The 69,081-nt window shown below is 36.7% G+C and overlaps 3 protein-coding genes across 3 annotated transcripts; 1 reads left to right on the plus strand and 2 right to left on the minus strand.

The window, feature by feature from the left end:
- The first annotated feature begins 5,490 nt into the window (after positions 1–5,490).
- Positions 5,491–6,867, plus strand: LOC114170702 (probable O-methyltransferase 3). Its single transcript, XM_028056233.1, has 2 exons — positions 5,491–6,328; positions 6,398–6,867. The coding sequence occupies exons 1-2, from the start codon at positions 5,558–5,560 to the stop codon at positions 6,683–6,685; spliced, it is 1,059 nt and encodes a 352-aa protein (XP_027912034.1). The 5' UTR covers positions 5,491–5,557; the 3' UTR covers positions 6,686–6,867.
- Positions 6,868–24,300: 17,433 nt separating this feature from the next.
- LOC114168826 (beta-conglycinin beta subunit 1-like) lies at positions 24,301–26,318 on the minus strand. The gene is made up of 6 exons (XM_028053790.1): positions 25,914–26,318; positions 25,652–25,827; positions 25,483–25,563; positions 25,109–25,402; positions 24,730–24,997; positions 24,301–24,618 (listed from the first exon to the last, which is right to left on the minus strand). Exons 1-6 carry the CDS (start codon positions 26,239–26,241, stop codon positions 24,482–24,484), a joined length of 1,284 nt encoding a protein of 427 aa, XP_027909591.1. The 5' UTR covers positions 26,242–26,318; the 3' UTR covers positions 24,301–24,481.
- A 20,474-nt stretch (positions 26,319–46,792) lies between these two features.
- LOC114170326 lies at positions 46,793–47,362 on the minus strand. The gene is made up of 2 exons (XM_028055806.1): positions 47,212–47,362; positions 46,793–47,121 (listed from the first exon to the last, which is right to left on the minus strand). The coding sequence occupies exons 1-2, from the start codon at positions 47,360–47,362 to the stop codon at positions 46,793–46,795; spliced, it is 480 nt and encodes a 159-aa protein (XP_027911607.1).
- Between the last annotated feature and the right edge of the window lie 21,719 nt (positions 47,363–69,081).

Raw genomic sequence — 69,081 nt, forward strand, 5'->3', positions numbered from 1 at the left:
ATTTGTATTTGTTATTTTTGATTCCCTAAGTTGACTTAGTTGCATCAACTTTAGTTGACTTGTTGACCTTTGATTAGGTTTGACTTGTTGACTATAGTTGACTTGACTTAAGCCAACATGCTAATCTATGTTTATTTACTTTGTAGGTTAATTAGGAGTAAGAAAGCAATGCTAGGTGGCGCATGGTGATTGGGGAGCATAAATTTTGTGGAGGAGAGAGTAAAGCAAATGCATAAAGCATAAAGTAAAAGGCATGAAACAAGTGTACCTATGTACCTTTGGTCTCCTTTGTTTTTAGTACACTTTGGCCACTTTTTGGAGACATATGAGACACATTCTTTGTCTCCTTTTGTGCTAGAACGAAATTAGCCTTGCACAAACCATAGTTAGCTCTTTTGTCTCTCAATTTTTGTAACCTTATTTGACCTAATTTCTAGAAGCTAGGGTTAGGTTTTTGTAGAGACATCCTTAGGTATCTTTTATTTGCTTCCCCTAAACTCTTCTTTATAAGGGGTACTCCTAGATATGTAAAAGGGTTAAACATTTTGAAGTAAAAACACTCTTGTGTCTCAATCATTTGTGAGAGTTTCTTCCCTAGGGAGTGAATACTTGTAAGCCTTATCTTGCATAGCAAGTGACGGCACACATCCACTCATCTTCAAGGTTGCCATGGCTTCTAGCCTAGCCTTGTAGTGGCGTGCTTCTCACATTTGTACCATTTCTTTCCTTTCCATTTTATGTTTTCTTCTTCCTTTAATTGTTCTTGGTTTTCTATGATTTATGTGCTTTCCATTTCCTTTTCATTTTGAATCAATCCATCATTTTCTTCTCTTCAGCTTTGTGAAAGGAACCTTCACATCTAGATAGCTTGCTATCTTAATATCCAGTGGGGATTTCACATAGCTTTCTTAATCAACTCACACCATATTCAATAATCTTAAAAAGGAACAAGATAATCCTTCATCATTAAGCGTGTGGAGTGGCGTGAGAGGACTAGGGTTCAAGTCTTGGGTATTGATAAGTGTTAAGAATAAGTAAATTTTCCATTTGAAATTGACACTTATCATGTACCAAATGGTGCTATTTCTGTAGAAAACAAACCTCCTTAGCTTAAAATACATAATGACATATTGAGAAATATATTTTTATTACAATGATATTTTGCTCTTAGTGTAGATCTTATAGGTAGATGCTGCTGAAATTGCATTGTAATATTCTATGAGTAGTTGAACTCTCTCGTGTCCAGGTTCAATGTAATCAATTTTGATTCTATTCACTTCTACTACTTGGGTATTTATCTTTGATTTCATTCAATTGTTTATGGTTTGATTTATGCTTAATGATGACTTGATCACTTATCTATTTCATTGGTTTGGATTTTGAGTTCAGAAACTGGTATCAAACTATGGTCCAATCAATTCATCATACATGTACTGGATGTTTCATCGCAGACAAGAGTGGATGCTGGAGGAGATAGTCTTACACATTAAAGCAAGGAATCATTCTACCAGGAGTTGAGAGATCACACTGTGGTTTGGAGTCCTTAGGTTCTAGTATACCAAAGATGAACCTATATCTACATAGAAAGAGTACTCCCAAGACATTGAATGGTTTGTAAAGTAAGTAAACAAGATGGTAGTGGTGTAGTAGAAGACGACGAGTTGAAATCAATTCATACCCTCTATTCCACTCAATCTATTTAATCACTACTATTTTTATTTACTTGCACTTGCACTTTCTATCAATCAAAAAAACTTAAAAATCAAACTACCAATATACTTGCTAAATATATGTGAATACGACACTTGTTGATACTACTACGTACCAGTACACTTGTTGGAAAATGGTTGCCGTGAAAAAGTCATCATGTATGCCATTAGTGTGGTGTTTAATTATGTCTTATTTTGCACATTTGTTTTGAAAAGGGAAACATGATTTATCATTCTATGCATGTGTGAATTGTCATGAAACATGTATTGGTTTGATTATTGTGCGTATTATTAATGGGTTCATATTCGGTTTTTATTATTTGTTTCATTTATTTTAGGTTGAAAATAAGGTAGAAGGGAGTCTAAGTGAGTAATCAGAGGGTAATTATGTGTGGCAGCAAGGAGAAAGAGAGAGAACAATGAAATTGTGACCTAGGGAATGAAATTGAGTGTTGGAAGGGAGTCTTAGAGTGGAGGCAAGGATTGAGGCTTTGGGGACAAGGAAAGATCACTAAGGACACATTTGGGGCAAAGAATCCAGGTAAGGGGAGATGTCCCTACGTGCCTTTGCATTGAACAATGTGTTTGGTGTGATTCTGTTGTTTAGGTGCCTCAAGTTTCCCTTCACCATGCTATTTTTTGTAGTTTTTAGGCTTCTGTCCAAAAATTGTCTGGCAATTGTGAAGGCTCGCCAGGTGACTCAACCTAGCTTGACGATAATGAAGAACCGTTAGGCGACACACACTAGCTAGAATAGTGCATTTTCTACATTTTTGTGGTTTCAGTAATGTTTCTAGATGATCTGTAAATTCCTTTGTTCTTCTTTGCTCTTTTATTGGCATAAATAATTGAGAATGACTCATTCTGATGTTAATTTTATTATTGGGGGTTTTTATGAATTTGAGGGTTCCATAAAGGTTTAGGGATGAATACGAAATGTGATATACAACTTTCGAATTTGATTAGTTTAAGATTTTGTTTTTTGGATTCATTGAATATGTATGTATGTTGAATATTTGATTAAATGCGATTTTGTTTCAATTGGAAGGTTAAACTATGTTTTGGGGTTTTTAGGGTTTTTCCAACAGATGCAAGAGAATCTGGTATTTCCAGAAATTTGATGCACCGTCCGACAATACATGTATGCCGATGGATGGTGTACAATAGCCTAAATTTGTTGGCTATGTGGGAGGATGAAATCGGGGTTATTGTGGACTATCCTGGTTCATGAAAATAGCATTGACAACATGATGTATGGATTCATATATGGGTATGGTTTATGCATGAGCTAGGGATATAAACTAATACTAAACTTGAGTTAGGTTTGAGTTAATGAAAAGAAATGACTATAACATGTGTTGTGATATCACTAAATCTTTTGTATGATTATAAGTTTAGAAGGTTATTGTTAGGGAATATTTCAATTCCATATATTATTTATTAACAATATCAAATAGTTACTAAGATGCACTTACGTATGGATATGTGCTCATATGGCTTGATAACTCTTGTTTTTGTGTGTGGTGCATTAGGATGATGGAAAATCATATGTATTGTAGGGGCTTGTATATTTATATGCGTGATTGGACTGCTATTGTATAGATTCACATATTCAATGGATACTCTTAGCTAGACTCAAGTGATGTATTATTTTCAAGTTTGGAATGCTTGAGTGCTTATGTTTAATTGGTACTTAGGAACTGTGATGATGAATTCTATGGCATGTGAACTGTAATAATATGATTTGGCATTCTGGATGTGTGACTGCAATGCTTTGGTGTGCTAGAAAACGTTCTGTAGTGCTTAAACTAGTAGAATTCATTTTACTAGTGTAGCGCATGGTGGTGGGAATGGTACTGCCAAGCGATAACTATAAACAGAGAGGTCCTTGGAGCGCTTGGCGCCTAGCGTCATGCGGGTACCGCCAGGCGGTCTGGAGCACAATTTCGCCTAGCGGCGCTTAGGTAGCACCAAGTGATGGTGCATGGGTAGGGGCTATTTGTAGAGGGTTTTGCATTGGTGGTTTTGATGCTTTGGTCTAGGATATGCTTGATTACATTATGAGCGGGAAGGTTCATAATGGAGTTGGAAATGCGTGATTAATGCGATCGAGCAGGTCCGTATTAGTTGTACTCTTGTGTGGGGATACAAGCAGAGAGGTTCATATGTTCCGTGCTCACACCTGAGGCTGTTATGAACGGGGAGGTTTATAGCAGGTGTTCACTCATGTGCATTACGGGTAGGGAGGTTTGTAGAGTTGGACTATGAGCGGAGAGGTTCGTAGAGTTGGACCACAAGTGGCCAAGTTCGTGGAAGCATGATAATCCCTGAGACCAAGGTTTGGTTCACATTTTTCTCATATAGGTTATGATATCGGGATGACATGGTCACTACAGGAAAAACAATATTTATCGACGAGTATAAATCGACAGATAATTTTTGTCAGTAATATTTAAATTTTTATGGACTTGTTGATAGATTGTCGTTGTTAAAATTACCAATGGAATGTTTTGTCAATAAGGTCATTCATTGAAGCAGGAACTGTTGAACCGTTAGTAATGTCGTCGTTAAAGTTAATTTTGAATTACTGAAGGATAACTTTTGTGGTAATTACATCGATAATATGAAAATTGGTTTTCAATTTTTCCTACGATTTTGATTTTCTCCCCAAGACTAGTTTCCCTCACACACATTGAGCCCAACAAAATAACCTTGACAACGAATGGAAGGTACGAATGGATACTATTTATTGACAAGAGTTGGTGATACATCTTGCATAATGGATACACCAATCTTTATAACAATTCCACTATAAAAAATTATGTACACACTTTAGGTGAGCTAAAAATAATCACGCCTAGCAACTAATGTCAAAGCAGCAACCAATGGAAATGGAGACACTCACAATTGATCTTACGAATTAGAGTACCTCTAACTTTTTATGACAGAATGAGTAGAGTTTCAAACTATTTTTCGCGCTTTTAAAATATCTCTTTATCTCACAAAGAAAGAAACATATAGGTAAAGAAAACTTTACATATATTAAATTGATTGTTAAATTGATTGAAAGTAATTGTCGATCGATTAATTTTATTTTAATAAGTAAAATCAAGTGATTCATTATTATTTAGTCAATTTGATATGCACATACTATTTAATTTATTAAACACATTTTTAACATATTAAATAACACCTTTTTATTACCTTCACAACGAAGATGAAAATTTAGGACAGAATTCGTTTGAAGTTCTTAATTCAGAAGGTACAAATGGACCCTATTTGTCGACAAGAGTAGGTGATACACGCTTGCATGACAGATACACCAATCTTTATAATATTAATCCTCCATAAAAAATTATATAGACACTATATAGGTAAGCCAAAAAAAATCACAACCAATGCAAAGTAGGAGTGGTTAACTTTTCTTTTAGTGGGATTTTGCAGTGCTGAAAATGAGTGTAACGTGCTTCAAAAGTTGAATAGGATTAGCATTTAATATATATGGAGTTAATGACTGTAGACTGAATTTGTTTGCACTTTAAGTTCTATATGTTTATCCGAAGTAGAAATTATACACACCTTAAAAACATGAAATATATAATATAATTTAATTTACGGATTGATAAGAACGGGTGCATAGCTTGGCCTCGTTATTAATTAGGGAGAAATCTAGTGTTAATTAATGTTAATTGAAATATGGTTTCACGTGATAAACCTGTGTTATTGTTGTATTGGCTTCAGGAAATAGAACACAGTTTGGCTTATAAATATAAACCAAAACTAATTTGAGGTTTCATCAACATATCCATCCACCAACCTACCTTGAGTATAGTTAAGACAGAAAAAGTATGGAGTGCAAGAGTGAAGAGCGTGTCTCAAAGCTACTTTCAGCTCAAACCCATGTTTGGAATCACATTTTCAGCTTCATAAATTCCATGTCCCTAAAATGTGCAATTGATTTGGAAATACCTGACATCATACACAAGCATGGTGAACCCATGCCACTCTCACAACTCACTGCTTCACTATCAATGAATCCTTCCAAAGCCAACAACATCTACCGGTTGATGCGAATCTTGACCCATTCTGGGTTCTTCTCTGAAGTGAAGGTGAATGAGAATGAGGTTGAAATGGGTTATGTGTTGACGGATGCATCCACTCTGCTATTGAAGGACAACCCCTTGAGTGTGACACCTTTCTTGCATGCAATGCTTGATCCAATTTTGACAAAGCCATGGCATGGATTGGCTACATGGTTCAGGAATGATGATCCCTCGCCATTCCAAACAGCACATGGGATGAAAATATGGGACTACGCTGGGCGTGATCAAAAACTGAATCAGCTTTTCAATGATGCGATGGCGAGTGACGCTGAATTGGTTTCCAATGTGGTGATTGAGAGGTGTGGGGGAGTGTTGAAGGGGTTGGAGTCAGTTGTTGATGTTGGGGGAGGCACAGGTACCATGGCAAAGGGTATTGCCAAATCATTCCCTCACATAGACTGCACCGTATTTGATCTCCCACATGTTGTTGCCGACTTACAAGGATCTCACAACTTAAAATTTGTTGGAGGTGACATGTTTGAGTGGGTTCCCCCTGCAGATGCCGTTCTATTGAAGGTAAAATTTGATTATTAAGTAGTTTTAGTTTTGGACATTGGTCCCTGATTGCGTTGATTGATGATGCAGTGGATATTGCATGACTGGAATGACGAGCAGTGTGTGAGAATACTGAAGAAATGCAAGGAGGGAGTAAAGAAGAAGGTGATAGCGATAGACATGGTGATGGAGAGTGAAAAGCTTGATTATGAATCAACTGAAACACAGCTCATGGTTGATATGGTTGTGATGGTGTTGTATCCTGGAAAAGAGAGGACTGAGAAAGAATGGGCTAAGATCATTTTCTCTGCTGGTTTCAGTGACTACAAGATAACTCCAATCGTGGGTTTGAGGTCTCTCATCGAGATTTATCCCTGACAGTTATACCCTCTTTTGGACTCTTCTGTGTGCCATATTATTATTCTATAACTCCACTGCTGCCAAGGAGAAGCACTATGCACCAATAAAGGCCCTTCAATTATCTTGTATTTCATTCACTATGTTGTGATGGAATGGAATCTATATATGAAATGCTTTTTCTAATTTGTTTTTCAACTGTATATGTCTCTCTCCCTTTCCTTTTCCTTTCTATGTATGATTACTCAAGCTCGAAACTTTTCTTTCGTGTTTGTGTTCACATCACTCTTCCAGTACGCAGTCACATCTCCAATAATTGCATTGATAGATATCTCAGTGGATCTTATGCATTTTACCAAATTAGTATATTTTTTCTCCCTTTCATCAACCTATATATATGAAATTAACTTTTTTACTGTATTTTTCTCTCTTAATTGGTTATGCAAAACGTCATTGTACTTTTCAAATTATAAATCAAGGCAGATCGACTATCTGCCTTTATTTTATTTTTTGGGTGTGACCTATAATTCACCATTGTTCCAAATTAGTTTCTCTTTCAAACTCAGAAGATTTTTGAAAAATGGTTAAATATGTTTTTGTTTTTTAATAAATTAGTTCTTAGAAAATATTGGATCAATTTAATCTATCAACTCTCTAAATGCATGTATTTAATCCTTTTAACTAAATTTTATTAAGTTTATTTAACGTTTCAAATATGAAATGAGATTTATCCAACTAAAACTTTAGTAAATCAAATATGAACCAGGCTTTCCTTTACCCATCATCGATTTTCTTTAGTTTGAGTAAAAAGGGATGTCATCCACAACTGGATAAACCAAAAAGAACTAGAGAGACTGACTTGAAAAGGAATTGACATAATGGAAACAAAGAACTGTTAGGAACAAGGCAATAAAGGAAAGAATAAAGGAGAGAAAAACAAACACAAAGAATTTAACGTGGTTCGGTGTACAATGTGTATGCCTACGTCCACGACTACACTAGGAAGTATGCTTATTTCTGGTGTATCTCAAACCTTTACATAGAGTCTCTTATATAGTAAAATAGAGAACCACATCTCACAATTCTAAGCGATATGAGACTAAATCAAGCACCATAATACTAATAATTCTCCCACTTGGGGTTTGATTTACATTACCACCTAGTGTAGTGCCTTCATTATCAATTTTCTCGAAGGTCAATTGAGGCAATGCAAAGCCTCAACTTAGTTGTTGTGACAGTCTTGGTCAACATGTCAGATGGATTTTCTGCACCTGGAATCTTCAATAAAAACAAGTCTCCATCATTTATCAAGTTTCTGATAAAATGATACTTCAATTCAATGTGCTTGCATCTGGAATGAAGAGTTGGATTTTTGGCAAGACAAATGGCACTTTGACTGTCACTAAACAATGGAGATTCATCTTGCCCTTTTCCTAATTCTTTTAGAAGATTCTTCAACCATATCATCTCTTTTGCTGCTTCTGAGATAGCTACATATTCAGCTTCAGTGGTTGAAAGGGAGACTCTACCTTGAAGTTTAGACTTCCAACTGATAGTTGTACCACCCAACGTAAAAATGTAACCTTTTATGCTCTTTCTACTATCCAAATCACCTCCCAAATATGCATTAGAAAGCTCTTGTAAAGCAAGATTACTTCTTTTAAAAGACAAATGCATCTTTGAAGTGCCCTTCAAATATCTCAATTTCCATTTCACGCCTTCCCAATGCTCCTTTCCGGGATTGGATAGAAACTTGCTCACAACTCCCACTGCATGTGCTATGTCAGGTCTGGTGCAAACCATAGCATACATCAAGCTCCCTACTGCAGATGCATATGGAACTTTAGACATGTGATTTTCTTCTTCCTTTATCTAAAAAGATTGCCTATTTGAGAACTTTAAGTGAGTTTCCAAAGGTGTATTTCTGGTTTTAGCATTTCCAACATTGAACCTGCTAAGCAATTTTTCTATATATTTTTCCCGAGATAAGTTCAGAATACCTTCATATCTATCCCTGGAGATTCTCATACCAAGAATTTACTTGGCTAGACCAAGATCCTTCATTTCAAAATTTTTTGACAATTGTTTCTTCAACCTGTCAATTTATGCCATATTAGCACCAGCAATCAACATGTCATCAACATACAAGGCAAGAATAATATAACTGTTAACATATTTCTTCACGTAACAACAATGATCTTCTTCACATCTGTGAAATCCTGAGTTTTTCATAAACTCATTAAACTTCTTGTACCATTGTCTCGGTGTTTGTTTCAATCCTTACAACCTTTTATGAAGCTTGCATACAAGATTCTCTTTGCCTTGTACTTCAAAACCTTTTGGTTGGTCATAAAGATTTCTTCCTCAAGATCTCCATGTAGAAATCCTGCTTTCACATCTAACTGCTCCAGATGAAGATTTTCTGCAGCTACTAAACTCAAGATAACTTTGATGGTAGTCATCTTGACAATAGGAGAGAAAATTTTTGTGAATTCAATTCCTTGTCTCTGTTGGAACCCTTTCACTACGAGTCTGGCCTTATATCGTTTACTGCCATCTGGTTCTTCTTTTAACCGATAGACCCACTTGTTTTGCAAAACCTTCTTTCCTTCTGGAAGCTTGGTTAAAGACCATGTCTTATTCTTTTGAAGAGACTTTATCTAATCTCCCATTGCTAGCTCTCACTTAATAGATTTATCTCCCTGCATAGCCTCAACAAAATGCTCTGGCTCACTAGCATCAGTCAACAAGTAATGCAATGAAGGAGAATACCTTTGTGGTGCTACAATTGTTCTGCTAGACCTTCTAGTCGGTAATTCAGGAATTACTGACTCTACTATTTGTTCAGGTTCTGACCCAAATTCTGACTCAAGCTCTAACTCAAGCTCTATTTCTGTATTCTGCCTTCTGTTAACTACATCACTTTCTTAAATTTCTTCTAATGATACCTGCTCTGGCTGTTTATTTGCATTTGCAAATTCTGCAGTCATGTCCTTATAGAACATGTTTTCATTAAAAGTAATATTTCTACTTTTGATAATTTTCTTGTTTTGGTCATCCCAAAACCTATAGCCATACATGTCAGATCCATAACCAATGAAATAACATCGCTTTGCCTTAGGGTCCAATTTATCTCTACTATTAGAGTTCAACAAAATATATGAAGCACAACAAAAAACTTTCAGATGTGAAAGGTTTACCTCATTTCTAGATCATACTTCTTCAGGTAACTCATAGCCTAAAGGAACTGATGGTCCTCTGTTTATGAGATAGGCTGTTGTGCTTATTGCATCTGCCCAAAATACCTTGGGTAATCCTGACTGGATTCTCATACATCTTGCTCTCTCATTCAAGGTTCTGCTCATTCTTTCTGCCACACCGTTTTGTTCTAGTGTTCTTGGAACCGTCTTGATCATTCTGATCCCGTTCTCTGAACAAAACTCCTTGAATTGACTATTGTCATATTCTCCACCATTATCAGACTTCAAACATTTAATCTTTAAACATTTTTTAGTCTCAACCTCTTGTTTCCACCTTTAAAACACGGAAAACACATCAGATTTATTTTTAAGAAAATAAACCCATACCTTTCTTGTAGAGTCATCAATGAAGGTTACATAATACTGTGAACCTCTAAGAGATTTCACTAAAGCTGGTCCCCAAACATCTGTATGCACTAGTGCTAGTCTTTCAACTTTAGACGACTTACGTTTTTTGGAGAAGCTAACCTTTTTCTGCTTTCCAAAGATACAATATTCGCAAGGTCCAACGTCAACATGCTTCAAGTTAGGTATTTGACCTTTTGAGACCATGAGCTTCATTCCTTTCTCACTCATATGCCCAAGCCTCTGATGCCACAAAGAGGAACTGTTGTCAACTTCTGCAACTGATATCATATCCTCATCTGCAATCATGTAAAGAGATCCTTGCTTCTTTCCATGAGCAACAACAAGATTACCTTTCATTATCTTCCAGTGTCCATCTCCAAAGGTGGTGTAATGCCCCTCATCATCCAACTTCCCTATAGATATTAAGTTTCTCTTTAAGGCGGGAATATGTTTGACATTATTCAAAGTCCACACACTTCCATTAGAGGTTCTGATATTGATATCTCCTCTTCTTATAATATCAAGAGATATCCCATCTGCAAGGTAGACCTTCCCAAACTTTCCTGGAACATAGTTAGATAATAATTCTAAGGAAGGTGTAGTATGAAATGACACATCTGAGTCCATAATCCATGAGTCAATAGAACTATCTAGACTACATAATAGTGCATCTTCAATTTCATCAGTTGCTGCATTTGCTGATTAATCATCATCTTGCCTCTTGTTGTTGTTCTTCCTTAGAGCCCTACATTGATTTGTAAAGTGACCCCTTTTTTGACAATTCCAACAAGTGATATCATTCCAAAATTTTGGTTTTGATTTCTCTCTAGACTTTGATCTACCTCGGCCTCGATTACAACCTTTCTGGCTAGTTCTTCCTCTAGTTTTAGTACTCAATGTTGAACCGGAACTAGAACTGAAAGATTCCCTTGAACTTTTCCTGCGAACATATTCGCTTAAGATCAAGTCACGGATGTTATCAAGCTTCAACTTACTATTACTTGCAGAATTACTAATTGCAGTAACAGTTGCACTCCAACTTTCCGGAAGAGATGATAATAAAATTAATGCTTTCACCTCATCATCAAATGTTATTTGCACTGATGTTAATTGCGCAATAATTGTATTAAATTCACTAATATGATTAGTAATCGAGTTACCTTCACCCATTTTTAGGTTGACTAGCCTGCGAATTAAATACACTGTATTGGCTGCAGATGGCTTCTCGTACATATTTGACAACGCCTTCATCAAATCTATGGTTGTGTTCTCGTTCATGATGTTGAACGCAACATTCTTGGCTAATGTCAACCGGATCACACCGAGTGTCTGCCGATCTAACAAATCCCATTCTGACTGCTCCATGTCGGTTGGCTTCTGCCCTGTTAAGGGTAGATACAACTTCTTCTGATATAGGTAGTCCTCTATTTGTATCTTCCAGAACCCAAAGTCACTGCCATCAAACTTCTCAATCCTCACCTTCCCTTCTTCCAATGCCATTCCTCTTTCTCCTTTTGACGAAAGCTCTTGCTGCTTTTGACCAAAGCTATTGCTGCTTTCGACCAAAGCTCCTGCTGCCTTTGACTAAAGCTCCTGCAGCTTTTGACCAAAGCTTTTGCTGCGACTTTTGACCAAAGCTCCTGCTGCCTTTGGCCAAAGCTCCTGTTGCGGCTTTTGACCAAAGCTCCCACTACTTCTCTAAACTGAGATCCCTAAGAAAAAAAAATAGAAACTAAATCTTTTCTGATGTGGAAGATCAGACAATGCTGCAACCACTGAGCATACTAACAAAAATGGCTCTTGATACCAATTGTTAGGAACAAGGCAACAAAGGAAGGAATAAAGGAGAGAAAAATAGACATGGAGAATTTAACGTAGTTCGGCGTACAATGTGTATGCCTACGTCCATGACTACACTAGGAAGTATGTTTATTTCTGGTGTATCTCAAAGCTTTACATAGAGTCTCTTATATAGTAAAATAGAGAACCACATCTCACAATTCTAAGCGATGTGGGACTAAATCAAGCACCATAATACTAACAAGAACTTGATTGAGAAAAAATACCAGATAAAAGCTTCACTGGGATTGGGTTTCATGATCTAATTCAAAGCAAAAACACCAAATCATCTTCTTCTAATTCCTACTCTATCATTAACACCTTATGTAACAAGCCATAATGTCTTAGCGGCAAGTCGAAACTTTAATAAGAACCCTAACGTCTTAGACCTTTCCTTATTAAAAGCTCTCATTAATTATCAAAATTATGATGTTTTGAATTACCATACTCTATGTCTAGATGCACGACCAATCAATTGTCTATTCTAGTCTAGGTTCTAATATCATGTCACATGATTAGATACCCACAAATATGCAGTCAATAATTATCATGCAGTTAAAGCAAGAATAGAAAACAAGAGTGATGGAAAATAATTATATTGATTAGTGGAATTCATAGAGAATTAAGAATACATTACACCCAATCCCCGTGAATGAAGAAGTTAGCTACTCCTAGAAATACTGAATACTAGACTGATGTTGAAATTGAATGTCTCTATCCTTCAGAATGCCCTTCTATCTTCAAGTGTAGAGATATTAAGTTTCTTTCTCTCCAAGTGTGTGTTTTTTACCTATGTCAGACCCTCAATTTATAGACTTTCAAAATTAGACTTGAACTTGTTGTGATACTTGAATATAAATTGTAAGAGATAATCCTTGATATATATCTTTTAATTTTTGAAGATTCTGTATTTTTGAATTATTCTTCAATTATCATGACTTGTAATTTGAGTAATCAACATTGTGGATATCTAATATTATTAATAATCTTTGACTATTCAATATTCTATTCATTTTGTTGATAATTGTAAGAACAAATAATATTAAATAAATAAATATTTATTTATTTAATAAAAGTGAATTAAGGGATCCATATAGTAATTAATGCGGAGAGTTATGAAAAGGAGCAATAGTAGCTCAAGTGGTTGAGAGTGTTGGGTGGTGTTGAAAGGACTTGAGTTTGAGTCTTATATATGTCATTAGTGTGATGTTTTAATTATTTAATTTGTTTTGTGTGTATACATGGACACGTGGCACAATGTCATAATTATATGTGTGCATGATATGCCAAGAAACATGTAATGGCTTTTTCACGTGCTTATGTTTGGTAATCGAGTTGATAAGAGTTTGAACATTGGTGAGCTCGTAATAGTGCTTTTTATTTTTATAATTTGCCACACTGGTAAAGGATCAAGCAACCCTAGCCGTCTTCAGAGAAGCTAGAGTGATAAGGATCATTGCACTTGAATGTCACTTAATCATTATTTTTGGTTTTGCAAATTAATGTAGTAATTACTAGAGTGAAAAATTAATGACAGAGGAAAGGTAGTGTATGAGGGAAGGTAATTTCGTGTTGCTGCCTAAGAAGGTTTTCTAAAACACCAAAATTGAACCAAAGGGAAGAGTTGGAAGGGAGAAAGTGACCTTAAGTGTAGGAGAAAAGAGCTAAGGCAATTTTTGGGTCAAGAAAGAACTTTAGGAGTGCACTGGAGCGGGAAATCTAAGTTAGGGGAGCTGCACTTTATGATTTGAATTCCAAACTGTGTAATTATAAGTTGTATGAAATGCATGGGTGCTTGTTTATCCTTTTTTTTTGGATTTTCTTTGGGTTTCTGGAATTCCAAAAACCGTTTGGCGGATTTGAAGGTCCGTCAAGCGATGCATGGTTTCTGAATCCATTTTCTGGGTTTTGCTATGAATCACCTGGCACTAGTGTTTTACCCGCCAGGCGACACGAACTAGATTGCCAATTTTCTGAATCTCGTGGCTCCTGTGATGTTTTGGGGTTTTTATTGAAATTATATGTATGTTAGTGTGAATTGTAATGTGATTAAATGTCTGAAAGAGTACTGCGTGATGATAAATTGATGAATCATTGTATAATTAGTTGTGAGGGTTCATGTTAGGATTGGGAAAAAGGAGTTTGTTTTACTAGTTTTTATATTAAAATCATGCAAGATAAGGGGACCTACACTTTGTGATTTAAATTCCTAACTTTGTAATTGCGAGTTGTATGAAATGCATGCGTGCATATTTATCCTTTTTTTCTGGATTTTCTTAGAGTTTCTGTAATTTTCCAGAAACCGCATGACGGCTTTGAAGGTTCGCCAGGCAACGCATGATTTTCTGGGTTTTGCTATGAATTGCCTGATAGTAGTGTTCTACCAACCAAGCGATGCAAACTGGATTGCCAGTTTTCTGCATCTCGTGGCTTCTATGGTGTTTTGGGGTTTTCATTGAAATTATATGTATGTTAGTGTGAATTGTAATGTGATTAAATGTTTGATAAATTAATTAATCATTGCATAATTAGTTGTGAGGGTTGTTGTTGGGATTGGGAAAAAAGGGTTTGTTTTACTATTTTTATATTAAAATCATACAAGATAGTTTGTAAATGATATGTGATTTTAAGTAAAGTAGACTATTGTCAAACATTATGTGAAAATTTGTACAACACATGGACCGGTCTCCTATGTGCTTTGACCCCAAGTATACCTACACTCTCCAAAGCAAGAATTTAACCTAAACCATATAATACTCTACTACAAGAGTATAAGAAAAGTCAAATACAAGTTTAAAGTGTTTTTGGTTGGGGAAAGAAACATTATGGACTTAGAGTCCATTATATAGTAATAACATCCACTCCCTAGCTTATACCAGGTGATGTGGGACACATATTATTTTCATCAACTCAACAACCAGATTAAAATAAACATATCTTTTTGGCCTATATCAGCAATCATACTCAACCATAAAGAGTATATTCACTTGGAACTAAACCATCCCAAGAAGTTTAATGCATTCTGTATTAATGTTAACCAATGCATGTGCATAATCATCACACATCCTACGTTAACATTAGCCAATGTTCGTGCATAAACATCATACACCCTGCCTCAATGCAAACCAATGCTCATGCATAATCCACACACACCTTGTATCAATATTAGCTAATGCAAACCAATGCTCGTGCATAATCCCCACTCATAATCTGCCAAGCTAGGAGCTACCACTTGTCATAATGCTTCAATCATATATTTGATCAACCAGGAGTTGCCACATCATCTTCACCTTCCTTACGCATATTTGCAAACACACACAGTCAACATTTTTCATCATTACACACCCACCACATGCCCTCAACACAACCAAACCTCGCTCCCTCTAGGCTCAATAGCGGCCACCATGTTGCAACTCGCTGGACAACACATTACTCAATTGGGTCAGCCACGAGCTACTGCATTGGACCAAATTGTGCTCCACAATGAGCCACCACGCGTGTAAGACCCACAAAATTTAAATAATTAAATAAATAAATGCAGGTACGAGAAGCCTTTATGGCATTAAATGTTAACTTTCATGATGTGGAGAAGTACTAGCTCAAATGGTTGAGAGTACTTTGATTGTGTGAGAGGACTTGGGTTCGAGTCTTATATATGCCAATTGTGTTTTATTTTATTTTATTATTTTGGTCTGATAATGTGATTGGAGCGTGATGGTAGGATATAACCTTTGAAGTATGAATTGTATCATGAAATGTAATTTGGTTGGATTGGTTGTACATTTGAAATTAAATTGTATGGTGATGGGTTCAACCTTTGGCCTTGACAAAACCATAAACTTTCTTTTTATCAATTTTAGTTTTGGTAAGAAGGTGGAGGGGCGAGAGAAACCTAGCTAGAGGAACAGCCAAGGGTGCTGGAAAAATCAAATAGAATGACAATTAAAACCCAACTTAAAGTATTTTTGTTTTATTTGATTAACTACCATTAAAGTGTCATTAAAGGGAAGAATGGAGGGAGAGAGAGAGAGAGCATCTTTGAGTTTGATAGTTTGAGGATAGTGAGGAGGGAGTTGATAGAAGAGAAGCGTGAGTCTTGAAGAGGAACAAGGGTACTGGTGTGGAGGAGGGTTAAGGGGAGTTCATCGGGGATCCAAGGAAGAGCTCCAATTTTCAAGTCTAAGCAAGGGTGTAACATCCCTAAGGAATATTACTTAAAAATAAATAATAAAAGAAACAATTATATTAATAGTCATCTTTATAAAAACCCTAACGCAGGAAAATTTCAATTTATTAAAATAGCGCGCCAAAACTCATAACTGAATTCATAAAATGTTACAAGTTCCCAAAATTTGCATTTAAAACGTAAAATACATATGAGCAAAACCCTAGCTCTAATCCCATGCTAGCCCTCACTCCGCCATCTGAACATCCTCAGCACCACCTGTATCAACATCTGTTCCCGTGTAACGAATTACACGATCATCGCCAAACACAAACAGAAAGGGTGAGCTGAGAAAAATAAAATAACAAGCATAAACAAAACGAGATGAATCATATACCCATCCTATTCATTATATAAAATTCTTGGCCAAGACCCTAACCCCAAGACTTAGCAGTCTTCAAATCATACAATTGGTTAGCCTTGGACTCGGGAACATGATGCTCACACGAACCTGCCCGCTCGTGGTCCTGCCTCTACGAACCTTCCCGCTCGTAGTCCTACTCTACGGACCTGCCCGCCCGTAGTCCAACGCATGTGATCCACCAGCCCCCGTACCTCCCCGCACGTAGCATCTCTCAACGTGAGCACGGAACATACGAACCTACCTTGCTCGTATTCCCACGTGAGAGTAACTAGATATGAACCTCCCTGCTCATATCATCACATGTCAATCACCATCCATGAACCTACCCGCTCATGGCACAGCATCTCCCGATCCAAGCAAAACATCATTATCAGTTAAAACAACACACACAGCTCATAACCTGCCCTGCAAGCGCCTGGCGCACCCACCAGTACCGCCTGGCGAAACAGGTTCAGGCCGCTTGGCGGTTTACGTCCTGCCGCCAGGCGCTATGTCCTCAAACAGAAGCTCGCTGCCTCGCGTCTGCCTGGCGGATCTCACCTCACCGCTAGGCGCCAGCCTCTGCAGACCCCCTTAATGGGTCTTCCACCGCCTGGCGCACCCAATCCAGCCGCCAGGCGCCGTGACAGTACAGTATCACTCACTGATTTCGCCTCTCTTTCAAAGTAACTCACACTCTCCTGATCTCTCTAAGGTAACAAAACAACCTTGGTTAATCCCACTCTCATTCTGAATTCCTAACCAGCCTCATGACTGATCGTAGTGCCTATAACTCCCATTCCCAATTTCCCTATCACTCTTACGATTCATCAATTTCCTCCAACTCTATACCATAAGTTCTCCAAATTCCTAATGAAACCATACAGTACTTTTCCTCATACCACATTCCCTGCTCAGGTGGCATTATCACGGTACCACACTCTCTACTTAGTTAATTCTATAATTCGTTGTACGCAAATCATGGTATTACCTCAAATTTTAATCTCACTATCTCGTATTCCAGCGATACAACCCCAACAAGTGTGTTCATTCAGACCTGTGACTTGTCATTAAATTCTTATTCTTATTATTATAAACTAACCTTCCTACAATCTTCCACCTCATACTCATACCTTCATGATTAATCCAATTTCTCTAGTTATATGCTACAGCTTAATTATCTTATACAGTTTTATCAATAGTTGACTAAAAAAAACATGACTCGTCCAAGTTCTATTCCTTTCCATCATTTTCTCCCTCTTTTAAACACACACAACCAGACCTGCACCCATCGCCGCCTAGCGGCACATAGCACACCGCCAGGCGGTACACCAGTGTTCTACAGCAGCGCAGACTCCCATTTCCTATGGCGTACCCAATCCAGTTTCCAGTTTCCATTCCTATCAATTCCATCCATCAGGACGCAACAGACCTGCATTACGCGCTAGTTTCTATTCTTAATTTGATTCATAAAGGTGTCTCTATGTTTACACTCATGTGTAACCCCAATCGATTCATACCCAATCGTCTCTCAAACTTGCCATACTCCAAATTGGTATTCAATTTCGGTCCAGCAAAGTATTCAATCACACCCACACACATCAATCACAGAAACCACATACACACTTGTACAAATAACATCAAAAACATCAAAAGGAACACGAACACTATCGCGCCGCCTGGCAGGAATTCATCGTCGCCAGGCGGTTCAAGCCAAAACAAGAACAGACGCCCATCTCTGATGAGCCGCCTAGCGGTAGGGATCAAACCGCCAAGCGGTTTCTGGGAAAAACCCAGAAACCCAATCGAACAGTGCAAAAAAACAGGTGGAAGGCATGTAGTTTCAATCACCAAAGCATAATAGAATGTATATGTATCTAAAGCATCAAAAACAACTCCTCTTACCTGGATTCTTTGCCCAAATTTGAATTTGTATGCCTATCCTCTCACTAAGCCTCCTTAGCCTTTATTTCCAGTCCAAGCCTTGGTGATTTCAGCCCTACCACTTCTCTCAATCAGCCCCAAAACTCAGAAAAACCTTACTTATGGTGAGTACGAATTTACAGTGCACTCTTCCTCTGCTTATGACCTTCTCTCTTACAATCACTCTCACTTATTACCCTTTTAGTGCCTTAGGCGAATTTTAATTAAGAATTACACCTATGCTAGTCCAATGTTCAATTAACCCTCTGTTTTCCAGCCCTTAGGTTACCTCTCCTTTGGCTGCTAGGTTTCTAGTCCTTTCACATTCATGCAAAAGAAAAATTTGGCAAAAAGAACTTATTTAGTTCTCACCAAGGTTTGAACCCACACTCATGCATATACCTAACCAAGGCCAAACCATTCAACCAATCCTTATTTCATGATAAATCCTACAATTCTAAAAGTTTATCATGACACCACGCAATCAATATATAATTACATAAAAATACATAATTTAATAACATCCAAGTGATACACATAGGACTCGAGCCCAAGTCCCCACACACAATAAAGTACTCTCAACCACATGAGTTAGTACTTTTCCACATCATAGTCCCTCACATTTATTGCTTTAAATGTTATCGCTACTCGTCCTAATTAAATAATTAATTAAATAACTATTTAATTTTCCCGGTTCTTACAAAGGGAACCAGGTTAGGGAAGTTCCTATGATTATTTGATGTTTTATTTTAATCGTTATTGACTGAATCGTGATGTATAATGGGAACTGCTATTTTTGTGAAAATCAAAATGGAAAATCGGGTTTCTGGGATTTTTCCAGAAACCGCCTGGCGGGTCGCGTGTGACCGCTAGGCGACACACGTACCAGACCCAATTTCTGGGTATCATCGATGAACCACCTAGCGGCAGAGGATGAACCGCCAGGCGGCACGAACCCAGTTTCACTATTTTTGGTCATTTTTTATGTTTTTGGGATATTTGTGGTGTGGCCGTGATATCTTTATGTTCGAGTATAAATTTTGATGTTGATAGACTCTGCGTATGCTGATTTTGCTGCAAGATACTACTTCTGATATGAAATTGGGAGGTTAGGGTTTATGTGGAGGGTTGGGAATAATTATGCATGATATAAATTCGTGATTAGACATGATGTTACGAAATTCAATTATTTTATGATTTGCAGATATTTGTTGATGAGTATGAATCTGTGAAATGGTGTGTCATGGGTTCAGTTGATGTTTTATTGAGTTCTAAACTATGATTTCATGCCAAGAGAAGTATGAGGGATAAACAGAGGGAATATTTCGAGTGAGAACAATATGAAGGGAGGAACTTTTATCACAGGTTATAGGTTGGGTGTGCACGAGGGGTAATTAAGGGGAAAAAGAAGAGTGAGTTAACTAAATGAGTATATGTTGGAATACACTAAAAATTTTAGGAGGTTTATGACTATGTGTTAAATGTCGATAAAAGGGTGGGTGTAATATGAGTGATATTGCATGTTTGGTATCATGTGTTAAAAGTCAATAAAGGTGGGATTGATATGAAAGATATTGCATGTGTGGTATATATGTTTAATTAATGGGTGAAAGTGCTTCTGTCATAATGTGTTGAATTATGTTGGTAAGAAAACTGTTGTGGCATGAATCTTATAGGTACTAAATGGTAGGACCAAAAGACTGTGAGCATGTGTGCATGATCTTGAGCAAATTGGTTGTGTTGTGAATAGATGTGATGTAATTTAGTTAAAGGTTTGTGATTGGAAAATCATACTGTGATGTAATTCCCTGTGTTGAGTGTTTTGGTATCCTTTAGGACCAGTTTTAGTGCCAAAAACCAGTAGCATTGTGCTACTGGTATAGCGCCTGGTGACGTGAGCGAGCCGCCAAGCGGATGGGAATTAAAACAGTGACAGTGGTCACAGCGGAAGCGAGGCGCCCGGCAGCAGGTGATGGTTGTGCCAGGTGGTAGCGGTACTGTGAGTGTACTGCAGGCGCGTGGCGCCTGGCGGTGTGGGATGCCGCCAGGCGGTCTGGAGCTAAGTTCCGCCTAACGGCGTGAGATGCGCACCAGGCGGTTTTGGTCTAGTGATGGTGCACGAGGAAAGTTTTCTACACTGCTTTAGGGGATGTTGTGATGCGATGCTTTGGCTGGGGGCCCAGTTACGAGTGCATCTTGTATTGGGGTAACACGTGACCACTCTAGGTTGTAGCCTGGTGGTTTAGGAAGTCCAGTGGAGTGTGCGGGTTGTGGCTCGTACGGCGAGGTTTCGAATGATTGCCCTCTTTAGTGGATTCTGATAGAGATTTGGTATTCTGGAAACAACTACAAACTTAGGTTTGTTTTGGGGAACTCCACTTGGTGTCACGGTGAGATGCTGCAGCAAAGTTATTTCCACGTGTGGACTATCAGGTGGTGGCCTGTAGTCGGAGGGGCGAGTAGACACTCGTGCAGCAAAGATCGATCATTGATCTCACCTAAAGGGGTATAGAAATGTTAGACGTCTAAAGTCAAGTGTTAGGTATGAAGGAGTAAAAGAAAAGGGAAGTGTGCTAACCCAGGTTTAAATTTGTTAATGTGGTATTTATTAATATACTGTTTGATTTTATTTAAATGAGCTCACCCTATCTGTATGTGTGTGGCGATGATCATGTAACTTGTTACATGGGAGCAGATGTTGATGCAGGTGGGCAGACTGAGACATAGAGGCGGAGAGGGGACCCCTTGGGAGTTTTATTGATTTTTTTTACTTTTTCATGATATGGATTTGATGTAATAAATTTTATAGACACCTATATTACATTTCGATTTTGCCGCGCGGTATGATTAATTGATTTGGCGCGTTGGACTTTAAATTTAAAATTATTCTCGCGTTTGGGAAATTGTTCCTAATAAATGAGGTTGTTCAGTTAAATATTGTTTTTATTTATTTTAGGGTTAAATATGTTTTTGGTCCCTCAAGTTTGAGCGAAATTTGGGTTTAGTCCCTCATCAAAACTTTTGACCAATTTAGTCCTTCATCTTCCAAAATGCGTGAATTTAGTCCTTTTAACCAAATTTTTTTAAGTTTATCTGATATTTCAAGTGCATTTCATGATAGTATTTAAATTATTTATACTGTTTGACACATTTTTGCTTCAATGTTAACTTAAATACTATCATGAAATGCACTCGAAACGTCAGATAAACTTAACAAAATTTGGTTAAAAGGACTAAATTCACGCATTTTGAAAGATGAAGGACTAAATTGGTCAAAAGTTTTGTTGAGGGACTAATTCCAAATTTCGCTGAAACTTGAGGGACCAAAAACATATTTAACCCTTTATTTTATAAGTAATTTCCGACTAGGACGTTACAACGCGCAAGAACAACACAGGCATCTCCGTGCAAGACTATCATATTTAACACAAAGCTCTAATGTCAACAACCACCATCATTTACCACACAAAATCGCTGCACGTGTGCCAGGACAGAAGATACGAGCTCGACAACCACCATCATTGACCACCGCAACTCCTTCATGTGCATTGGTTGGAAGTTGTCGCACCGGAAGTTGTTACCCCTTACTAAACTCAACACTCTTCAAGGGCACACACACGCGTCACCTTTTGCAGCATGCACCACCATTGTCACTAGAAGAGGGTCATCGGAGAAGCCCGTGCGCCCGTCAGAACCCCACCTTCACCATGCGCACTTGCCTGATTAGATTGCCCATCACACCGTAGACCCACCTTCAAGCAACTATTGAGAATGCACACTACCGCGACAACCATAGAAACAAATCGCACACCATGCAAACCCAGATGCACGACTTATACTGCACGACCAACCAACGCAGATCTACAAACGACAAAGCAGTCCCTCCACAAACCTTTTGCAAATTGCAACTCACACATATCAGGTATCCATTGTTCAAAACAAATAAAAAATGACACAAACACAGTATGATCCACCACAGGTGAACACTAATTGCGACCTCCGTTTGTAAATCTCGGAGCATACTCACCAAAAAACGTGAACTCCACTATAGATCTAATACGACTCATAATTTTTGCACCTACGAGAACCCAATTGTAGATTCATCATGCCAACACAAAGTTGCTCAGTAATCCTTCCATCAAATTTCTTATTGCAACTTCATCAAACTAGGATTATTCTAGAACAATAAGGAATTAATCTTTTCTTATGTAGAAGATCAGACTAATAGCTTTGATACAACTTGTAGGGAAAATGCATTATCAATAAGAACATTACCAAAGAAAATCCATGAAGACAATCAAAGAATAATACTATATGAAAATTTGTATAACACATAGACCACTCTCCCATACCATTTGATCCCAAGTACATCCACAATCTACAAAGCAATAATTTAACCTAAACCTCACAACACTTTACTACAAGAATATAGAAAAAATTAAATACAAACTTGAAGTATTTTTTACTGAGGCAAAAAACATTATTATATAATCACCGACGCTCACACCTTATTTATACTAAACGATGGGAAACTTTGTGGAACGTGTATTATTTTCATGGCCCAACAATTTATAAACACGATGGATCCAATATCATTTCGAAAACTGATATACTGTTTGAATCGGGCCGCGTTAACAACACCATATCATTGAATTTTATATAATGTATGTAAAAACATTGATAAACTTAGTTATTAGTTATATTTTTTATTGGATTAACTATTTTACACTTAAAAATTTAAATAATTTTGGAAAAGAAAGATAGTTAAAACACATTCTTAAAACCGCGTTATAAAAATATGTTGTTTAAAAATTAATATTAATTAAATATGTTGCTGAAATCAATAATTAAAATTTAAGTAGTGAGTAACAAATATAAGAATTTAAAAGTTTACAAAAATTATTATATAAACAAATGTGGTTAAATTAGTTTTGAGAAATTCAATTTATATTAAAATGTTTCTTGTAGTAGTATTGTTAAACTTATTTACGTAATTTATATAAATAAATATGTTGCTGAAATCAATAATTAAATTTAAGTAGTATAGCATATATAAGAATTTAAAATTTTACAAAAATTATTATATTAAAAATTGTTGTTAAATTAATTTTGGGGAATTCAATTTCTTTCTATATCTGTCCACCCAAAAATAATCTATTTTTTATTTAGTTTTCATTCTATTTCATTTCTTTTATATTTGTTTTTTTATAATTATTTTGTCTTTATTTTACTCTAAATTGTAAGAAAGTAGAAATAAAAATTAAACGGATAAATCTTTGAAGAAAAAAAAAATAAAGATTATAATACAGTTTCATATATTCAAGTAATTAAATATATATTTAATCATCAGATTTAAAAAAATCAAATTAAATGTTGAAATGATATAACCTTTACAAGATGGGAAATTTGCCTCCTGAAATGTAACCATAATTTTGACACTATTCTCTTTCTTTCGTTTTTTCTAATATGCAAAGTTCATTTTCATTTTTTTTAATATTGATCGGTTTTTAATGTTGATCGGATGTGAAAAGAGCACTTTTCAACAACATTCTTTATAATGTGAAAAGATTATTTTTCAACAACATTCTTTATATATAATATTTTCATTTAATTTGTCAAAATATCATTACTCACTCAATTTTTTTATTATTTTAGTATCCAACAACCAACCATCAAATTAGCTTAACAGAAAACAGAGTTATCATAAAACACAAGCATCATTATCATTTATATGCTCCATTAGCTTATTCATACAAGTCAGGTGAGTTATGATAAAACACAAGCATCATTATCATTTATTGTTACATTACCCGATCGATACATATTTCCACGCTCTCTCTATATGAGCTCTTCCACCATCACACGTTTTACTTTCATATTTATTGCTCAGGCTGTGCATCCACAAAATAGGATTCGCTCTGCTTCTTTATCAGCTTCACAACCTTCTCACCAGACGCAGGGAACGTAACATCCAACACCTCTGTTGGTATCTCGCTTATCACATTGTCTTTGTCACCTTCAAATTTTCAATCACCAATCCACAATCGTAAATAAACAAACTTTCATGTGCCATAAAACAAACAACTACACTATATTCAAATTGAGGGAGATATATCATATGATATACCTGCAAGGAAGTTTCTCTGGTTGTTCTCAGCATTGATACCGAAAGCAAAGAAATTCAGATTGGAGGTAGCGTTGATGGCAACCGGATAAGCTGTTGGAATTATAAATACATCATCTTCAGACAACTCAGCTCTATACCTCTGCACTTCCCACCTTTCCTCTTGTTCTTGGTGTTCTCTTTGGCCAACAAGTTCAAGCTTTCCGTCTCCTTTAGTAACCACCGCTATCACCCTGGCTCTAGAATTGTAGTGTGGTATAAGAAGGCTTCCCTAATGTTTATAAAAAAGAAACCATTATTTAATTATGTTCTCAGTACTAAGATTTTATATATAAGACGACACAACCGTTGAGTTTGTCCATATAGTTTTCCTTCGTGTTACCTGTTTCATATCCACATAACTGATGAACACGTCCAAGTCCTTAAGTTGGCGGTTGTTCTCCGGTGTGATCTCAAACAACCTTCCAAATTTGTTGGCGTAGATGGGTTTGCGGTTTATGAGGTTGAATGGTTCATTTTGGGAGGAAAGGGCTTTCCTTGAACTAGATTTGGCATGTTTGATCAATTCACGAATCTGTTCCCTTTTAAGTTCAACAATCACTCCCTCTTGCTGACTCTCCTCACCTTGCTGTTCCTCGTCTCCAAACAGAACCCTGTTTATCTCCTTGAACTCAGTCTACAAAAATCGTGCAACTGACATTTAGACAAGCTAAATGGAAACGAAAATGTGTAATTAGATGTTGTGTTCTTGCTTACATCGAAGGAGGCCTCTAGAACATTCTTGCTGAACCCTTGCAAGTAGGACTGTTGGGCTTCTGTGCTAGATAAGAAAAAGTCCTACAGGGCAAACATTTATCGTCACATTTAGAGAGAAAATGCAAGTTAAAAGAAAAAAAGGTTAGTTGGGAATCAGAAAAGGCAGTACTTGAAATATGTGAGGGTTGTTAACGGGTATGGCGAGTTTGATTATTCTGAGATCCTCGTTGTCGTCAGGGTTAATCAAAAAGAAAATGGTTCCTGCAGGGATTTTCTGGGCATCGCCTTGCTCAAGAATGTAGGATTCTCTGCCATCAGGGTTCACCAATGTGATTACGGGTCCACCTGTAATTAACAACTTGATCACTATCATTTTTGCGGAGAAGCAAATATGAAGTTCTGTTACTAGCGATTATTAGTTTATTACTTACCGTTAAGGACAAATAGGAGCAAATCGGCATCAGCGTGGTGAGGAAGAAGGAGGGTGTTGGGTTTGGACTTGAACTCTACAAGACGGTAGTTTTCAAGATTCTGAATTTGTTCGGAGCGTTGGTCGAACCTCTGGAGCACACGAAGGTGACCATATTGGTTTCTGTATAGAGTGTGGAACCACTTGTCGGAGTTGAAGTAGAAGGGGTTGTCTTCTGACTCTTCTTGGCTCTGTTGGTGCTCCTGGTGAACAATGCCGAAGGAGACAGAAAGTGAAGCTAGGAAAAGAATTCCGAACAACAGTAGCAGTGGAACCCTTGCTCTCGTCATGGTATAGTATTACTGAATATCGTGTGAGTTATAATACAATACTTGATGATGGGTGTGGAAAACACGGAGCGATTATGGGTATTTATAGTTAGGTATACAAGAGAGGCCACAAGAAAACTAACAAAACCGAGGCTTTTAAGGTGGGGAAAGGATTTTGATATGTTGACAAAGTTTTTGTTAACAAATGAAACAAAAACCGGATGCATGCATGAACATAGACGTCACGCGGCAAGCTGCAATAAAAATGGTCCGTGCATGGTGATCTCAGTGACAGCAAAGGTTTCCTTGAATAGAAAAGAACAAACAACTAAAGATTTTCCTATGGCTTCACTGCAAAAAGAAAAACGGAAACGGGTTCCTATGCAGGCCATGGATCTCTTTTCTATTTAACAAACACCTCGTCATGGTATAATATAATAATACATAAAGTCAAAAACATCTTTACATCACTCATCATAAATGCGTTTCAATTGACGATTATATTTTTTTTACTAAATTTTTTTATAACTTTCTCTTACAGTCTTTTTTTAAATAATTTTAAAATATTGAAAATGAGAAAATAAAAGAATAAAAAATCACTTAAAAGATACATTTAAGATTGTGAGAGAAAGTTGTCAAAATTTAATAGTAAAAAATATTTTCTTTTCTATTTTAGTAACAACACGTGGGCCCTCCTTATGCACCTAAACAACGTATATAATTTAAATGGGAAAAGAAACTTAGTTGCACCTTAAAAGCAACAAATGGGACTCGCGACTAAAAGAAAATAGAAGACCTTGCGTGAGGCTGCCATTCATTCACGTGTTGTCCCATTTGTTGTTGTATAGTCCAAAGTTGTGTTATGTAACTAAATGCATAATACAGGTACTAATTTCTCTCTTTGTTATTTGTATTTTGTATATAACTCTGATACATTCAAAAAGCTAATTGGAATACGTGTTAATTCTCAATCCTCTCTCTTCCGCCTCCCTATCTCCTTACACTTTTTGTATTTTGTTTACTCTAACACCATCAAAGACCAATAGCTTCTTAGCACATTAAGATACAAAGAACCAAGGAACTGACGCATGCACAAAAAAATTGAAGAAGGAAACCACACTTTTATGTGTCCATGGAAACCTGATAACTACAACATGCACTCGCATACAGTACTACACGTCCCACCCGAATACCCCACTACATGCACTTTACAAGGGATTTATTGGATTCTTGAAACCACTGGACCCTGCACCCTTCATGCAAAAGGAATGTAACGACCATGAGAAGTTCTTGGCAGCACCCACGCGAACACTGAAGCAACCCTTTCAAGCCAAAGGCTAGCATCTCCTTTATGCACCAACATCGCAGCACATCAATAAGGTTTCAAGGAAAAACCCACCACACTACATGTATGGGTTCAGGTTGATAGTAACCGATTGTTATAATCCTAACATTGATTTTAGTGATCAATCACAAATATTATCCCATACTCATATTGTGAAAGCGTACCTAAATTCGATATAATGATAATACTGTTAGAGCACCGTTGATCCTTTGATCTTCCTTCTGTAGAGCATATGTATTTCTTTATAGATTTTCACTCTTGATGGGGATAGAGCGAAAGGAACAAGGATAGAAACTTAGTTGTGTGTGTGCTCTCAGAAGGGGATCATGACCCTTTAAATAACCTAATTTGGTTAATTACTTTAAGATTTAGTATTTCTAATTTGGTCCCTCATCAAATTAGAAATTACTTTATGGTCTCTACACAAATTTTATTTTCATGACATATACCTTTAGCCAAAACATTAATTTAGTCAGATCACTTTATTATTTGACTTAATAAATAATGATTCTAACACATTTAAATATGTATCATATATATATATAACCCAAAATTACCAACAATTTCTCACTGGTCACAAATATATATGTTCTAACAACCTTATAAATGTGTTAGACTTTATGAGCTCAAAATTCTCATTATATTCCTTGAGCATATTCCAAAAGTCTCGTCCATTGATTACATCAGAATATAGAACCAATAGTGATCACTAATCCTGATATAACCAAATGACATGGATTCATCATGAAATGTGTAGCATGAAAAATTACGTGAAGGTGATTTGTACACGTCATAGTGGATGAAGCTGTAAGGGTTTGCTTGACATTGCGCCAAGAAACCACACCACTTACCAACATGAAAATGTAACCTGAAGTGGATTTCAAACTATCTTGACATCCTTCAAAATCCGACTCAGAAAACTCAACAATCTCCAACTAGTCTGACCTCCTGTATGTGAGCATGTAATCTTTTGTTCTCTTTAAATATCTCATGACTCTTTTGGATGCTTTCCAATGGTTCATCCCTGGATTGCTTAAATATCTGCCTAGAACCCCATATGTATGCTATGTTAGGACGCGTACACACTTGGGCATACATCAAACTCCTTACAGTTGATGCATAGGGAATCTTCTGCATTTCCTCAATTTCCAAATTCCCCTTTGGACACTGTCTTATACTGAACATGTCTCCCTTAGCAACTGGAGTATCCCCAGATTTACATTCATACATGCCAAACCTTTTAAGAATTTTTTTAATATAGCTCCTTTGTGATAATCCTAAAATACCCTGAGATCGATCTTGGTGTATCTGAATTCCTAATACAAAAGAGGTGTCACTAAGATCTTTCATTTCAAAATTCTTTGATAAAAATTTCTTTGTTTCGTGCAATATGTCTATATCATTAGTGGCAAGTAGAATGTCATCAACATACAAGATCAAGAAAATATATTTGCTCCCCTTAAACCTGTGATACACACAATCATCAACAAGATACATCTCGAAGCCAAATGAGAGAATTACTTGATAAAATTTGTAGTACCATTGACGAGATGCTTGTTTTAGTCCATAAATGGATTATGTTAGGTTGCAAACCATGTTCTTTGGGTCTCTTGACACAAAATTTTCTGGCTGCACCATATAGATCGTCTCGTCAATGTCACCATTGAGAAACACCGTTTTGACATCCATTTGATGAAGCTTCAAATCATAATGCGCAACAAGAGCCACGATTGTCCTAAAAGAGTCTTTTGATGAAACTGGAGAAAAAGTCTCTTTAAATTCAATCCGTTCTTTTTGAGTATATCCTTAGCTATAAGACGGGCCTTATACCTCTCCACATTACCTTTAGAATCTCGTTTGGTCTTAAATAGTCATTTACAACCAATGGGTTTCACACTTTCTGGTAATGGGACAAGTTCCCAAATCTTACTGTCTTGCATGGATTTATACTCTTCATTCATTGCTTCAATCCATTTTTCTGAATTAGGATCTTGTAGGCTTGATGGACGGTGATAGGGTCATCTTCCATCACACCATTATTAGGATCCTCATTTTCTTAGAGAAATACGACATAATCATCTGAAATGGCACTTCTCTTTTCTCTCATGCATCTTCGTAAAGGTACTAGCTCATGAAGCACAAGTTCTTGAGGATCTTGAGTTTGTTCTTCATGAACAACCAAATCATCTTGAGTATGGGGTTCATAAGCAATGTCTTGTGGAGGTTCCAAACATACTTTATCAAAAGTAACTATTTGAATCGGTTCTGGAATAGTTATCGATTCTTCCTCCAAAACAAAGTTCCTAATCTTATTCTTCCCCCAAACTCAATATCCTCAAAGAATGTAGCAGTTCCAGTCTCAAAAATAGTCTTTAATGAGGGATCATAAAATTTATATCCCCTTGATCTTTCAGAATAACCAATAAAGTAACTACTTACTGTTCTGGAGTCCAATTTCTTTTCATTTGGCTTATAAGGCCTTGCCTCAGCTGGACAACCCCACACATGGAAATTCTTTAGACTAGGCTTTCGTCCAGTTCAAAGCTCATAAGGTGTTTTGGTAGCTGCTTTAGTTGGTACTCTGTTTAGAATATAAGTTGTCGTCTTTAGTGCCTCTTCCTAGAGTGACTCCGGTAAGGTGGAATGACAAATCATACTCCTTACCATATCCTTAAGAGTGTGGTTTCGTCTTTCAGCTACACCATTTATACTAGGTGATCTCGGCATGGTATTGAGGGATAATTCCACATTCCTCTAGGTACTTGGGAAAAGGTCCTAGACGTTATTCACCTGACCCATCACATTTGCCATAGTACTCACCACCACAGTCAAACCTGACTGACTTAATTCTTTTATTGAGTTGATTTTCAACTTCAACTTTAAAAGATTTGAACACATCCAAAGACTGTGACTTTTCATGTATAAGAAATAAGTATGCATATCTTGAGCAATCGTCTATGAATGATATAAAGTATTGTTGACCATTCCACAAGGGTGTAGCAAATAGCCCACAAATGTCTGTATGTATCAACTCTAAGACGTTTGTAGCTCTATATGCACCTAATCTCTTTGCTTTGGTCTGTTTGCCCTTAATGCATTCAACACAAACACCAAGTTTGTGAAGTCAATAGACTCTAAGATTCCATTTGACATAAGTTGTTTAACTCTATTTTTAGAGATGTGACCTAAGCACCTATGCCATAATGCTCTCGATGAAGTATTGTCAATTTTACGTTTAGTACCTTGAGATTCTGTATTAAGAGTTTCATTATAGGTGGCCACAGTATCAAGCAAATACATATTATAATAAGCTAAAAGCGAACCAGTTCCAACAATATTTGAATTAATAGACAAGCTGAATTCATTGTTTCCAAATGAACTAGAATAACCTGATTTGTCCAAATAAGAAACTGAAATTAAATTTCGTCTGAATGACGACACGACAAAAATGTCTTTCAAATCCATATAAAAACCAATACACAACAATGATCTAAAATTCCCAATAGCCTCCACCTCCACCGATTTGCCATCTCCAACGTAGATCCATCTTTCAGAATCAATTGGCTTCCGGTAGTTTAGGCAACCCTTCATAGAAACACTGATGTTAGTAGTTGCACCTGAGTCTAACCACCAAGTGTTACTAGGTACTAACATTAAATTAACTTCAGAATAGACCAAAGTAAAAAACATACCTTTCTTTGCACGCCAAGCATGATATTTGGCGCATTTCTTCTTTACATGTCCAGTCTTATTGCAAAAGAAACATTTGCTTTCCTGAGTTTGTTTCTTTTGTTCTGGACCCTTAGCAACTTACTTCTTGGGATCCTCCGATCTCTTCCTTTTGCCCTTAGCCTTTGAGGTGCTTGCAAAATGAGCACTTTTTCTCTTGCCTTGCTTTAGTCTTTCCTCTTCTAGCACGCAGCGTGAGATGGGCTCATTAAGAGACCATTTATCCTTTTGACAATTATAGGATACCTCAAACTGATTAAACGATGCAAGAAGAGAAATCAACACCAAATGAATGAGCAAGTCTTCTGAGATTTCAAGCTTTAGTGCCTTGAGTTTAAAGACAATATAAGACATGTTCATAATGTATTCCTTGATATTTCCTTTGCCCTAGTATCTCATGGAGATCAAGTTTTGAAGAAAAGTGCTTGCCTCCACCTTATCACTTTTTGCAAAGAGCTTCTCGATTTCAGCAAGGAATTCTTTGGCACTTGTTATGTCTTCAAAAACATTTCCCCTAAACATTACCCCACTTCTCATGATGCCTTATGTCTTTAGAAGTACTGGACGTCGTAGGAGTAGTGGGTTGCTTAGTTCTTAATGCAAGATCCATATCCATGTAGCCAAGAATAATATCAATATTTTCTTTCCAATACTTAAAATTTGTTCCATTGAGGATTGGAACATGATTTATATTGGCAGATACAGAAGCAATCGTTGTTGAATTGAGAACAAAAGAAATAAACTAATTATGCTCACATTTTAAAAATAATAAATAAAATAATGGTTTAACCCATATCAAGATACTTAATGCTCCATTAATATCAAGTCTTTCGACAATAATATTAACTACTAGTGATATCCTTGTTGTAATGGTCAAACACTAATAATAAGGCATGTTCGATAACAAACCTATCTTTGGATTGATTTTATTATCAACTTGTAAAACCTTATAATTATCACGTATTTACCGTCACAGATGTGTATACAACCCGACCAAGTATTAATCTTCCTTTAGGCTGATCAATGCTCGCATGGATAGAAAGAATACACATAAACATTTAACACTTTTTTATGAATAATTTTATGCAAGAGGTACCGCTTTGGCGATTTCTTGTTTTAATTAACTCATTTAAAATGTTAAACAAAACCAGAATTTGATCATTTATTTATCCCAAAACCAAATATATTTATTTTATATATTAAATAACCAAAATATATAAAATAAATAAAATTATATTTTATTAGGGTCTAATCTTTTTTCATGCGCATGAACTTCCCCTAAACAGAATCTCTACCGCCACATTTTAGAGCAAACCCTAGCCTTCACTAACGGCAAAGAGGGCTGGGAAAAACAAATTACCGGTTGTGAAGTCGCTGTCCCGAACTAGATAGCCACTGCCGTGAGCCACCTCCGCTACGACGAAACCAGAACCAGTAGATGTTTTGCAAAAGCAGGCTGCCAAGACGATCCACCACACGTCGACGAAGCCATCGCGGGGAACTCCCACATGCGACGCCAGACCACCACGTGCCACTGTGATGTGAAACTAGGTTGATGTTGTGCGTTCGGAGCCATGCTTCAATGACAGAGATACACTTGCCAGATCTACCTCGTGCCTCCGGCGACCACCATAGTGGACCAGCAACCACCACGACAGAGGTTGCGCACTGTAACACCCTAGATGGATATTACTAGATGAAAACTCATTTTTCACAAAACATACTTTAAGAACTTCAAACATTATAATAAGTTCCCAAGCGCGGGAAATTCAAAACTTGTCTCGTTATAATCCGTTCATACTATCTCTTCTGTATTACAAGTTCATAATGGATAAAACATCAAAATGTCTATTACAAAATGTAGAAAACATGGTATAATGAAAATCCCCCATCGATAGCCCCGCTCTGTCGCTAAGTATCAGCATGATCACCTGAATTCACGTCTGCTCCCACGCAACAAGTCACGTGATCATCGCCAAACACAAACACACAAACAAGAAAGGGTGAGCTGACAAGAACACAATACAATCATAAGATAAAATAATTGTCCCTTACCCAATCTAGTTTAATTAATTTTAGTTTAGTACACTTGTTATCACAATATACTTCCAATCTGATAACCTATATGAGAAAGATTCAACTACAACCTTGGTCCTTAGGAATTATCATGCTCCCACGAACCTGCCCGCTCGTGGTCCAACTCTACGGACCTCTCCGCCCGTAGTCCAACTCTACGAACCTGCCCGCTCGTAGTCCAACATGCGTGAACACCTACTATGAACCTCCCCGCTCATAGTAGCCTCAAGTGTGAGCACGGAACATACGAACCTCCCTGCTCGTATCCCCACACAAGAGTACAACAGATACGGACCTCCCCGCCCGCATCAATCACGCATCTCAAATCTCTGTTACGAACCTCCCCGCTCGTAACTAATCTAGCATGTCCCTGACCAAACCCTCAAGACCATCGATGTAAAACGCTACAAAATAATATATTGTTCGCACGCTATTTCCTGGCGTTGCCTAGGCACTGCCATTCGAAATTACGTTGCAGACTGCTTGGCAAAAACCTCTCGCCGTCAGACGCTAGGCACTTCCAAAAATCATAACACATATCTCATAAATCAATTATTCATACATAGAGGTATACATTCACAATTGAGATTATGCTAACACTTGAGTTTATTCAAGAGTTAATCATACTCGATAGTTGAAATAAAGTTGCAATCATCGTCCAATAAGGCATAATCTTTAACTTTTAGGAATTACACATTTTAATACTCACTGCATCTAACCCGATGTAGTCCACATAATAGTATTTAAATACTTTAAGTTTCCACCACTGCATATACATTATATACCTTGATTACTTTTATAATTATTAAAATCTTATACCTCCCTCTAAATAAACAGTAATAAAAAAACTATAAGACATATTTCTTATGCACTGTCCTGATCTATAAAACTACTGAACCCGAATTTTTCTTTGCCCTCTACACGTAATTAAACTATCAAGCATCACGAAATAAAAATATGCACTTTTATTACAAATTCAAAACAAGCCATACGTATAAATTAAAGATAAAATTTAACTTTTATATACTTTATACATTGTTTCAAAATTAAGTCAACTTAATTGACGTGAATTAACAACACTCAGTATACTAAAAGCCTATGAATTATATATACATCCTATTAATTATTGATAACTAGGCAACTCTGACTACTAATATACTAAAATAATATTTATATAATTGTACCCATTGCCTTGCACTTTCACATACATAGAAAGTTTACCTGCCGCATGATAACATATTCACTACCTATTATCCCACCTAAGATTTACATCCAATAATTAATTAATATATATAATTTTCATTATCCACACCTGACACTAAAAAAAATATAACTAAATTTTCTTTTCACTCCCAAACCCGACAACCTCAACTTTTCACCATTTCCAGAAACTAATAGGTTATACAATTTAAAATCCATGAGAAATCATTGCAATCAAAACCCTATACGAATTCATGAAGTTTTAACTTTGATATACTCAATATATATAATAATACTGCAAACTTTGATCAAATGAACAATCCCCCAAAACTCCAAATTCTTATAGCATAGAAAAGTATTTTTCCTGTCCTTCACATGAAATTCATGATTGATTTTTGTGTTTAACAAAATCCTTGCCCAGATCGAGGGAACGTGACAAGAAAGAAAGAGAAAAAAAAGGAATGAACATTACTTTTGTGAGTGAGAGGAAAAATAAGTCAGCATTTGAATTTATGAAATCGTATAGATTCAGAAGCATATCAATTGTTGCCGAATAAAATAGTATGTGCAATCAAATACCCAAAATTAAAGAAAACATATATTTCTGGTAAATTGATTCATGTTTGACAGATAGAGACAGAAGATGAGTCCAACACATCATGGCATGCGATTTCTATCCAACAACCACAGCACGCATATGTGACGTTAACATGGAAGCATCGTCACGCAGATAAATAATCACATAGATGAATAATCACACAGCAATTTCAAAGACAAGCAAATCAACTCCCCTTACCTGGTGTTTTAGCTTCAACAATTCCAAATGAATTCTTCCTTGTTTTCCCAAAGCTCCCCTCCTTGTCTCCACTCTAATTCCCTCTTTTGCACACCAACAAACTATCACATGATTCCTGTTAATTCACACATTCGTATGAACCTAAATCATGCTTTCACGTTCACGATATAATTGCAAAATAAAACAGAATTAAATAAATCTACTAATGACATACTCAAGACTTGAACCCAAGTCCCCTAAACATAATTAAGTGCTCTAAACCACTTAGATTAACAATGTTTCTTGTCTAGGATTTATCAAAGAACTCTCTTATGGTAGTCTCAACCCCTCATTTCTTATACTCTATTAATTTTTAATTTTTTATGAATTTCCTGGATCTCACACGCACCGCTATAGGAACCGCCAATACAAGTTGTACACCGCTGCAAGAACCTCCACCACGGGTTGCGCACCACTACAAGAACCGCCACCGCGAGTCGCGCACTGCTATCCCTTTTCTTGCGACTCCACCGTCGACCATCATAGACCTCTGCCACTGTAGAATAAGAAACTGTAATGGAAGTTTTTTTTTCTTTTTTTATTATTTTAAAACACAAACTAATAAGAAACTGTAATGGAAGTTTTTTTCTTCTTTTTTTTATTCTTTTGTTTTTTCATTCTTTTTTTTAATATAAAAATGGTAAGAAATTGTTCAACATTTTTACGTTAAAACTTTTTTTATTTTTTAATTTTTAACTTAATTAAAATAAAATGAAATAAATCTAATTTTTTATTTTTTAATTAACATTTTATATTTTTATATTTTTGTTTTGAGTTTTTATTTTTTTTATTTTTTTTTACTCATATTTCTAAAAATTACTTAAACACCTATATTATTATTCTTTTTTAAACAAAATTTAAAGAAACTTTTTTAATCAATTTTATTTTATTATTTATTATTTTTATAAGAAATTTTATTTTTATCCTTTTTATTTAATATTTATTTTTGGATATATATATTTTTTAAATAATTTTATTTGCCCGGATGAAATTGGGTGTCGACAGCTGTCCCTCTTTTCTTATATTTTATTAGATAATATGAAAATTTGACATTTCATATTATTAGAGTAAAAGATAAAAAAAGTGAAAAACACAAATTTCGTGCGGGTTCTAAAAAAACCACATCAATGCAAACATTAAGAAAATCAATGATCATTCCATCGGAGAGGACCTTGATATGAAAGATCGATGCCCATTGCTTTTGCAGAGGGCCTCGATATGAGAGCACATGAAAATTAATGACCATTCCATCGAAGAAGGTCTTGATATAAAAGATCAATGACCATTGTGTTTGCAGAGGGCTTTGATATGAAAGATCGATGACCATTGCTTTTGCATAGGGCCTTGATGTGAAAGCACATGAAAATCAATGATTATTCCATCGAAGAGGGTCATGATATGAAAGATCGATGACCATTGCTTTTGTAGAGGGCCTCGATATGAAAGATCCATGACCATTGCTTTTGCAGAGGGCCTCGATGTGAAAGCACATGAAAATCAATGACCATTCCATCGAAGAGGGTCTTGATATACCTAAAATCGATGACCATTGCTTCGCAGAGGGTCTCGATATAAACATAAGGAGATCAATAACTATTCCATCGGAAAGGGTCGTTGATAAACATAATTAATGTATGATATCTTAATTGCACGTATAATATGAAAAACGAATTTGCTTGTTTTTTTTTCTTTTTATGAAATGCATGCGTACATGAATGCATGTTATGCATGAATCACATAAGACTTTTGTCTTCTCATTTTTATTTTTCTCTCTTTTTTCTTCTTGTTTTCTTTTTTCTTTTTCTTTTTTTTCAGAGTTGAAGATGTCAAATCGTAATATGCTTGAATGTATGAATTTATGATGCAAAACTTCCATAGAAATCCTATATATTTTCATTTTTATTATTATATTTTTTGTTCCTGCAGAGAACAAATAAGATGAGTTAGTGTTAAGACTTTGGCAAGTGTACCAAGTCGTGCAAGTAGTAACCGGTAAGACCGGGATATCGTTTCCCAAGAGACTCGTGTATACTAATTAATTGCATAATTAGTGACTAATTTAAACTAATGAATAAATCCATCTTCTGAGTTTCAATGTATGAAATTAAACTTTGCATAAATAATTAAAATTAAACTTTGGAAGTTAAAGGCACTTAGTGAATAGAAAAGATTAGAAATGATATGACTTGATATTGTCGGGATTAGAATTCACCAACTATGCTCTCATGCAACTACAATTTAACATCCTCTTCATTAATAAGCTAATGCCAACCCACAACATTACTCAAACCCTAATTCCTTAATAGATTGAGCCTAAATTTCCTTATTAAAAGTCAATTCCTTGAACTCTTAATAAGCAAATTTGCTTTATGCACAAAGGTTTAAGACAACCAATGGATCAAGCCCCATTCCTAGGTACAAGCTCCATTGAGTTTTCTTATTTCAAATCTAGATTTCAAAAGATATTTCCACACCCAATGAACCAAAAATCATGCAAGAGATGGCTAAATCAATGCAAGCTTTAAGTGAAGAAATAAGAAGACTAGCAATTAATGAAAGAGTCATATATATAATCAAAACATTTGCATTTACACAAGAGTTTCGTGGCTACATCTAACCCCAACAAAAATGGGTTTAGCTCTCCATTGCCATGGAGAGCTCAAGCTTAAAAATGGAAGAAAAGGAAGAGAAAGAGATACAAAGAGGAAGATGGAGTTGTTCCCACAAGCCCTAGCACTCCTCCAAGCTCTCCAAATGTGTTCTTCGTGCCTCCAAAATGCCAAAGATCAGTTTCCCCTTGCGAAAACAGAAGAAAAAGAGCCAACTTGCCACATCAGTGAACACTGGCGCTTGGCGGAAGGGTCTCACCGCCAGGCGCAAGCCACCAAATAGGGGGCAAGTCTTCCCGCTACCGCCTGACGGTGACTAACAATAGTGCCTGTCTGGCGCTTGGCTGGCGCGTGGATGGCGGTCTGTTCCGCCTAGCGCTGGTTTCGCGTCGCCAGACGCTTCCTGTTGACATTTTTCTTCTTCTCTTTGCTATTCCTGGTCACTCATTAATCTGGATTTTTGGAACAAAGCTTCCCATCTACAAAAAGGACACAAAAATGGGGATTAGTGGTAAATTTAGATCAATGTAACCCATAATGTATTTATTTACAAAAGTAAGGTAAAATTGAGGATTAAGTAGGTTAAAAGCTTTGGAAGAGATGATTTTGCTAATGAAATATAGCTTGGATAATGGTAAAAATTAACATTATCAACTCCCCCAAACTTAAAACCTTGCTTGTCCTCAAGCAAAAAGATAACTTGGCCTAGATGAACAACACAATTGCAATGATCTAGCAAATCAAGAAAACATATGTCAATTGTGCTTGCTCTTATTTGAAAGATTGTGTAGCACATGTGTTTCATTAGCAAGGCAAACTAGAACTATGGTGTTCACAAAACAAAAATATCACAAGTGCATGCAAGAGTTTATAAGGGATCAACAATCATGGCAAAATGTTCCTTGATCAATGGGAACCACTTCTCATAAGAACAAGTGTTTCACTCAAGCCCACTAGTGTATGGATATAAACAACATTCTCTCTACCATCACAATGTCACACAATTTAACTTTGCTTTTTGTTCAAAATGTCTAACACTTTCACAAGCATGCTATCATCACAAGGTCTTTTATGGCTTGTATCGTGGCTAGGCTAAGAAGGAAATTTGGTTTTTCAGGATAACAAAAGTACTTTGAGCTAAGAGAGCAACTAATCAAATCATGAAAGTATTTTTCTCCCTTCTCTATTGAACCAATGAAACCAATTCCCAACTTGCTTGCACCAATTTTCTTTTCTTTTCTTTTTCTCTCTCTTTTTTTTTTTTGAATTGAACCAAAAACTTTACAAATTTTCTCATGCTCCCTTGTATCAGCAATAATTCCCCCAAACTTGAACCATACTCATGACTAACAATCATTTGCTCTCTCAAGCTCAAAGTAAGGTAGTCAATATCTTCACTATGCTCAAGGTTCGAGGAATGGCACATATTATCTTTAAGGCTCAAAGAAGACTCAAAGGATTTGCACAAGAAATCAACTTAAAAAGGATTGGCTCAATTATGTAACAAGAAAAAGAAAGATGGCCTTGATCACCTGTAGCATGCAAGTAAATGAATAGCAAATGAACTCAAGCAAAGTCAATTATAAGTCCACAGTGATAGGATTCACACAAATCAACTCTAGGACACAACCTCTCACAGGGTATTTGGGTTCCACAATTGTCAACATATGCCAAAATTATTGATCACAATTAAACTCAAGCATCACTATATCAAAATGAGAACAACCACAAACTCATGCTCACAAGCCAATTCAACATCATTTTATAACAAGCACAAAAGATGATCATGAAAAGTACTAATTCAATGCAAAAGATTAGTTCACCACAACCAAGTTACAAAGTTCTATACTAAGCTACAAAGTTAAATACTATCAAAAGAAAGTTAAAACTGAAAACTAAAAGCATAAAATAAATCAGGACTATCAACAAAACAAGTCCTGCAAAAAGTGAATCACTCTCTCCAAGTGCTCAGGCGTCATCCTCGTCCTCTTCGTCTAGATCCTCCTCCTCATCCTCTGTAGCAGCTGAGGCTCTACCTCCCCCAGTAGTAGTGGCCTGGGCCCTAGGCCAAGCAATAGTGGCAACAAATTCCTCAGCTGATGGGGTGTGCAGCTCAGGAATAGTTAGGGAGATGCCCCTAAGCATGTCAGCATTGGCCATCCCCATCCGGTATAAGGCTTGCATCTGGGTTCCAGGAGTTGAAGGTGGTCGAGCTTGGCCTCCAAAGCCTGCAACCGCATGTCAATGGTGGGTGTTGCCTCGGGCTCAGGCTCTGGCTCAGGCTCTGCCTGTGGCTGATGGCGCCTCCTGGGTCTGGGAGCAACTGAACAGAACCTCTGAAAATATGAAAAGTCCAGGTCCTGCGTTGCTTTCTCCAACGGGGGTACAAAAATATTCACCCCTGCCAGGTTGCAAAGATGGGTGATGAGAGAGGGATGGCCAAGAGCGGCCTTGCCAGCGGCGTTGGCACACCGATGGATCTCATTTGCAATAAACTGACCTACATCCATCACCCGACCTGTCAGGATAGTGTATAAAATGGTGGCGCGTTCCTCCGTAAGATCAGACACATGGGAGCACTGGGAGATGTTGGCGTGCACAAATGTTGACCAGAAGCGGGCCAAGGGGTGAAGGGAACCTCTCTGAATCGTGCCCCTGTGAAATCCTCCACCCGCCAAGCAAAGTGCTTGGATTAGCTCTCCAGGCGCCACGCCCTCATCATCCAACACTGAAAACTGGCACTCCACATCATCAGCCAGCTGGGTGCCCAAGAATTCATTGATCGTGTCTGCATCAAAGGGCACCCTTTTCCCCCGCACATAGCTGAGAAAGGTGGGGCCTGCTGAGGTGGTAACCTTGGCATTAGCATAGAATTCCTTCACCAAGGTTACACTAAAAGGGCTAGGATAGCTACCCAGCCTTTCCCAGCCACGCTTGATCAACTCCAGCTGAAATTCATTGACCTCCCTGGGCTTGAGAATCACTTTCCTCTCTGCCACCAACTTTCGTTGCATGACCTCTTGGAAGCGGTCCTCATTATCCTTTGTGAGGAAGTAGTGAGAGTAAATTCTCTCCTTTCGCTTTTACCCTTTTGAAGGGTTGCCAACGGTGGTCTTCATTCTTTTGGGATTTGAGGAGGATGCCATCTGCAAAATAAATATTGGTACAAAGAGGCAATTTAAATTAGCATTGGAGTGAGAGATTCAATCAAAAAGAGAGTTAATTGCATCTAAAGACTAAACTAGAACAACAAAACATAGATTCATTCAGATGCCAAAAACTAATGCAGCTCTAAAGTTTGACAATCCAAACAGCAATTAAACGAAAATGGGAAAAAGAGAGCAAAAATATGGGCCACCGCCTGGCCCCTCCAAAACAGCCGCCAGGCGCCAGCTTGCAGCAGTGGGCACTGTTAGGCGCCACCGCCTGGCGGTAAAATAGGCCAAAATGGCCATTGCCAGGCGGTACATAACAGGACAGCCAAAAAAAGTGGTCAACGAGCACAGAACAGCAAGGAACAATTACAATGGCAGCACAAGAACAGAAAACAAGAGCATGTATCACAAATATCAACAGAAACAACGAGTATATGAAAGCAAAATAATCCCTAAGCTAATGAATCAACAAAGGAGTAACAACACAAAAGTCAAAAATGCTAAATGAAGAGAGCACAAGAAAGCCATTTTACTTGAGTGGAGTGCAAGAGGAAGTGCTGCAAGAAGAGAGATTGGAGTGTTCGCGAAAGAGATTGGGTCGTGGTTTGTGCAGGGAAGCGCCGGCGAGAGCAAAGGGGGAGTGTGAGCGAGAGTGAGTACGGCACGAGAATGGGGTTTAGCAAGAGAGTGGGTTCAGATTGGGGTTTAGGGATTTGAAATTAGGAGAGGAGTTGGGAAAATAGAGTTAGGGATTAGAGAGAGATGAGAGTGAGAGGTGCCAGGCGAGATCTAGGGTTTGAATGGGGAGTGCAGCAGGATTGTGAGGGAGTGGGCCAGCGCAAAACACATTTAAAATGGCCCAATTAGTGTTGCGCAACACGTCCGCTTGGCGGTAGGTCACGAGCCGCCAGGCGGTATACCAGTAAATCGCCACTGGAGCTGTTTTTCTGGTGTGGCGCCAGGCGGGCGCTAGGGAGCCGCCAGGCGGTTGCTTCCTGGAATGCTCCCAGGGGTTAATTTTCCTGATGGCGCCTGGCGGGACGGAATGAACCGCCAGGCGGTTAAGCTGCAAGGGTGGATTTTTTTGTGTTTTTGTGTTATGGTTGGGTTGGCTTTGACTCTATTGTGCTCCCACCAACCTTTCACTCTTGCACACATACTTTTTCAGGCTTTTCAACTTCAAACCAAGCATTCACACTCAAGCAAAACATTCAATTCACAAAACACATGCACAACTTAACTTAAGATATGAATTTACTACACAAGCTATGCTACTACTATTCTCACAAACAACCAATTTTACACTACCACATTCTATGATGCACAAAGGTTTAAGACAACCAATGGGTCAAGCCCCATTCCTAGGTACAAGCTCCATTGAGTTTTCTTATTTCAAATCTAGGTTTCAAAAGATATTTCCACACCCAATGAACCAAAAATCATGCAAGAGATGGCTAAATCAATGCAAGCTTTAAGTGAAGAAATAAGAATACTAGCAATTAATGAAAGAGTCATATATATAATCAAAACATTTGCATTTACACAAGAGTTTCGTGGCTACATCTAACCCCAACAAAAATGGGTTTAGCTCTCCATTGCCATGGAGAGCTCAAGCTTAAAAATGGAAGAAAAGGAAGAGAAAGAGATACAAAGAGGAAGATGGAGTTGTTCCCACAAGCCCTAGCACTCCTCCAAGCTCTCCAAATGTGTTCTTCGTGCCTCCAAAATGCCAAAGATCGGTTTCCCCTCGCGAAAACAAAAGAAAAAGAGCCAACTTGCCACATCAGCGAACACTGGCGCCTTGCGGAAGGGTCTCACCGCCAGGCGCAAGCCACCAAATAGGGGGCAAGTCTTCCTGCTACCGCCCGGTGGTGACCAAGTGTCGCCAGGCGGTGACTAACAGTAGCGCCTGTCTGGTGCTTGGCTGGCGCATGGCTGGCAGTCTGTTCCGCCTGGCACTAGTTTCGCGTCGCCAGGCGCTTCTTGTTGACATTTTTCTTCTTCTCTTTGCTATTCCGGGTCACTCATTAGTCTGGATTTTTGGAACAAAGCTTCCCATCTACAAAAAGGACATAAAAATGGGGATTAGTGGTAAATTTAGATCAATGTAACCCACAATGTATTTATTTACAAAAGTAAGGTAAAATTGAGGATTAAGTAGGTTAAAAGCTTTGGAAGAGATGATTTTGCTAATGAAATATAGCTTGGATAATGGTAAAAATTAACATTATCAGTTAGGCACAAGTATTACCTTACCCATAGTCCGCCATCTCCTTAGTAGGCCTTTTCCCGATTGGCATATGTCTGCTTGGACCTAGGGGGTTACCTGCAGAAGGGACTCTGAAGCTCAAGTCAGCGAAATCTCTCAGAAAGTCAAATATGGTGATTAGGGAAGTAATGAATGCGTACCTCTAATTCGTGGGGTCCATGTGTATTTATAGATTATTAATTATGTCTGACCACGTCATGGGCTGGGCCTTTGCTTGGGTCGTAGGTGGGCTTGGGCCCTAGCCCAGGCCCTTAGTTTGATTATTGGTGACTGGTGAACTTTATTGGAGCATTCTGTATTTCGCCAAGTCCTTGGTTATTTCCATGGAGTTGTCGGCCGAAGTCGGTTACCTTTTAACAGCTTAGGCTCCTATTGTTGTATTCAGCTTGTTTTATCAATGTCGCTTCTTAGTGGTTTAATTCGGGTACCTTAGCATGTATATAGTACTTGCTATTATTCGGCTTAGGCCGACTAGGTGCAGTACACTAGTCCCCCAGCCTTTGTCGATATAGTTATGTCGGTAAAGGATGACAAGTGTAACATCCCTAAGGAATATTACTAATTTAAGTAATTACATAAAGAAAATAAAATAATACATCACAATATTATTATTCCCAAGACACGGGAAGATTAAAAATGTTTAAACATCGCGCCACTTTATTTAACTCGTAGTATTTAAAACTTTACAATTTCCAAAAAATCCAACAAAACATAAATGAACATCATAAATCCAATCCTAGCATAATCCCAGCTAGCTCTCACTCTGTTGCCTGAACGTCCTCAGCATCACCTGTATCAACATCTGCTCCCGTGTAACGAATCACACGATCATCGCCATACACAAACAGAAAGGGTGAGCTGAGAAAATAAAACAACAGATAAATGAAAGTCAAAATAAGACATACACCCATCTTATTCATCTTACTTAGTTCTTGGCCAAGACCTTAACCCCAAGGCTTTATAGCCTTCAATCACACAAATGGTTAGCCTTGGACTCGGGAATATGATGCTCACACAAACCTGCCCGCTCGTGGTCCTGCCTCTACGAACCTCCCCGCTCGTAGTCCTGCTCTACGGACCTACCCGCCCGTAGTCCAACACATGTGATCCACCAACCCCGTACCTCCCCGCACGTGGCATCTCTCAAACGTGAGCACGGAACATACGAACCTACCTTGCTCGTATCCCCACGTGAGAGTAATTGGATATGAACCTCCCCGCTCATATCATCACATGTTAACCACCATCCATGAACCTACCCGTTCATGGCACAGCATCTCCCGATCCAAGTGTAGTATCAGTGCTCAAACAACACACAAACAAAATAGGAACAACAGCTTTTCGCCTGGCCCAGCCTACACGCCGCAAGGCGAAATCGTTTCAGACCGCCTGGCGGTACCCGCTCACCGCCAGGCGCCAGCGCCCTTCTAGCGCCACTATTTTCCAGTCACCGCCTGGCGGAGCACACCTTGCCGCCAGGTGCCACTCAGTGCAGAGCTCTCTCACGCTAAGCCTATCGCCTGGCGGTTATGAGTAGACCGCCAGGCGCCATACCAGAAACAGTACTTCACTGGCTTTTAGCACCTCAATTAGTCTAATTTGCTGCATAACTCAATTCCATGGACCAAATAGAGACTCCAATATCGAATCCTCATTATGGTTAGTCTACAACTATCATATGAAATCAAGTACCTATACTTTACAATGATCAATCCATCTATTCAAGTTTTCTCAATTAACAAGAGCATTATCATAATATAGCAACTCCATCCACCCTTGAAAGCAGCTAGCATTTCAATACCTTTAACCACACCCCCAAATATACCACACTATAATGACCAATGCTTTCCTTTCAATAGTCTTAATATATCTTTATTCCATGCTCACAAGATTGTCCATTTCCATAATACCCAACACCTAATTATTTTCCAATCCCTTTACCACAACCCCACCAAGGAACTCAAGATTCACACTCAATACCTATAGAATGCTTGTTTAACTCTTAGCTAATTTCTACTATCTCCCACCTACTTCTTACCTCATCCAGTTATTATAATCCAATCATTCTAAGGTCCCTATTTTAATCGTATTTCCATGCCCAATTCAACCACAATTTATTCACAGATAATTTCTTCCCAAAACAGACTCAGAAATATTCCCGACAACCCTGTACGCCACTACCAGAATTTCATAGAACAACCCCTGGCCTCGCTATCGCCTGGCGGTACATCAGTACCCATCTAAACGCAGAAACCCCCATACCTGTGAGTGACTTCATGCCTTTTATGAATCCATCCCTGTTGCCTAACGCACCAAATTGCAGTAATACATATATGATAAACTGGACTTTCTATTCTCAATCAAATTCTTAATTTCTTTACTTAGCTGTTACCTTTTAAAATTAACCCCAATTAAATTCCTTCTCACACTTGAGCATAGGATCACATATTTTTGTACACAGTATGTCCAAAAATTTTTCATACCCTAAATTCGGGTTAATTTCATATCAACCATGCACCCAATATGATCTACACACATCAATTTCAAAAACCACAATGATTTCCGCACGAACAACCTCAAAACAACCCAGAAAGAACGCGAACAGCGTCGCGTCGCCTAGCAGATATCCATCGCCGCCAGGTGATTCAAACCAAAATAAGAACAACACCCACCAATTGCTTCTGAAAGGCTTCTGCCAAACCCTCACACTCAACTCCCAGCCTTTTTTCTCTAATCCTTTTTCCTCTCTTCTAATTACCCCTTAATGCCTTAAACAAATTTTTAATAAAAAAAATAGATTAAGGCTAATCAATGATTAATTACCCAAGTGTTTTCCAGCCCTTAGGTTACCTCTCTATTGGCTGCTAGGGTTTCTAACCCTTTCATATTCATGCCAAAGGAAAATTTGGCAAAAAGAGAATTAGTTAGTTTTCAACAAGGTTTGAACTCACAACCCTGCAATCACAAAGCAAGTGCACAACCGATTCAACCAATTTACAATTTGATAATTCCTTCAATTTTAAGGTTATGTGATCACATCACTCTTTCAAATATACAACATAAAAATTCATAATTAAATAACATACAAATGGCAAACATAGGACTCGAACCCAAGTCCTTTTACACAATTAAAGTACTCTCAACCACTTGAGCTAGTACTTTTCCATGTCATAGTAATCTGCATTAAATACTTTAAATGCTCCTATTACCCGCATTTATTAAATAATTATTTAATTAACTATTTAATTTTCTCGGGTCTTAAATTTCCCCCACCTTTAAAGATTTTCGTCCTCGAAAATAGGACATACCAGGAAATCAATGCGGATAGGACAGCCTCATGCGAACCTCCATCTCCTAGGTCATCTCCTGAGTACTCTCATCCCATAGTACTTTCACGGTCCTGATTTCCTTCCCTCGCAGCTTTTTCACTTGCGAGTTTAGAATCCTCACTGGTCCAGTGTTCACAGTCAAATCCTCCCGGATCTGAATATCGTCTGACTCCAGGACATGGGATGGATCTGCTATGTATTTCCTCAACTGAGAGACATGAAATACGTTGTGCAGATTCGCCAAGTGTGGTGGCAGGGCGATCTCATAAGCTGCAGCGCCAATTCTCCTCAAAATCTGATAAGGCCCAACAAACCTCGGAGTTAAATTCCTTGATTTGATGGCCCTCCCAATACCTGTCGTCGGTGTCACTCTTAGAAATACATGATCCCCAGCCTCGAACTCTAGAGGTCGTCTCCTTTTATTTGTGTATGACTTTTATCTACTCTGAGTGGCCCTCATTCTCTCCTGAATCGCCCTAACCTTCTCAGAAGTCTGTTGTAGAAACTCGGGACCCAACACCAAGGATTCTCCATCCTGATTCCAACACAACGGTGTCCTACACCGCCGCCCATACAATGCCTCATAAGGTGTCATACCAATACTGGAATGATAGTTATTGTTGTATGTGAATTCCACCAATGGAAGCATCTCACTCCAACTTCCCATGTGATCCAGCACACAAGCCCTTAAGAGATTCCAAGGACTGGATCGTACGCTCTGACTGCCCATCAGTCTGTGGATGGTATGCAGAACTCATCCTCAACTGGGTTCCCAACGCTGCCTGTAGAGACTGCCAAAAGCGAGATGTGAATCTCGGGTCTCTGTTTAATACTGTGCTGGTAGGCACACCATGAAACCTGACCACTTCTCGCACATACAACTCAGCCAATTTATCCAACGACCACTTATGATTAATGGCGAGGAAATGAGCACACTTTGTCAACCTGTCCACTATTACCCAGATTGAGTCATGCCCTTTAACAGACCTCGGCAAATGAGTCACGAAGTCCATGGCAATACTATCCCATTTCCACTGAGGGATGTCCAACGGCTCTAAAGTACCCCCTGGTCGCTGATGTTCAATCTTAGCCTTTTGGCATACTAGGCACGATGCTACAAAATCGGCAATATCGGTTTTCATCCCATTCCACCAGAAGGACTGTTTCATATCCTAATACATCTTAGTCATACCAGGGTGTATGCTAAGACGGCTTTTATGCCCTTCCTCCATGATCTGTTTCCTCAATCTCCAATTTCCAAGCACACAGACCCTATCTCTGAACCATAAGATACCATCTGACCCCATCCTGTAATCCTTCCCTTTCTTAGTCCTTATCCAACTCACAAATTGTTATAACTCAGCATCACTCTTTTGCTGATCACAGATGGCCTCCAACACATCACTAGTCAATGTAAGAACACTGCATCTGATCAAGTCTTCACTCAGTTGTATACCCAGGTTCATATCCCTGAGCTTCTCAATCAATTCCAGCTCCTTTACCATCATGGCTGAGATATGCATCCTTTTCTGACTCAAGGCGTCCGCAACAACATTAGCTTTACCAGGGTGGTAAAGCAACTCGAAATCATAATCCTTGAGATACTCCATCCAGCGTCGTTGTCTCATATTCAACTCCTTCTGATCGAACAGATATTTCAGGCTTTTATGATCACTGAAAACCTGAAATTGGGAGCCATACAAATAGTGTCTCCATGTCTTAAGGGCAAACACTACAGCGGCCAGCTCCAAATCATGGGTAGGGTAGTTCTTCTCGTGCACCTTTAACTGTCTCGAAGCATAGGCTACCGACCTCTTCTCATGCATTAGTACACAACCCAAACCCTGGTAGGATGCATCGCAGTATACCTCAAACTTTTTACTGGTATCTGGAATAATAAGAATCGGAGCTGTAGTCAACCTCCTCTTCATCTCCTCGAAACATTCCTCGCATTTATCAGTCTAGCAGAAGGATTGATCCTTTCTAGTGAGCTGAGTCAATGGACTCACCATTTTAGAAAACCCATTTACAAACCTCCTGTAGTACCCGGCCAACCCCAATAAGCTTCTGACTTCTGTTACTGTCTAAGGTCTCTCCCACTTCAGCACCGTCTCGATCTTGCTCGGGTCTACTGCAATACCATGCGAAGAGATCACATGCCCTAGAAATTGCACCTCGTCCAACCAGAATTCACATTTGGACAGTTTGCCGTAATGCTGATGTTCTCTCAACACTTCCAGTACAATTCTCAAATGACCTGCGTATTCCTCCCTAGTCTAAGAGTAGATGAGGATGTCATCTATAAACACCACCACAAATTTATCCAGATAGGGCCTGAAGATGCGGTTCATATAATCCATGAAGACAGTTGGAGCATTGGTCACTCCGAATGGAATCACGACATATTCATAATGTCCATATCTCGATCTGAAAGTTGTCTTATGAACGTCCTCTGGCTTGACTAAGATCTGATGATAGCCAGACCTTAAGTCGATCTTAGAGAATACACCTGCCGCTCTCAACTGATCGAGTAAGTCATCAATCCTCGACAGTGGATACTTGTTCTTTATCGTCAATTTGTTCAACTACCGGTAATCAACGCACAGCCGAGAACTACCATCCTTCTTCTTTACCAGTAACATCGGAGCCCCCCACGGTGAGGCACTGGGTCGAATAAATTTCTTCTCTAGCAAGTCTTCTATCCGTTTCTTCAACTCTGCTAGTTCTGTCGGTGCCATTCTGTACGGTGCTGCCGACCCTGAACCCGCTCCAGGAATTAGATCAATTGAGAAATCTATATCCCTGCTGGGTGGCCTTAGTAAAAAGAAAGCAGTAGTCCAAACTCAAGTTACCTGACCGGGTGGCCTTAGTACTGGTCATGGCGAAAATCCGACCTGCTGCTCTCGGTCTATCAGATGAAGGTGGCTGAGATCGTGATACTGGAGTAGTCTTCTTATTAGGACATTTGTTGGCAAAATGTCTTGGCTGGTCACATGCGTAGCACTTACGAGTGCTCATATTGCTGCCTCCGCTGCCAACTGGTCTAGTGCAGTCTCTCCGTAGGTGTTCTTCTCCACAGTTATAACACCTCAGTTTCTGTGAAGATGATGTTGGTCTACTGTAGGGCTTCTTCTGTTGTCTGCCCTCAATTTTTGTGTCACCAAAATCAATATCAAATTTACATTAATATATCATTCAATAATCTCAAGAAATTGAACATATTTTCAAAACTAGAAAAAACATAAATAATATTATCACTAGATGGAAAAACAATACTAGAGGTATAACAAACAAATTTAGTTAATTTATCATTTGAAGGAAACATCTCTAGAAATTTATCAGTATAAATAACCAATGATTTTTTTCTCATTAAGAGGTATATTAACCTTTACAAGACACCCCACACTTTGAAATATTTTAAATGTAGTTATTTTTTCTTTCATAACTCATAAAAAGTTTTATCACAACCTTTTGTGTTCAAAATACGGTAAGCAGGATATAAAATTTCACTAATATAATGTTAGGCAAGCTGGAACTTGTAGAATAACATTTATCATATCAAACAAAAACATTTTTTTCTTTCACTGCACCATTAGATTAACACTATATGAGATATTACTTAATGAATAATACCATGAGTTTCACAAACACTTATTTATACAAACATGTATTCTCATTTCTAAAGACATATATATTCATCACTTCCGTTTTTAATTAATTTTGTACCTCAAAATTTTATAATTTGAATGGTCTCTAACCAAGCTTCTCAATTATAATAATAGCATGTCATATATGAAAACTTTCAACATCTGTAATAATCATATAAGAACTACTAGATATTTTATTACAAGATAAAGGTACTTAACTCAAACAAGCCATCACAAATATATCATTTACCAACCAAAGGACATGTCTAGAATTAATAATTTATTGTAATAAAAAACCACTTCATAACATTGTTGAGCAGCAAAGAAGTTTCTAAATTCAGAAACATGAAAAAACTTCTTTTTAAACAAATAAGATCATTTCTGGAAGAGAAGTTTAATTTTATTTGACCATCCCCTCAATTTCTAATATGAAGATAAGATTTTTTATCAGCACACACATAATCATAAGCATGATATGAAATAAAATATTCATTTTAATTTCATGTTATAAACAATATTTTTAAATTCATAAATCTGATAATTTATTATCATTCATTTTTTTTCTTCATATAAATATCAAGATAAATTTTTTTTCTTGCAAATGCATAATTTCATAACTCAATAATAGTTTTAATATGACAAACATTTTATAATTGTTTTCGTACAAAACACTTAAAATATATTCATGATTTAGAGATCTAGAACATCTCTATCAATTGGAAGAGTATAAAATATTAAATCATAAATTAATATAATAGGAAAAACATTAGATTTAGACATCACAAAAATCATTTAGTGAGCCAGAATTTTATTTATCCATAATTTTATTTATTGTTACAAATAGAAATAGAAAAAAATCATACACATAAATTTTTACGCTTAGTTGAGGCTGATTTAATTGTAACCATACCAAACACATTGGTTCATAACAAGTGTTTTTAGTCTTCCCCTTTGTATTGTCTTTAATTTTAGAAAAGAATAAGATTTTTCTCTCTAAGAATCTTAAGAAAATGATTACTCAAATAATACTATATATTAATAATAAAAATATGAAATGATAATAATTATTATTATTAGAGCAATAATAATACTGACATGTATATGAATCAAAGAATATTAATCAGATACTCAACCATTATAATAACAATAAGAGATAAAAAATAAATGAGAAAATAATAGAAAAAAATTTGGTTGAGACACGCATATATAGTGCTATTCTTAGAGAGAAAACACCCCTACTGAGGGCACAAAAAAATCATATGCGCTTCTCTCCCTATATATAACAACCCGTCAGATCGATCGAGTGCAGCGAAGGATCTTCAAACCTTATGAACACTATTGTTTTAAGAGATAGTATAAAGAAGAAAAAAAAATACTTTTGAGAAAACTCTAGTGTTTGTTGTTATATTTCTCCCCTTGTACTAAGTGATATTTATAGGTAGATACAAAAATAAATTATAATAAGAAATATAATTGTTAACTATAAATAGTATTAACCTATAAAATTAAAAGTCCATCAAAATATGACTAACAGTAGCATTTTATTTTAATTATTTATTTTTTAATTATATTAAAATATTTCCAACTATTAAAATATTTCCAACATAAGCTAGAAAGCACTCTCGTGAATGCACCTCCAACGTAAAAAAATGGTCCAGTTTTATTGCAATTGAGGAAAATCATTATACTGCACCACCCATAAGGCAGTAAACGTAATACATGCAATCCACTAGAAACTATATATGGTGAGTGGAAAAGAATGAAAACCAAGAAAGCGTGAATGAGAAGAGAACAATCGATGCACTGCCACAAAAAAACTAACAAAACTGAGGCTTTTAAGGTGGGGAAAATACCCTTTACAGTGCCACGAAGAGGAGGTGGTTACGTGAACGAATGGAACAAAAAAACCATATGCATGCATGAACATAGACGTCACTGCAATAAAAATGGTCCGTGCATGGTGATCTCAATGACAGCAAAGGTTTCCTTGAATATAAAAGAACAAACAACTAAAGATTTTCCTATGGCTTCACTGCAAAAAGAAAAACGGAAACGGGTTCCTATGCAGGCCATGGATCTCTTTTCTATTTAACAAACACCTCGTCTAATACATAAAGTCAAAATCATCTCTGCATCACTCATCATAAATGTTTCGATTTGAAGAATATATTTTGATCAGTAAATTTTGATAACTTTTTTTCTTACGAGATATTTCTTTTTTTAAATAGTTTTTTAAAATATTAAGAATGAGAGAATAGAAAAATAAAAAACTACTTAGAAGATGTCACTTAAGATTGTAAGAGAAAGTTGTCAAAATTTAGTAATAAAAAATTATTTTCTTTTCTATTTTAGTAACAACACGTGGGCCCTACCTATACACCTAAACAACTATAGAATTTAAATGGAAAAAAAACTTAGTTGCACCTTAAAAGCAACAAATGGGACTCGCGACTAAAAGAAAATAGAAGACCTTGCGTGAGGCTGCCATTCATTCACGTGTTGTCCCATTTGTTGTTGTATAGTCCAAAGTTGTGTTATGTAACTAAATGCATAATACAGTTACTAATTTCTCTCTTTGTTATTTGTTATTTGTATTTTGTATATAACTCTGATACATTCAAAAAGCTAATGGGAATACGTGTTAATTCGCAATCCTCTCTTCGGCCTCCCTATCTCTCAACAAGGTTCCTTTGTACGGGATCGTGCAAGAAGTTGAAGTGCACATCAGGTGTTTGTCACGGTACAACTATGGCTATCACGTCCCCTAACGTGATATGTGTTAGTGACACTCAAGTGTTACGATTTTGATTTCATTTTAGTCCCTTAAACCCTATATAAGTCTTTCGAATTCAATTTAGTCTATAGACTCTTGATTCTACAGCGATGTATTCAATAAATTTTCATCTAATTTTGTTACATAGAGCATCATGGATCACATTGGTTCCTTGTTTTGTTGTAACTCTACTGGTACTTTTTATTTCTACTTCAACATACTCTCCATTGTCTAATTTAACATTTGAGGAAGATGAAGAATCCACAATAACAAAAGCTTCTTTATCTCAACATATTGTCCAAATGTCGTAGTGACGGATCTTGACTAAAATGTTTGAAGGGACCAAAATAATATATTCAAAATTTATATATTTAATCATTATCACTAATATAACAAAAGTATAAATGATTTAATATTGAAATCTCGTTGTATGTTTGTCCTTGGAAAAATGTAGTTTTGAAGTTGTATTTGATATGAAATTCATTTTAAATAAACTTTTCTAATTTCATGTCCTTTATTAAATGGATATTCTTATATTTGAGAATATTTTCCTGCTATAAGTTCCAAAGAATTAATCAGAAAGGGTTCGTCTAATTTAATAATTGAATCCTTATTATAGTATTACAATTGAAAATATATGAATAGGTAAATCTCTATTATTTTCATCTTCATCATAGTATCTTCCCTTTAATCATTCTAAAAAAAGTGAATTTATCATTTTATTCTTCATCAATATATCTATTTTTTAAAAAAAGAATTTAAGACTAGTTATTTATCAAAATTTAATCAAAAATTGAGAAACATAATTACTAAAAGAAAAATTTATGATAATTAAGTCACAATTAAAAATTGGTAATGAAAAAAACATATACTACATATCTTTTCCTTCTATATTCATTTAAAAATATACAAAAAAAAAAACTCATGACAAGAAAAAAATACTAACTATTAAACTAATATTTTACTATGAAAAGATAAAAGAGTGTTATCCGGATATGTATAATTTAGTCGGATTTAGTGATGCTTGCACTTGTGGTGGATTTTCCCTGATCACCCCCGAGCTGCTCACCCCTGAGCTAAGTGTTACAATGTCTCAGTTCCCCACACACAAGGTTAGTCCTTAATGAGTTTTAGGCCTCCTACTACTCTCACCACAAGAGTAAGTCCGCTCTATGTGAGACTAACTGACTCCTTAGAGTGTTAGGATGCAACCTTACCTTGAATCCTTACTAAATTATATAGATGGGACACCACCATGAACTCCCACTAACAGGGGTCATGAAATTACGTCCCGACCAACGGAGGCACCACCCTGAAATCTCAACTAGAGATCCAAGGAATTATGTCCTAACCACATACAATTCATGTTTCACCAACCAAATAGATATTCATCATGCATACCAATCTCATGCCATAATTTATAACCAACCTTCCTTCATATCCTATAACTAATCCATACCAAAATCATATCAAACTTAGCATTCACAACTCATGAACCATATTACTCATACACATTCGTATTTCTCCTGCCTTTAACATAACAATCGAATCACACAGGTACCAATCATTCAAGAACAGAGAAGCAACAAAATAAGAACGCACCCTCGCTCAGCTCCTCGCTCAGGCCGAAGGGTCTCGCTCAGGCGAAAGGGTCTCTCGCTCAAGCGAGCCCCCTTCACCTAGGCGAGGGCTCGAGAAGAAGGGAATAGTGGTTGGCGTGTCCTCTCGCTCAAGCGAGACCTCCTCGCCTGAGCGAGATGGGCTCTCGTTCAAAACAGGAACTCGCTGCCTGAGCGACAGATCGCGCAACACCTGGGTGGATTTTCTGATGCTCTCGCTTAGGCGAGATTCACTCGCTTGGGCGAGACTATCAGATCTCCGTCACTGTTCGTGCAATTCAACATAGAAACCAACCAGAGCAAGGCATAACATATACTCATAATCATCTAAAATTCATAGAATCACCCAAGAGTACAAACCAGAACATGAAAACACAGCAGAAACACATTCAAATGCAAACCCTAGCTTCCTTTACTTGGAAGTAAGCTAACAAGGGATCTTGACAACCAACGTGGTGAGTACAACAACTCGGAGGACAGCTTAGGGAGTTGGAAATTAGGGAAACAGACAAGCAACCTAGAAGGGCAACCTAGTCAGAACTAATGCAACAGTGCTAGAATCAGAGGAAGAACAGTCGGAAGCTCAACTTACTTGGAGCAAACAGGGTTCCTCTAGCTTAACGGAAGACGGAAAAATCATAGCAGAGCTCAGTTGTGATTCCAAGAGAGCAGATTAGGGTCCTTGGCTCCCTATGGGCCAACCCTAGGTCCAACTGATTTGGGACAACCCTCTTGAATTAGGGCAGAAAAATAAATTAGTGGGCCTTACACTGTTTATATGTTTTTGAGTTTTCTTTTGACAAACTAAGAACAAGTTGCATTCACCATGTTCTACTTTTACTTCAGCAAACCAAGCATGTTCTTGCTTGCCAAAGTGAGACATTCACTAAAAAAAATGATATTTAGTGGGAATTATTTTGTAAAAGTTATAAAAACCCACCACAACTAAACATAATTTAGATGATTCCGATAGATTTTTTAAAAGCTCATAATAGTGGGGTTTTAATTATTTTTAAGAGGTTTATGACCTACACATTATAGTACACTTGTCGCTCTTCCCTTCCAAACTTTTACTGTGTCTTCACTCCCAATTTCAGGTTCTTCTTCTTCTTCTCCACAATTAGAACACAAGACTCGGTCTCTTCTACTCCACACAATAAATGTGCCAGGCTTCCTCCTTTACCCTCGGTGCGCTCAAAAACCGGCGAAGATTTCGGTGAGGGTCATCTAATAATGGCATCATCCGTGGTTAACGCTCCATCACGGCCACCTTGCGCCTCCTCGGAATAGCTTTCTCCTCCATCCCTTTCTCCCTTGCACTTAACGCAACACCTAAACCCTAACCTGCCATTTCCGAAGATCCCTCCATTGTCGGCATAGACAGGCCACCACTGTGTTCTCTTCCACTACCAAACTCTCGTGAACCGCGTGCGTCAATCGCTGGCCATTCCTTTTTAGTAGCCGCCGCAAGCACCTCCTTGTTTTTCCTCACCTAGGGTTCGACTGCAACGCCCTTGCTCTCGCTTGAATTCACTTCCTGTCTTCTCCACTCTTCTCCTCTAGATTTCGCTCTTTGCCATTGTTAAGCTCTCGCTATTCCCTCTTACAAAATATTGGCATGTGATCCTTGCTTTATCTCCATTATGTATTATAAGAAAAGAGAAAGAAGTATGGTGTTTCCTCATTAGTTCCCTCCCATTAACTAGTTATAGGAAACTTTAGGTTCTCTTTGACTCCGTGAAGAAGCAAGATTATGATGACAACTAAGAAAAGAAGAAACCCCGGACAGAAGTGTCTGCCAGAGATCTCATAGTAGTTCACATCAGGTAAATATGCCGACACAACACGAAAGTACATAGTTAACAACCAATTTTAATAATAAATACACCGATGAATTTAGATACTAATTTACAAATAAAAAAATTATTGATTACTAAAATAGTCACCATTATGAATAAAAAATTATAATTGACCACTAAAATTAATCTCTAATTCATTAGGGCCTATTTAAAAACCAATTTCTTTAGTAGCAAAATCCTTGGTAACAAATGTTTAGTGACCCATTTTTTTGTAGATAAAATCATGGTAGCTAAATTTTAGAAGTCAATTTAAAGACCAATATAATTTTTTATTCATAATAATGGCTATTTTAGTAACCAATAATATTTTCTTTTGGTAATTGATATGTAAATTGATCATTTTAATGACTAAAAACTTTTGGTAACTAAAATTGGTCGTAAATAAAACATTTTCTTGTGTAATATAATATTCTTGGAAATGACTAACATATCTTCTCAGCACTACTCCGTTTAATGACTTTAGTAACATTTCTTTGATTACATTTATTTTAAATGTTACCACATATAGCTTTAGTAACATTTTCTTAGTCACATTTAAATAAATGTTACAACACATAATTTTATCTAATATGTCTCGTCTTTTTTGGAAAGTTCACTACAATTTACAAATAAAACATTTAACGAAATAATATAATAGCAAACCCTAAACCCTTGCCTCCATAGAGCTCACCATTGTGGCATCCTCCATGTGAGTCGTACACTAGTCAGAGCGATCAGAGATGTTGTTGCGCCTTTTGGAGTGGCTGTTGTGACCACAAACCGCTATAGCTGGTGATTGTCTGTCTTCCTTCACCGGCACGATCTCTCATTCCTCTCTCCTATTCGCGTTTCAGCTTATTCGACACCATGTTGTCATCTCTAGAGAACCGCAATCGAACCAAAACAAATCGAGGAAGAGCGGTTGGGAGTGCTTGTGGCCGACAGTGGCGAAGGATATCCCATGGAACATGGCGTTTTTGGTGATCTGCGCGTCAGTGCTATGGCGAGGCACTGCAGAGAAGTCAAGATGCCGCTGCGGACGTGGAGTATGGGTTTTGGGTGCAAGGCTAGGTTCGTTCTCTCTCTACATATTGGTTGGATTTTGAGGGAGTATATGGTGAAAAGTTGTCCCACGAGGACTTTGCTCGATGAAACAAAGTTATATTCTAGCTGCGACAGATTCTCCCTTCAACTTTACACTCAGACAAGGTCTACGGTCTCGTTAATGTTATTGTGAATTTAGTGTGTTTTTAATTTATTGTGAATTTTTGTTTGCAATCAATTGGTGTGGTTTCTAAAGATGAGTTTCTACAGTAGACTTTGTGTGTTCGAGATTTTGCTTTTTCTGTTATTTAAGGAACATTACATTTTCTGCAGCATAATGATGACTATTCTCAAAGCTTAACTTGGCAACAACATTTATAGGTTGTTGATACCCAATTTTTTATATGCATTTTTTCTATCATTGTGGATTGATATTTATTCTTTAATAATAATAGACTATTTTTTAACTTTGTGCAGCCTATTTACAGATGATATGGAAGATCATGCAAAGGAAATAGAACACTCTCTTCTTAAAGAAAAGTTGGATAGGGAGCTCAAAGAACTGGATAAGAAACTTGAACTAAATGAGGTAAAAATTTCATGGAGACATTGAATATTTTGTTTTTGACAATATTTTATAGCCTTTCAAGTTCGACAAAGTTGCAAAATATTGGATACATGCATTTTACTACATGATAATAATATTGATTTTAGATGTTTTTTTCTATTTATTGTTTCATATTTTATGTTGAAGGCTGAAATGAAGATGTTGAATAATGCTCATACTTTAGTTTTTAAGCATCACTATGAAAAAAAAGTTCTTGAGTTAGAAATTTTTTAGGGTATTTGATCTCTGCTACCTTGAGTTATATTTTATAACAATGTATTTTTTTAAAAAGAATTTGAGGAACTTAAGTGCAATCTTGCAAATATTTCATCTACCTCTGATAACAAAGCTCAAAAGTTAAAGGAGGAAAATACTCTTGAAGCATAAGTGTACAATTATTTGGAAGTTTGCTTAGATCTCTTCAACCATAATGTTCTCCCATCCCTTGTGGTTAAACATACGGTTAGCAAATTTTTAAGATATATATATATATATATATATATATATATATATATATATATATATATATATATATATATATATATATATATATATATATATATATATATATATATATATATATACTTCCATCACTAGTACCTTCAATTAAATTACCCATACACTATTAACTATAAAGAAATTATGACATATAAAAGTACTTAAAACATTTATTATAAAAGTAAACCCTCCAAAATTTATAATTAAAGAACTCTGTTGTAGCTCACATAAAAGTAAACATATATCTTAAAAGATGGTTTAATTTTTGCTTTAGCTCACACCCATGTACTTAAGGAAGGTCCAATCACAAGAAGGGCAATAAATATCGTTGTTGCTGCAAATACTTCTGCAGAGGTGGCCTTGAGGCTTGTCAGGCAAGGAAATAAGGTATTCAATTGTAACTAGTTTTTGTTGTAGTTGCATTTAGTGTGAGTTGTCTAGGTGTTATGTTTCACAAATTCTAGCTGCTCATACGATTGTTTCTCTAATAGTAATTCAAGGTTGTGAAATGGATAGTTGAAGGGATAGAGAAAATGTGTAGGTAGTAGAGTGTGAAAGTAGTAGTTGGAGAAGTGTATTTGTAGTTGAGAGTAGTTGTATTGGATGTTGTGTTAGTTGTTCTTCATGTTACAAAATGGTAGGATACATGGGTATTTATAGACCCATAGATTATTCTAGAAACTCCTAGCTAGAACTAATGCAAATACTTCTAGATTTTTCTACATAGTTGAATGTTCTTGATTTTTCTTTCTATCCTAGGCTTTTCTCCAATACTCTAGAAGTTTCTTTACATTTCAATAACTCTATCTTATATTTTTTTAGATTCTTCTAGAATTTGCATTATACTTTAATACTCCTCCTTGATGCAAATTCGGTAACTCCAAGCATAGCGCGTAGTAGTTCAAATCTTGGTCTTGGTAAGGCCTTTGTGAAGATATCTGCAATTTGATCTTCTGTCGGGCAGTACTGAAGTCGTATCTTCATATTTGTTTCCGCTTCTCTGATGAAGTGGAATTTAATTGCTATGTGTTTTGTTCTACTATGATGTATTGGGTTCTTCGTCATTGCGATAGCTGATTTATTATCACAGTTGATTGTAGTAGGTCCACTTTGTTTCTCTCCCATATCTTTGAATATCTTTCGAAGCCATATAGCTTGACTTGTTGCTTCAGCAGCAGCCACATATTCTGCTTCAGCTGTTGATTGTGCAACAGTTGCTTGCTTCTTTGATGCCCAAGAGAATATTCCCGATCCAAGCGAGAAAGCATAGCCTGAGGTGCTCTTCATGTCATCTATTGATCCTGCCCAATCACTATCGGTGTAGCCAATGATCCTTGAGTTAGTCATGATTTTGTACCATATTCCAAACTCCTTTGTGCCTTGTAGATATCTTAAAATTCTTTTCCCTACTCCATAATGAATCTGACTTGGCTTTTGCATGAATCTTGATAGAAGACTTGTGGCATACATAATGTCTGGTCTTGTGGCTGTGAGATATAAGAGACTTCCAATCAAACTTCTATAGCGTGATGCATCTGTTTCTTGTGCTCCATCATCTTTTTGTAGTTTCTCATTTACCACCAATGGAGTAGCAACAGATTTACAATCATACATCTTGAACTTCTTCAATAGGGCTTCAATATATTTCTTTTGAGAGATAAATATGCCGTCTTCTTGTTGTTTCACCTCTATACCGAGGAAATAGTTCATCAACCCAAGGTCGGTGATCTCAAATGTCTTCATCATGTCTTCTTTAAATTCTTTCATCATCTCCAAATTGTTTCCTGTATAGATAAGATCATCGACATATAAGGAGACAATGAGGTGATACTGACCTTGTGCTTTAATATATAGTGTTGGCTCACTTTTGCTCCTCCTGAATCCTTGATCGATGAAGTATTGATCAATCTTGCTATACCATGCTCGAGGAGCTTGCTTCAAGCCGTATAAGGCTTTTTTTAGTCTTAGTACTTTGCCTTCATTGCCTTTATTGATGAAGCCTTGAGGTTGTTCAACATAAATCTCTTCTTCGAGCACTCCATTTAGGAAGGCTGATTTGACATCTAGTTGATAGATGTTCCATCCTTTTTGTGCTGCTAGGGCTATTAGAGCTCTTATTGTATCTAGTCGTGCGACTGGAGCAAATGTCTCATTGTAGTTGATTCCTGGTTGTTGTGAGTATCCTTTTGCGACCAATCTGGCCTTATGCTTTTGTATAGTTCCATCAGGATTGAGCTTTGTTTTATATACCCATTTCACTCCAATGATGTCTTTTCCTTGAGGACAATTTACGAGCTCCCAAGTGTTATTCTTCTCAATCATTTTAACCTCTTCTTCCATAGCCTTGACCCATATTTCTTGCTTTGATGCTTCCTCATAGCAGTTAGGCTCAATCATGGCCATATTGCAGGTTTCGTATATGTCTACCAAAGATCTTACTCGTCTTGGAGTGGACTCTAGTGAAGAATCTTCTAATGGAGGTGGAGAAGGCGTACCTGAAGCTTCTGCCTCTTCTTGAATTTCTTCTTGATATTGTTGCATTGGAACTAAAGTGGTGCTTTTAACAACTTTTTCTTCTTCCCAATTCCAAGAAGCATTTTCATCAATTTCAACATCTCGACTAATGACGAGCTTTTTTGTTTGTAGGTTGTAAACTCGATATCCTTTTGATTGTGTGCTATATCCCAAGAATATTCCTCGTATAGTCTTGTCTTCAAGCTTGTGCCTCCTTTGATCAGGAACATGTATGTAGCAGATAGATCCAAATACTCGTAGGTGTTTGGCTGATGGCTTTCTTCCACTCCAAGCTTCAATAGGAGTCTTGTCTTTGACTGCCTTAGTTGGACATCTGTTTAAAATGTAAACTGCAGTGTAGACTGCTTCAGCCCAAAAAGTGTTAGGCATACCTTTCTCTTTTAGCATTGATCTTGCCATCTCCATGACTGTGCGATTTTTTCTTTCTGATACACCGTTTTGTTGTGGAGTATATGCGACTGTGAGTTGTCTCTCTATGCCTTCATCTTCGCAGAATTTGTCAAACTCGCGAGATGTATACTCCTTTCCACGATCACTTCTAAGTACTTTTATTTGTTTTCCACTTTGCTTCTCAACAAGGGCCTTGAATTTCTTGAATATTCCAAAGACATCTGACTTTGCCTTTAAGAAATAAACCCATGTCATTCTAGAGAAGTCATCAATGAAGAGGATGAAGTACCTGTTGTTGTGATGTGAAGGCGTCCTCATTGGTCCACAAACATCAGTATGGATCAACTCTAGTAAGTCTTTTGCTCTCCATGCTTTGTCGGTCAAGAATGGTAATCGATGTTGTTTACCAAGGAGACATCCTTCGCATGATTCATTATTCTCTTTTAAGCATGGAAGATCTCTCATCATGTTTTTCTTATATAGAATCTTTAAGGCATATGTGTTGAAGTCGCCAAATCTCCTATGCCAAAGCCACGAGTCATCAACTTCTGCCTTCATGGCAATATTAGTTCCAGGTTTGAAGCTTATGGGAAAGCTTCTATTTCTCTTCTCCATTTTTACTTGGCCAATTTCTGTCTTTCTACTGTCATAAATTTTGCATGTATCTTTCTCAAAGTGGAGAGAATATCCATTCTCCATCATTTGACCAATACTTAAAAGATTCTCTTTAAGATTGGGAACCAATAAAACATCCTTGATGAATTTCGTACCTTTCTTTGTCTCCACCATGACAGTTCCTTTGCCTTGAGACTCCACTATGGTACCGTTTCCTAGTCGAACTTTGACATTGACAAATTTATCAATGTCTTTGAAGATGCTTTGATCTTTGGCCATGTGATTGCTGCATCCACTATCCAAGTACCAACTTTCTCCTCCGTTAGGAGATTCTTGATTGGCATAAAATAAGCGTTGTTCCTGATTATGTTCTTCAGCAAAGTTTGCTTGATGCTTATTTTTATTACGACAATACTTCTCTACGTGGCCAAATTTCTTGCAGTATTGACATTGAGGTTTTCCATGATGCCAACAATCTTTTTCCATGTGACTTGTCTTTTTACATATGCCACATGGGGGATATTTTCCTTGATGAGTCATAGGGAAGCTTCTAGAATTTTCTTTATTTCTAGAAATTTCTCCTCCACTTTTATTTCCTTCATATTCTTTATTCTGAGACCGTAATTTTAGTTTTGATTGAAAGGCATTTTCGACCGAGTCTTCTTCATGCCTTTTCAATCTTTGTTCATAAGCTTCAAGAGAGCCTATTAGTTGTGTTACTGACAATGTGGCCAGATCTTTTGTTTGTTCAATCGCAGTTGCGATTGCATCATATTTTTGGGGAATAGAAATTAAAATTTTCTCAACGATTTTTTTGTCAAGAATAGTTTCCCCATAGGCTCTCATCTGACTAACTATTTTCTTTATTCTAGAATAGTAGTCTTTAATGGTCTCATATTCTTTCATTCTTATTAATTCAAACTCTCGTCTTAGGGAATGAAGTTTAACATTGCGTACCTCATCACTTCCTTGAAACTCTTCTTGTATTGTGTTCCAAGCTTGCTTTGCGTTTGTGGCACCTATTATTCTCGGAAAGATTGTGTCATCAACTGCTTGTTGAAGAGAAAATAAAGCCCTTGAATCCTTCTGTTTGTTTTCCTTCAACTCCTTCTTCTGAGCTGCAGTAAGAGTGGAAGTGTCTTCTGGAATAGTGAATCCCTCTTCTATAATGTCCCATAAGTCTTGGGAGCGAAAGAATGTCTTCATTTTGACACTCCAAAAATCATAATTTTCTCCTGTGAAAATAGGTACTGGAATTGATGATGTTTGATTGGTAGTGGCCATAGGTTGAGAAAATATTTTGGAAGTAGTATAGAATGGAGTTCTAATTTTTTTTTGAAGTAGTTGAAAAGTTTATCTACGCCCAGTAGATGACCGAACGTAGCTCTGGTACCACTGATAGTAATTCAAGGTTGTGAAATGGATAGTTGAAGGGATAGAGAAAATGTGTAGGTAGTAGAGTGTGAAAGTAGTAGTTGGAGAAGTGTATTTGTAGTTGAGAGTAGTTGTATTGGATGTTGTGTTAGTTGTTCTTCATGTTACAAAATGGTAGGATACATGGGTATTTATAGACCCATAGATTATTCTAGAAACTCCTAGCTAGAACTAATGCAAATACTTCTAGATTTTTCTACATAGTTGAATGTTCTTGATTTTTCTTTCTATCCTAGGCTTTTCTCCAATACTCTAGAAGTTTCTTTACATTTCAATAACTCTATCTTATATTTTTTTAGATTCTTCTAGAATTTGCATTATACTTTAATATTCTCTTTCATGGAAAAATGGCCTTATTCCTTAATGTTTTATGCAGGTATCGTGTTGCAAACTTTGAGGTTATCATTGGGATTGGGATTGTGCTGTGCAACAACCATCTGGCTGCTGTGCAGCAACCATCTTTTCTTGCTCCAGTCTGGATTTATGCTTAACCAACACCTGATCCAGACCGCCTTCATTGGTTTCTAAATGGATGTTTCTGTGGCTTCTCTTAACTTGGCCCATTCTTCCTCCATATTGCTCCTCGTCTTCTCCTTCTCTAGTCTAGAGACATGCTTTACTAAAACTTTATCCAAGCTCTCACAATCTGGAACATTTGTTGCAACACGGTGCAAGGTTGGCGAATCTATATACTCTTGTGTGACCTAGTGCAAGGGTGCATTTGTAAATAATTCTTTGTTATTATATCCACATATTGTTTTAATTTTGAACGTTATACACATTATTGGTTCAATATTGCGCTTGCCTTTCATATTCTAATGAACTTTTTCACTTTCATTACAGATGAATTGTGCTCACTTGGAAAATTGTTTGCATTAAGCAAGAGAGGAAGCTCAAACTCAAAAAAGTTCTGTTGACAGGAGGGCCTCAGAGTATAGTTCACTACGGACATCTGTCATTAAAACACGCAGCTTTTTTGAAAGACTCAAGACTTGTGATTATTCTCCCGGTGGTGTGGCTGGGTTTGCAGATTCCCTTCGTAATTTGTCGCAGTCTTTGGCCAAGTAATTTACTTATTCTATGCCCATTCTCACTGAGGTTATTGATAATAGAGGAATTCTTTCAGCAATCACATTGTTAGGTTGACGATTGAGACTTTCTGCAATTGAGTAGTCAGTTTTCGCTTTTTTTGTTCTCTTGCATGGAGTGGAATCTGATATAAACATTTCCAACAAATTTAATTTCTATGCTATTTTTCATGAAATGGAGAAGATTCCAGGCCTTTGTTTTAGACTGATGTGCCTCTTGTGACCTAGATATTATTTTAATTTTGAAAAATAAAATCTCATAGCTAGTATTTAACTTATTATGGGTTTTGCCTGGGAAATGGAAACTACATGGTGAATCTACACTTTGCAGAGGTCATGTTTACTGAAGATCAAACATATAACAGCCTAGGAAGGTGCATATTTGATGTCTACATTCAGGTTATTTATCTCAAACTTTTGTAGTTTTATCTTGTCTGTCATGAGTACTTCATAAAATTGTATATATGCCATATTCAAATTCTATATCTTCAATTTTTGAAAAGAAATTTGATTAGAGATAGATGTGTTCTTTTATAATCCATGTGAAGCCTTAGAATACCCAGAATCTCACATATCAACTGGAGAAATTTCCCCACCTTGGTACCTTATGAATTTGATTTCTTCAATTGATTAAAAGATATTTGAATATTGCATGGTTAAAAATGTAGCCATTATGAGGCATTATTAAGGCTGGTTAAAATTTCTTGCAGGGAAACGTGGTGCTCAAGAATTTCAATATTGTAGAAGAAGCATGAGGAGTTAATAAAGTAGTCACAAAATCATTTACCATGGTGATTAGTAGCAACGCATTGGAAGTTCGCCTATATTGGGATGGAAAAGGCACAATTGGTATTCCATTTAAATCAGTATACAATCCTCTTATATCAGCTATTTCTGTAAATCCCAGTGAGTTGTACTTCTCATTCAGTACTTAATATTCATATAGCAAATGAATGTTACCATGCAATATAAGCTTTTGAATAACAATGTTTTCTATTATAATCAAGCAGACTTCATCCCTCCCTCAGAAAATGGAAGTAGAATATCTTTAGTAGTTTTTCTAGTTCTGGTGTTTGGTATACTTTGGTGGAGAGGCTTTCTAGGACATAAAAGTTCTTTAGCAAAAGGTAATTGCAAATAACTTATTCTGTCATGATGATAACTTATTTGTGTTTCCTATTTTACATCAGTCTCAAGGTTGTGCTTTGTTGGGTATTTATGATACACCAATTTTACATGCGAAGGAAAATTATTTCTGGATAAGGATGAAAGATATATTTGTAATGTTTGCTAGAAAATATATGTTTGGTGTTTCTTTCTTATACTTTTGACAGGAGTTATTTAGGCATGAATATCCGAGAACATAGTAGACAATACTAGAGCATTTCCTTTAACAAAAAGATGAATTCCCACTTTAAGATCTAAATTTAATGTACAATATGTTATATACCCTCAAATCAAATGCATGGATAAATGGGATGCAGACTTCAATTTTCTCTGGTTGATTATAACAATATAATTAATAGAGTGACAATTTTCCATCAACATGTGAAACATTAAACTATTGGATAAATACACACATCAACATAGCTGAATTCTCAAACTTTTCAGGTGAGGTTGAAGATGAAAGCTTACATGTTGTTTAGTTGTTTCCCAAGCTCCATCACGTTGGACACACATAAGAATCTCACAAACCGCTACTCTCTCCCATTTAATTAACTTTCATGAGATAAACTAATCTTGTACTTTTACCATCTTTAGAATATTCTCTACATATTATATTTGTCAATGTTCACAGGGGACTGAGAAGAAAAATGGTTTTGCATCACCGAGATGTGAACCAAAATGCAATTAATACAAAGAATCCTATGACACAAAAGGAAAAATTGTCGATCCGAGAAGATTAATAAAAACATATACACATTTAATAGTAAATATGACCAAATCTTCTTTTAAAGTTTACTGGTGGTATACGCATGTGTTTCATTTTCTTTTACGATGATAAAAGGTAATAAAATTATTATTATTAATATTGTTGTTGTGTATTGTTATAATTATAAAATTAAATATAACTAATTTTTATAATTTTATTGTAAATTGTTTTTATTTATTTTGTAAGTATTTTTATAATTTAAAAAGTGATTAAGTTTAAAAAAAATAGTCAAATTGAAGAAATTAGGGTGACTATGGTTTTTCGGCTTTTTTAGGGGTGTTGATTTCTATCTATGTTGAGTTTATGGGGTCGTTTATGTTTTGGATCATGCTTGGAATGAGAACTTTTAGAGGCTTTGGTTAAAGACTAATTCTACTTCAGTTTGTCATGGTTTCCTAAATCAAAAGTGGTTTTTTGGAGTCTTAGAGATAATGTTGATGCGTGCATTCTTGTATGTATATGCAGTTCAAAGTTTCTTATGTTTATCATGAAATTGTACTGACAAGTTAGGTAATTTGGTTTTTATTCTTAGAGAACAATATAAAATCTTTAATGTTTTATCTTCATCTATTTCTTTAGATTTTTATCATAATAGCTATAGCTTTTCTATATTTCACGAAGTGTAATTTTTTATCATAGGGTTGGTGTGGTCTCTCATACTATGTATTTATTTATTTTTTATTTTTTATTTTATTAATTTTGCATGTGATGATAAATGATTGATTGACTTGGGGTGTTAACGTAATTGAGATGTAAAAAATGATAGAGATGTCTAACAATAACTTATTTAGAATATGCATTCACCAACTCTTGTTTTTTCACCTATTAAAATAGTTTTGACCTAATAGGTCAGGCTAATAGAAAACCATTTATTACTTGCAAACTTTTCTCCGAAAACTTATCCATGAAAAATACTTGTAATTTTATTGTGAAATAGTAAAAATATCCATATAGTTTCAATAAAAAAATATCCCTCTGTTCCATACAGGGTTGTTGTTATAAGGTTTGTTTTGTTTTATGTAATTTCTTGTACGTTCTCATTCATTTTCTGATTGGAATTATTCTTTCACTGTTGTTATTGTATTGAAGTATTATTGCCAACAAATTGAAAAAGGAGTGTTAAAAACGAATTTGATAATGGAACACTGTTTTTTGTGTTAATGTAGTTGTGGTGAATATTTATGATGTTTACTTGTGTTTGTGTTGTGAATATTTATGATGTAAAAAGTGACCTTTTGTGAATATTTATGATGTTTGCTGGTTAATAGTTGATAAGTGTCCAAATAAAGTGAATTTTAAGATAATTTTAGCACTTGTCTTATTAGCACTTATCTAAATTCAATTGAACTTCCTTTGTTTTGCCGTTTTAAGAATCAAAACAGAATTAAAGTGGAAACAAAAAATAGAAATTGGATTAGAATCATGTAGTCCTGGGCAAATTGTGATTGATGCAATTGAGTGATAATAATTGTGTTGAGCATCACAAAGGCGGTTAAAGAAACCTTCATGAGGAGGAAACCTCAAGCACCTACCTTTGGCAAGATCTGGAATGTAACTTTCATGACTCGAGCCCAAAAAAGTGTGGCTTAAGGTCTAAGAAAGGTAGCTCAGAAAGATTTGAAATACAACCTTTATGGCTCAAGTGCCAAAGATGAAATTGAGCACTGCCTTGGACAATTTATAAATACATACTTCATATCCTCATTTTAGGCATGGAGTAGAGGATTAAATACATAGTATTAGAGTAGGAATAGGTTTGTGACGCTAAAGAAACTATGTTCTAAATGTAAATACTATGTCTATATGCTGTTAGATTTGTATTGTAACACTTTACTCCATGAGTAGCGAATTTCTCTATGGTGATATCAATAGACCAGTAACGCTTTAACTTTTCTTTTCTATCCATCACTGTTACATACTATGTCTATATGTGCTTTCATTTACATGTTTGTGAGTTGATTTATGATTTGTTGTTGATGACTTGATAACTCATCATATTTCACTGACTTGGATTGGGTGAGAACTGGTTCAAGTTATGGTCCAATCAATTTTTCTCCTACTTTTAGATGATAGGAATAAATCTAATGCTCTAGTTGGTTATAGAGTCCTGATCTTAATGCAAGTGATTCATTCAAGCCGTCACTAAGTGATCATACTTCAGTTTGATAATCTCAGGATCTAGGTACAAGAAATGTACCTAACGTTACACTTAAGAGCATTACCAAAACATTAAATGATTTGCATAATTAAACAAACAGGGTAAATAGTAATACATTGTTGTATTCAATGAATT

Source organism: Vigna unguiculata, chromosome 11, assembly GCF_004118075.2.
Source record: "Vigna unguiculata cultivar IT97K-499-35 chromosome 11, ASM411807v1, whole genome shotgun sequence".
NCBI classification, from domain to species: Eukaryota; Viridiplantae; Streptophyta; class Magnoliopsida; order Fabales; family Fabaceae; genus Vigna; species Vigna unguiculata.

Bases quoted from the DNA above. Each gene is read 5' to 3' on its own strand.
- LOC114170326 (XM_028055806.1), bottom strand. From the start codon at position 47,362: ATGACACCTTATGAGGCATTGTATGGGCGGCGGTGTAGGACACCGTTG. The intron at 47,122-47,211 runs GTAGATAAAAGT...CACCGACGACAG, and splicing joins GAGAATGAGGGCCACTCAGA to GTATTGGGAGGGCCATCAAA.
- LOC114168826 (XM_028053790.1), bottom strand. From the start codon at position 26,241: ATGACGAGAGCAAGGGTTCCACTGCTACTGTTGTTCGGAATTCTTTTC. The intron at 25,828-25,913 runs GTAAGTAATAAA...TGTTAATTACAG, and splicing joins GCTCCTATTTGTCCTTAACG to GTGGACCCGTAATCACATTG. The intron at 25,403-25,482 runs GTAAGCAAGAAC...CGATTTTTGTAG, and splicing joins TTCTAGAGGCCTCCTTCGAT to ACTGAGTTCAAGGAGATAAA.
- LOC114170702 (XM_028056233.1), top strand. From the start codon at position 5,558: ATGGAGTGCAAGAGTGAAGAGCGTGTCTCAAAGCTACTTTCAGCTCAA. The intron at 6,329-6,397 runs GTAAAATTTGAT...TTGATGATGCAG, and splicing joins CAGATGCCGTTCTATTGAAG to TGGATATTGCATGACTGGAA.